Genomic DNA, 72,089 nt, shown 5'->3' with positions numbered 1-72,089 from the left:
TCCTGACTTTACTATTCTTCACTGTTCATTTCTTTGCTTTGCTCTTTCTTTACCTTTTACTTCTTGACTCCTTTTTCTTTTCTTGACTTTGAATATTCTTGCCTGTTTTCTGTCTCTGTTGTTTTCTTTCTTTTCCTTATGTTAATGTCTCAAACATTAATGTATTTATTTATTTTCTAGGTTCCAGAATGGGATGAGGACCTCATTGACAATGACATCCTCATCTCCCTGGTCCATGAGCGAGTCCCGTTGTGGGACACCCGGGTTCCGCAGCAGTCGGACAACGTGACGATACGGCGGCTATGGAATGAGGTGGCCCAAGCGATGTGGGATGGCTGGGACAACGCCCCGACTCGGGTCCGCAATGCATTTCGTAAGTATTGCAATGCGGTGTGATGCAGCAGTGACATTGGCCGGGATCACACAACTGTGTGTGATGAAAGAAACTCCTGAGAGTTTCTCTCATCACACACAGTTGGGTGATCACGGTCAAAAGTGCATTGTCTAACCATAATTTTTATTTTTCAACAGTGCTCAAAGTCAAAACACGTTGGCGTTCGATGAAGGATCGCTTCAACAAGGACCTTCGTCAAGAGAGCCGGGTTCCTAGTGGTTCTGGAGCAAGGATCCGAAAATATAAATATCACCGCATCCTGGCATTTGAGACCGGTCCTTGCCCAGAGAACATAAGTATTTTTTGTGGTGTATTGGGTTGTGTTGTATTGCATAATCTGTATTTTTCTATTCAACAGGAGTTGGCGATTTTACTATTGTAAATGTTTGGTACTAATGTTTTTTTTTTTTTCACAGCACATGGAGCAGCACTCTTGACCCTGGTTCTGGAGCGGTCCTTCATCAAACAGCCACGGACCTGTCCCAGCCATCCAGCAGCGCTGCAGCAAGTGGGCCTGCAACACAGACCAGGAAGCTGGTCCATCAGGTGTTCCCCTGTCCCAGTCCTCTGCCTTTTTTTGGGGGGGCTCTTCCCGGCAGCGTCAGAGAGACTCGGACAGGTCACTCATGCCCGAGTTTTTGCACTTGAGCTCGGTCTTTCATGATGGACTCAAGGCGATGGGAGACAGACTGGATAGTGCCATAAACCATATGAATACACTTATCCAGGATGTCACCAGAAGCCTTGACCAAGTGAAAGCCAACCTCCAGAGGCCAGCACATCATTTTTTCAATCAAATAGAGAAGGGCATGTTGGAACACCTTACTCCTGATCACCAGCTTAATGTCATGCAGGCCTGCAATGCTGCTTACGTGCAGGCTATGCAGCAGAGTCGGTATTTTCAGCAGCCAGTGGTGGCATTTCCACCTGTGCCAACACTGTCATGCTTGACCTCAATGCCAAGCTCTGCTGCATACCACTGCACGGCCACCACCATTCCAAGCACTGCCAGACACCACTACAGCGCCACCACCATGCCGAGTGCTGTTGGACAGCCCACCGCCACCACCATGCCAACTGCTGCTCCTGCTTGGACACCCTCCCCTGCCACCACCATGCAGCAGCAGCAACAGTAGCACCCAGACCCTGGAATGGCTTTCCGCACCACTACCATGCAGCAGCAGCTGGACCCTGGCACAGCCTTCCCCACCACCACCACCACCACCACCATGCAGCGGCAGGACCCTGGCATGGCCTTCCGCACCACCACCATGCAGCAGCCAGACCCTGGCACGGCCTTCCCCACCACCACCGTGCAGCAGGTCCCTGGCATGGCCTTCAGCACCACCACCATGCAGCAGCTGGACACTGGCATGGCCTTCCCCACCACCACAACAATGCAGCAGCAGTGGCACACGGACCCTGACAGGTCAGCGACCATGACAAGGCCGCAAGAAATGAGCCCACCGAGGCTCCCCAGACCGCAGCGCCGATCCCAAAAAGGGAAAAAAAATAAAAAGCAGAGGACTATCTCTATTCCTCCCCCCTCACCTCCCAATGTGTCTGTGATGTCAGGTTTGTCTCACCCTCCCAGTGTGTCTCTGCCTTCTCATGCATCTAGCACCATCCCCGAACTCCCAGACCCCACTACTTTAATTGCCCCTTCTCCTGCAACCCCTGCGTCATTGACAGTTAGCCAGGCCTCACAGCTACACACACCCCAGTTCCGTCACTCTACCCCAAGCAGGCGCAGTTAATTTGTTTTGTTTTTTGTTTATAAATAAATGTAAATGTTTTTTGCCCCCAATACTGTTTGGTTATTTGTGTATTTCGCAGCCGGCAACACACACCATGCGCCGAATAAACACACTGCGCCGTACACTTTGTTTTTTTGCCACCTCACAGCTCCCGTTGTTATTAAGTAAAACACTGCAGCTTTGTGTGTTTGGTATGGAGCTATGAGTTATCCAAAAATAATATTACTTGTATTTTCTCCATAATCTCTACAGTCTGCTTAATCTGTGTTGCAGACTGAAGAGACAATGGCGGTAATATAAAGCAGAACTATACTCAACAGGTCATATGTCAAAAAACTCATTATTTATGACACCTGACCTGGTGAGTAGAGAACTGCCTTGTATAACCTCCATTTTCTCTTCAGTCTACGTAATCTATTTCACACAAACTGAAGAGACGATGGAGGTCATACAAGGCATATCTATATCAATAGAAAAAAGAGTGACCGCACTACCGCTCACAAGTATCACTGAGCACATTAACCTGCATCCGGAGTCTAGCCGCCTGATCTCGGGTGCTGAGCCTCTGTAAACAGACAATAAATCCAGCGCTGAAGAGTAAGAAAAGGCTGCACTCACCGATCTTCCAAAGCAGTTTCTTTATTAACTCACATAAAAGTCTTCACGGCCGGGGGTACATTCGCACAGAGTGCTGCAGGCCTGACGACGGCCGTTTCACGCCTACCTGGCGCTTCTACGGGTCAGTAAGTCAGTAAGGCATATCTATACTCACCTGGACAGGTGTCAGAAAAAGTGAATTCATGAGGCTGGGTTTTGTGCTCATGAAGTCATTATTTCTCACACATGACTTGGTGAGTATAGATCTGCTTTGTATTATACCTCCATCGTCTTTCAGTCTGCATCCAATAGATACTGCAGAACAGTATCAGGATGTAATGACGTCAACTACCTTACCACTAACAACATAAGTGGTTTTTAGATGAAATACATAGGAGACTCGGTACAGATATCAAAACACGTTGTTTATTAACAAAAAATATTAGTAACATTTAAAACATAACTGGTACAGACCCAAACCCAACAGCACATTTTACACAATATTATCTTGCCATGCCACACGTCTAATGTCAGAAACAAAATAGGCAGCAAATTGGTTCCGCATGTGGCCAACTTCAACAGTTGACCGCAGCGGGTGATGCTGGTAATCTGGCAATGGGTTTGCAACAGGTTCATCCAGTTCAATGTTAGGTCGCTCCTTAGCCATTATGTAATTGTGAACAAGAACAATTTGACCACCTCATCGACTGTCTCCATTTTTAGATTAATGGCTGTCCCAAGAATGCGCCATTTTGAGACAAGAATCCCAAAGGCACACTCCACTGTTCTTCGGGCCCTGGCCAGCCTGTATTTATAAATCCTTTTAGTGTGGTTCAAGTCCCGACTGGAATATGGCTTCATTAGGTTTTCACACATTTGAAAGGCCTCATTCTCAACCATAACAAATGGCATCGGTGGGCCTTCAGTGTTGGGGAGAGGTCGTGGCAGGGGAAAATTAAAATTTTTGCCATACATACGTCGGCCCATATCCGAGTTCTTGAGAGTCTGGGAGTCATTGCCACGGCCAAAAGCTCCAAGGTCCATGGCGATAAAGCGACAGTCCGCATCTGCTATTGCCATGAGCACTACAGAAAAATATTTTTTGTAGTTGAAGTACTCAGATCCAGTTCGGGCGGGTTTGATATGTGCTCTCCATCCACCGCTCCCAAACAGTTGGGGAAATTACACACACTCCAGAATTTTTCGGCAATTTCCATCCACATGTCCACGGTGGGTAGGGGGATAAATTCAACCTGGAGAACGTTCCACAAAGCCCAGCAGGTGTCCGCAACTATTCCAGACAAGGTGGAAATTCCAAGCCAGTACTGAAAGTAGAGCGATGATAAGCTCTCTCCGGTAGTCAGGAATCTGAAATAAAAAAAAAAAAAAACATTACAAACAATTATATTTATGGTGGTGTTTAGCTAAAGGCATAAAGGAAAATACAAATAATACATGGCAGACCAACAATAATTATGACTGGCATTTGTTTAGAATTATTACGTACCTTAATGTGACCAGGAGACGTTTCTCTGCAGGAATCGCTCTACGCAGCAGGGTGTCCTGTCTCCGTATGGCTCCTTGGACACGACCAAGCAAATCCCGAAAGGTCTCTTGAGACATCCTGGTATATTCCGGGAATTTGTCCGGGTTGGCATTAAGCTCGCCATATAGCGTGTGGTAGGCTCCACGGCTCTCCCGGAGTTCAATAATGGGGTGTCTCCAAAAACGCCTACGCCGTGTCCTTCTCTGTCGTTCTCTATTTCTTTGTTACTCCCAAGCAAACGGACAGTCAAGAAACAGCTTGATACTTAAATCCAGGTTGAAATAAAAGCTCTCCATGCAAAGATCCTTCATGACACAGGATACAGTAGCAAACTGTGAAGATTTCAGCAGTACAAGGGTCTATATAAAGATATCCCATAATACACGCCCACTGTAGTCCCATTGGCGGTGTCTGTTTATCTAGCTTTTTCTCCTTTTAATTTTTCCACCATGCGCACAGAAAACGCAAAACGCATGAAAAAGCGTGCAAACGAAGCGGTTTTTTTTAACGCATGTGTTACCTTATGTGTCTAAAAAATGCTGCGTTAGCATGCGGTTTATCGTGCGTTTCAGGTTGCGGATTAAACTCTGCGGATTCTACCGCGAATGTGAAACTAGCCTTACTGGATGGAGAAGGTCAGGTGATGTGTATTTGTGTAATGAGTGGTGTACGGCCTAATGATACAACGCCCTTTATCAGGGCGTGCAGAATTATTAGGCCGACGTCACACTAGCATATTGCATCCAATGCGAGAGCATCGGATGCGATATGCTAATGACCCTCGGCTCCTGCTCTGCTGCCTGTCATGCGTCTGTGCTCCGAGCCTCTTAGGGTACTTTAACACTAGCGTTTTTTGCAATACGTCGCAATGCGTCATTTTGGCGAAAAAACGCATCCTGCAAAAGTGCTTGCAGGATGCGTTTTTTCACCATTGACTAACATTAGCTCCGCCCCCACCTCCCCGCACCTCACAATGGGGCGGCGGATGCGCTGGAAAAATGCATCCGCTGCCCCCGTTGTGCGGCGTATACAACGCTAGCGTCGGTACGTCGGACCGACGCACTGCGACGGGCCAAGTACGACGCTAGTGTGAAAGTAGCCTTAAACAGAGCGGATCAGAGCACAGCTGCGGAGGAGGCGGAGAAACTAATTTCTCCATCTCCTCCATTGCCGGGGTCCGCGTTTAGCGTACAGAACTCGGATGATATCCAAGTGATGTGCGCTGTCTCACTTGCACCCATAGGCTTATATAGGTTATATCGGCTGCTGGGAGCTGCCCTATAGTGTAACATTGGTCCGATTTTTTATCGCATTGCACTCGTCCATTTAAGGCCAGTGTGACCCCGGCCTTAGGCAGCTTGTGTTCCTCTGGTAAAATGGACCAATTAAGAGAAAATGATTACAATTCAGGCCGGCGTCACACTCAGCGTATGTAAATACGGTCCGTTTTTTACGGCCGTAATACGCAGAAAAGTCCCCAAAATAGTGATCCGTATGTCATCCGTAGGCAGGGTGTGTCAGCGTATTTTGCGCATGGCATCCTCCGTATGTAATCCGTATGGCATCCGTACTGCGATATTTTCTCGCAGGCTTGCAAAACCGACATCTAATGGATATATGTGCTCAAATGTTCGCTAAAACATATATACAGTATATATATATATATATATATATGTCATTGAGACACATATATACAGTATATATTCTGTATTTATATTTAATTCAGCGCGATATATGTGAAAAGCCGGTAATTCAATTGCCGGCTTTTCATTTCTCCTTCACAAACCCGACATGATATGAGACATGGTTTACATACAGTAAACCATCTCATATCCCTTTTTTTTTGCATATTCCACACCACTAATGTTAGTAGTGTGTATGTGCAAAATTTGGGCACTGTAGCTTGTAAAATAAAGGGTTAAATGGCAGAAAAAATTGGCATGGGCTCCCGCGCAATTTTCTCCGCCAGAGTGGTAAAGCCAGTGACTGAGGGCAGATATTAATAGCCTAGAGAGGGTCCATGGTTATTTGCCCCCCTGGCTACAAACATCTGCCCCCAGCCACCCGAGAAAAGGCACATCTGGAAGATGCGCCTATTCTGGCACTTGGCCACTCTCTTCCCACTCCTGTGTAGCGGTGGGATATGGGGTAATGAAGGGTTAATGTCACCTTGCAATTGTAAGGTGACATTAAGCCAGATTAATAATGGAGAGGCGTCAATTATGACACCTATCCATTATTAATCCAATAGTACTAAATGGTTAATAAAACACACCCATTATTTACAAGTATTTTAATGAAATAAAGACACATGTTGTTGTAATATTTTATTAGACTCTTAATCCACCTGAAGACCATTGTCCTGAAACAAAGTTAAAAAAACAAACAACAATATTTCATACCTTCCGTCGTTATGTCCCACGAAGTAAATCCATCTGAAGGGGTTAAATCATTTTACAGCCAGGAGCTGTGCTAAAGCACTCGCTCCTGCCTGTAAATCCCCGAGTACTGAATGGAAAGCAGTTTGATCTGTAGTTACCTTGAGTCGCGGTGATGCGCCCTCTGCTGGATGTCCTCATATGAACTCGAGCGTGGGAACTTTTCCAACGCTCCAGTTCATGAGGACATCCAGCAGAGGGCGCATCACCGCAACTCAAGGTAACTACAGATCACCCTGCTTTCCATTCAGTACCCGGGGATTTACAGGCAGGAGCGAGTGCTTTAGCACAGCTCCTGGCTGTAAAATGATTTAACCCCTTCAGATGGATTTACTTCGTGGGACGTGACTGATCATCGGAAGGTATGAGATATTGTTGATTTGTTATTTTTACTTTTTCACAGAACGAGGGTCTTCAGCTGGATTAAGAGAATAATAAAATATTACAACAACCTGTGTCTTTATTTCATTAAAGGACTTTGTAATAATGTGTGTTTTATTAACCATTTCGTACTATTGGATTAATAATGGATAGGTGTCATAATTGACGCCTCTCCATTATTAATCTGGCTTAATGTCACCTTACAATAGCAAGGTGACATTAACCCTTCATTACCCCATATCCCACCGCTACACGGGAGTGGGAAGAGAGTGGCCAAGTGCCAGAATAGGCGCATCTTCCAGATGTGCCTTTTCTGGGGTGGCTGGGGGCAGATGTTTGTAGCCAGGGGGGGCAAATAACCATGGACCCTCTCTAGGCTATTAATATCTGCCCTCAGTCACTGGCTTTACCACTCTGGCGTAGAAAATTGCGCGGGAGCCCACGCCAATTTTTTCTGCCATTTAACCCTTTATTTTAGCAGCTACAGTGCCAAAATTTTGCACATACACACTACTAACATTAGTAGTGTGGAATATGCAAAAAAAAAAGGGATATGAGATGGTTTACTGTATGTAAACCATGTCTCATATCCTGTCGGGTTTGGGAAGGAGAAATGAAAGCCGGCAATTGAATTACTGGCTTTTCTCTCTAACACCGATGCGTATTTCTCGCAGGTCACACTGCTGGTACGTGTGTAATCCGTATTTTTCTCGCCCCCATAGACTTTCATTGGCGATTTTTTTGCGCAATACGGTGACAAACGCAGCATGCTGCGATTTTGTACGGCCGTACAAGACCGTATAATACGGATCAGTAAAATACGGCTGATAGGAGCTGGGACATAGGGAATCATTGGGCCGTGTGATACGTGTATTTTACGGACGTAGTTTATACGCTCATACGTCCATAAAACTCGCTAGTGTGAGGCCGGCCTTAAAGAGGAATGCAGCACTCCTTCACTTCCTATGATAATGGGGCGTGATTATAGAACCAGCAAAAGTTTTGTTGCAAATAATCAACAGGCAGCAAAAAACATGTTGAGAAAAAAACACCCAAATTAACTGCTAAAGATTTGAGAAGATTCATATGTTAAGCGACCAGCAGCCATTAGGCTAAGTTGATACTGGATGCTTTTGCTGCGTTTTTTATGGTAATTTTCAGCTGCTTTTTACAGTACCAGCAAAGCCTATGAGATTTCAGGTATCTCATGCACACACATTGTTTTTTTTTGCCATCAGTATTTTGTGCTTTGCATGGTTTTTTGGACATAGAGCATTTCACTTTTTTTAGCATTTTTCACCCATTGACCTGAATGGGTGGTGAAAAACGCACCAAAAACGCACATATAATTTTTTGCAGCATTTGTTGTCCCAAAACCTCATTCTTTGGAATATAACTTTTTTCAGTACTAAACTTTATCAGCATGCACAAGAGACAAATCTATAATGTCAAAACCGCAGCAAAAAACGCACAAAAACCACATCAAAATGCTGCGAAAAATTAAAGAAAAACCAAGGAAAACATACTTTTTTTCTGCAGCTTCTTTACTGCCAAGAGACCTGGTTTTGCTGCAGGAAAAAAAATGCAGAAAAACCGCCCAGTGTGAACTTAGCCTTATCCTCCAGTGCTGTCATATTCCATAGCTGCAAGCTCCCTGGAGGCTCAGAAGTCAGGGCCGCCATCAGGGCATTACTGCCCTGACTAGCGTATGGGGCCTGATGAGCAGAGGGGGCCCGCATTGGGGCTCGATGAGCAGAGGGGGCACGCATCAAACCAAGCTCAACTTTTGTGTTTTTTCATTATATTTTTGCACTCTGTGAAAACCGGGGTGTGAACTCCCTTTTCTGAGCTGGAAATTAAATTACACTTAAAGGCTTCCCCAGACTGGTGTTCACTGGTTGGGACCCAGTCCGTTTGTCTGCCCTTATTCACACACTGAGGTCAACTTTGACACATGGTAAGGTTTTTAATATTAGACAGCGTAGGACCGTCCCGATCAGAGTTACCTTGTCGAGCTGGAATGGCTTTTGTGCTGCTATTTTTTATGAAAAACACTATTACTATGAACTCTGTGTTCTTTAAATGCAATTTTGCTTTTTATTTATTTAGTTACAGCAGATTTTTTCTCATACCGTATACTATATGCAGAGGTCCTGCACGCTGTACGCTGACACTATAGAGAGAGCTCCTGTGTACAATGTCACTGGTGATCCCTGTATTAACTGTACACTGACAGTATATACAGAGCTCCTGTCTATAATGTCACTGGTGATCACTGTATTACCTGTACACTGACACTATATACAGAGCTCCTGTGTATAATGTCACTGGTGATCCCTGTATTAACTGTACACTGACAGTATGTACAGAGCTCTTATGTATAATGTCACTGGTGATCACTGTATTACCTGTACAGTATACACTATATACAGAGCTCCTGTGTATAATGTCACTGGTGATCCCTGTATTACCTCTACATTGACACTATATACAGAGCTCCTGTGTATAATGTCTCCTGTGATCACTATTACCTGTACACAGACACTGCATACTAAGTACAGTTCTCCTGTGTATAATGGTACTTATGGTGATAGTATTGTATTTTTTATTAATAATCACCATTGTAGTATTCAGTCACTAATATGTTGTCGGGCCATGGTGTGGCTGTATTTGTTCCTTGTATGTGCTATTATTTGGTCACTATGTGGTGGTAATACAGTATATGGTCTGGTCATGGTGTGGTGGTATTTGTCCCTTGTATGATATTAATCGGTCACTGTGGTGGTAATATGTGCTCTGGACATGGTGTTGCAGTATTTGCTCCTTGTATGTGGTATTATAGGTCACAATGTGGTGGTAATATGGTGTCTGGTCATGGTGAGGTGATATTTGTCCCTTGTATGTGATATTATTGGTCAGTTTAAAAATTGAAAAATAAATAAAAATATATGTTTAATAGGATAGAGTAGAGTAGGGCCCAGCCAAAAGAGTCTACCTTGTCGTGGTGGCAGATTTAAAAAATCTTTTGGCCAAAACAAGAGCTGCTGGCTATATGTGTGATCTGGTGATGGGAACTATTAATGTGTGATTGGTGAGAAGTGGAGTTTTTCCAATAGAGAGTAGTGGGACAGTGGACAGTTCGAGGGGTGGAGGCGGGGTTGGGGTAGAGCTGGGGCGGAGTCTCAAGGGGGCCCAAATTTTGCAGTAAGGGGTCCCAAAATTCTTAGTGGCAGTCCTGCCAGAAGTACAAGGTGTTCAGTGCTCAGAGACACGGCCGAGGTGAAGAGGCTGAGCCCAACCACCACTGGGCAAAACACAGAAGTACAAGGTGTTCAGTGCTCAAAGACACGGCCGAGGTGATTAGGCCAATCCTGACCACCACTGAGGAAGACAGAAAAGTACAAGGTGTTCAGTGCTTAGAAGCAAGGCCAAGGTGAGGAGGCCGAGAACAAAATACAATGAGCAAGACACAGTTCAGTGCTCAGTGACATGACTGAGGTGAGCAGGCAGAAACCCAACCACTACTGAGCAAGACACAGAAGTACAAGGTGTTCAGTGCTCAGAGACATGACCGAGGTGAGGAGGCTGAGCCCAACCACCACTGGACAAGACACAGAAGTACAAGGTGCTCAGAGGCACAGCCAAGGTGAGGAGGCCGCGCCCGACCACTACTGGGCAAGCCACAGAAGTACAAGCTGTTCAGTACTCAAAGACACAGCCGAGGTGATTAGGCCAATCCTGACCACCACTGAGGAAGACAGAAAAGTACAAGGTGTTCAGTGCTTAGAAGCAAGGCCGAGGTGAGAAGGCCGAGAACAAACAACAATGAGCAAGACACAGTTCAGTGCTCAATGACACGACTGAGGTGAGCAGGCAGAAACCCAACCACCACTGAGCAAGACACAAAAGTACAAGGTGTTCAGTGCTCAGAGACACTGCCAAGTTGAGGAGGCTGAGCCCGACCACCCTCAAAAAGAAACAAAAGTACAAGGTGCTCAGAGACATCGCCAAGGAGAGGAGGCCGAGTCCGACCACCACTGAAAAAGACACAGAAGTACGAGGTGCTCAGAGACACGGCCGAGGTGAGGAGGCTGAGCTGGACCACAATTGAATAAGACATAGAAGTACAAGATGTTCAGTGCTCAAAGATACGACTGAGGTGAGGAGGCCATGCCCGACCACAATTGAACAAGACACAAAAGTACAAAATGTTCAGTGCTCAAAGACAAGACCGAGGTGAGGAGGCCGAGCCCGACTACCACTGAGCAAGACACAGAAGTGCAAGGTGTTCAGTGCTCAGAGACACAGCCAAGGAGAGGAGGCAGAAACCCGACCACCACTGAGCAAAACACAGAAGTACAAGGTGTTCAGTGCTCAGAGACACGGCTAAGGTGAGGAGGCAGAAACCCGACCACCACTGAGCAACACACAGAAGTACAAGGTGTTACAGCTCAGAGACACGTCCGAGGTGAGGAGGATGAAATCAACCACCACTGAGCAAGATGCAGTGCAAAAACCGTCTGGAAAAACACCAGGAAAAAATAAACACTAAACAAATTCCTCAAAAACTACCAAAGATAATTAAGCGGAAAAAGTTAGACACTATAGGTTTAAACAGCTGTGTGTGCACAGACCCTAAGGCAGGTGGAGGGGAACCATTTTCCTGCATAAGGCTATTTGGATATATATACCATCACTCCAAGGCTGTACAAAATCATCAACTTGAAAATTACCCTGCTATATTTGGTCAAACAATTAATTACCTCCCCCTAATGTGATGGCTGAAACTGCTTCTCTATAGTGAGGCTGTGCTGTTAGGTGGTATGGATGATGCTGCTACTCACAACTGATTTCACAGGTTTGCAGCAGTCTGGAGTGCAGTCACATAGAAGTCACTGGGACTGGAGCATATACATCACATAGGATACACTGGGACTACTGCATACATCCCATCGGATAAACTGGTACTGCTCTATTTACATCACACAGGACATACTGGGACTGCTGTATACATGTGATGTATACATCACATCAGATACATTGGGACTGTTGTATACATCGCAACGGATAGACTTGGACTGCTGCATACATCACACAGGAGACACTAAGGCTGTGGTATACATCACATAGGAGACACTCGGACTGCTGTATACATCACATAGGAGATACTGGGACTGGAACATATACATCACATCGGATACACTTGGACTGCTGTATACATCACATAGGAGCCACTGGGACTGCTGTATACATCACAAAGAAGCCACTGTGAATGGATCACATACATCTCATAGGAGCCACTTGAACTGGAGCACATACATCACATAGGAGGCACTGGGACTGCTGTATATACAGCACAACGCGGCTGCTGTATAAAGTGTTCATAATGGTAGTTCCCTTTTCACCACTCCACGGGATCCGTGCTTCTTTGGTGCAATTTCCCACTAAGGTACCAGCAAATTTAGAGACAAACTGCTTCCAAGGCACCAGAGAGATCATTTTATTTCTTTTATTCATCCAATATGCAGCTTCATCTGTTTTTTGTTTATGCGTGAAAAAGGCTGCTTTCTGGCTGAAACATTGCTTTTACGATGCACTTTGAATAAAGGAGATAGAATCATCTCTCTGGTGCCTTGCGCATAATTTGTCTCTGAGGCTGCTGTGTACATCACATAGGAGACACTGGGACTGCTGTATATAATCACATGGGAGACAGATAGCTGTATATACAGAACATCAGATACACTGGGACTGCTGTATACATCACATAGGAGGCACTGGGAGTGCTGTATATACATTATTATAGCGCCATTTATTCCTCATTATGTGAGGAGGGGTATACATAATAAAAACAAGTACAATAATCTTAAACAATACAAGTCACAATGGTACAGGAGAGAGGACCCTGCCTGCGAGGGCTCACAATCTACAAGGGATGGGTGAGGATACAGTAGGCGAGGGTAGAGCTGGTCGTGCAGTGGCTTAGTCGACCGGTGGTTACTGTAGGTTGTAGGCTTGTTGGAAAAGGGGGTCTTCAGGTTCTTTTGAAAGTTTCCATGGTAGGCGAGAGTCTGATATGTTGTGGTAGAGAGTTCCAGAGTAGGGGTGATGCGTGGGATAAATCCTGTATGCGACTGTGGGAAGAGGAGATAAGAGGGGAGTAGAGAAGGAGATCTTGTGAAGATCGGAGGTTGCGTGCTGGTAAGTACCAGGAGACGAGGTCAAAGTTGTATGGAGGAGACAGGTTGTGGATGGCTTTGTTTGTCATGGTTAGGGTTTTGAACTGGAGTCATTGGGTAATGGGGAGCCAGTGCAGGGATTGACAGAGGGGAGAGGCCGGGGAATAGCGGTGGGACAGGTGGATTAGTCGGGCAGCAGAGTTTAGAATACACTGGAGGAGTGCGAGAGTGTTAAAGGGGAGGCCACAGAGCAGGAGGTTGCAGTAGTCAAGGCGGGAGATGATGAGGGCATGGACTAGGATTTTTGCAGATTCTTGGTTGAGGAATGCACGGATCTGGGAAATATTTTTGAGTTGAAGTCGACAGGAAGTGGAAAGGGGCTTGGAAATATGGTTTGAAGGAGAGATCAGTGTCAAGGATTACCCCGAGGCAGCGAGCTTGTGGAACTGGGGAGAGTGGGCAGCCATTTACTTTAAAGGAAATCTGTCACCTACTTTTTCGTATATAAGCTGCGGCCACCGCCTTTAGGGGCTTACCTACAGTATTCTGTAATGCTGTAGATAAGCCTCGATGTAACCTGAAAGATAATAAAAACAAGTTAACAGCAATGGATCTAGCCCATTTTGGCGCTCACTGAAGAGCTGGAGGAAGGTGAGTTTCAGTGCTCCTTTCATTTTGGTACTGGTGCTGTGTGGCGGCCTGTTGTGAATCTGCTTTTGGGCTCCTTCTGGTGGTGGCTAGTGGTACTGGTGACTCGGGTGTGTTTTCTTTCTCAGTTCACCTGTTTTCATCAGTAGTGGGGAGTTCCTACTTATTCCTGCTCTTCAGTCATTGCCTTGCCGAATATCAATGTAACCAGAGCCTTTCTGTTGCATGTTCCTGCTCCTAGACTACTGATCAGCTAAGTTGGACTCTTTGTCCTAAGTTTGTTTGCATTTTTTGTTCCAGTTTACAGTTATATCATTCTCTGTAGCTGGAAGCTCTTGTGGGCTGAAATTACCACTCCGGTGTCATGAATTGACACATGAGTCTTAAAGTAATTTCAGGATGGTATTTTAACCCCTTCCCGACCCATGACGCCACGTAGGCGTCATGAAAACCCGTGCCAATCCGACCCATGACGCCTATGTGGCGTCATGGAATGATCGCGTCCCTGCAGATCGGGTGAAGGGGTTAACTCCTATTTTACCCGATCTGCAGGGAGAGGGGGAGTGGTACTTCAGCCCAGGGGGGGTGGCTTCACCCCCCCGTGGCTACGATCGCTCTGATTGGCTGTTGAAAGTGAAACTGCCAATCAGAGCGATTTGTAATATTTCACCTAAAAAACTGGTGAAATATTACAATCCAGCCATGGCCGATGCTGCAATATCATCGGCCATGGCTGGAAATACTGAAGTGCCCCCCCCCACGCCCACCGATCGCCCCCCCCGTCCTCCGTTATGGGGTCCGGTCCCCTCCGTCCGCCTGCCGGCTCCCCCGATCTCCTGTCCGCTCCCTCCTTGCCCAGACCCACCCCCCCTGTGCTCCGTTCCCCCCCCCCGTGCTCCGATCCACCCCCCCACCACCCCTTCATACTTACCGATCCTCCCGGTGTCCGGCCGTCTCCTCGCTGGGCGCCGCCATGTTGCAAAATGGCGGGCGCATGCTCAGTGCGCCCGCCGAATCTGCCAGTCGGCAGATTCCTTACAGGTACATTTTGATCGCTGTGGTAGGTTCTATCACAGCGATCAAAATAAAAAAATAATAAATAACACCCCCCCCCCTTTATCACCCCCATAGGGACAATAATAAAATAAAGAATTTTTTTTTTTTTTTTTTCTCTAGGGTTAGGATTAGAACTAGGGTTAGAACTAGGGGTAGGGTTAGGGGTAGGGTTAGGGTTACGGGTAGGGTTAGGGGTAGGGTTATGGCATGTGCACACAGAGCGGATCGGCCGCGGATCGGCAGCGGATCGGCCGCGGATCCGCAGCGGATCGGCAGCGGATCGGCCGCGGATCCGCAGCGGATCGGCAGCGGATCGGCCGCGGATCCGCAGCGGATTGGCAGCGGATCCGCAGCGGATGGGCCGCGGATCGGCAGCGGATCCGCAGCGGATCGGCAGTGGATCCGCAGCGGATCCGCAGCGGATCCGCAGCGGATTGGCAGCGGATCCACAGCGGATCGGCCGCGGATCCGCAGCGGATCCGCAGCGGATCGGCCGCGGATCCGCAGCGGATCGACAGCGGATCCGCAGGGGATCGGCCGCGGATCCGCAGCGGATTGGCCGCGGATCCGCAGCGGATTGGCCGCGGATCCGCAGCGGATTGGCCGCGGATCCACAGCGGATTGGCCGCGGATCCGCAGCGGATTGGCCGCTGCGAATTCGAAGCAGTTTTCCATCAGGTTTACAGTACCATGTACACCTAAGGAAAACCAAATCCGCTGTGCCCATGGTGCGGAAAATTCCGTGCAGAAACGCTGCATTGTATTTTCCGCAGCATGTCAATTCTTTGTGCGGATTCCGCAGCGTTTTACACCTGTTCCTCAATAGGAATCCGCAGGTGAAATCCGCACAAAAAAACACTGGAAATCTGCTGTAAATCCGCAGGTAAAACGCAGTGCCTTTTACCTGCAGATTTTTCAAAAATCGTGCGGAAAAATCTCACACGAATTCGCAACGTGGGCACATAGCCTTAGGGTTAGGGTTGGAATTAGAGTTAGGGTTGGAATTAGGGCTAGGGTTTGAAATAGGGTTAAGATTAGGCTTGTGGTTAGGGTTACGGATAGGGTTAGGGGTGTGTTGGGGTTACAGTTGTGGTTAGGGTTGGGATTAGGGCTACGGTTGGGATTAGGGTTAGGATTAGGGTTGGAATTAGGGTTACGGGTGTGTTGCGGTTAGGGTTGTGGTTAGGGGTGTGTTGGGGTTAGGTTTGTGATTAGGGTTATGGCTACAGTTGGGATTAGGATTAGGGGTGTGTTGGGGTTAGTGTTGAAGTTAGAATTGAGGGGTTTCCACTGTTTAGGCACATCAGGGGTCTCCAAACGCAACATGGCGCCACCATTGATTCCAGCCAATCTTGCATTCAAAAAGTCAAATGGTGCTCCCTCCCTTCCAAGCCCCGACGTGCGCCCAAACAGTGGTTTACCCCCACATTTGGGGTACCAGCGTACTCAGGACAAACTGGGCAACAACTGTTGGGGTCCAATTTCTCCTGTTACCCTTGCAAAAATAAAAAATTACTTGCTAAAACATAATTTTTGAGGAAAGAACAATTATTTTTTATTTTCACGGCTCTGCGTTATAAACTTCTGTGAAGCACTTGGGGGTTGAAAGTGCTCACCACACATCTAGATAAGTTCCTTCGGGGGTCTAGTTTCCAAAATGGGGTCACTTGTGGGGTGTTTCTACTGTTTAGGCACATCAGGGACTCTGCAAATGCAATGTGACGCCCGCAGACCATTCCATCAAAGTCTGCATTTCAAATGTCACTACTTCCCTTCCGAGCCCTGACGTGCGCCCAAACAGTGGTTTACCCCCACATATGGGGTATCAGCATACTCACAACAAACTGGGCAACAAATATTGGGGTCCAAATTCTCCTGTTACCCTTGTGAAAATAAAAAATTGCTTGCTAAAACATCTTTTTTGAGGAAAGAAAAATGATTTTTTATTTTCACGGCTCTGCGTTGTAAACTTCTGTGAAGCACTTGGGGGTTGAACGTGCTCACCACACATCTAGATAAGTTCCTTGGGGGGTCTAGTTTCCAAAATGGGGTCACTTGTGGGGGGTTTCTACTGTTTAGGCATATCAGGGGCTCTGCAAACGTAACATGATGCCCGCAGACCATTCCATCAAAGTCTGCATTCCAAAACGTCACTACTTCCCTTCCGAGCCCCGGCATGTGCCCAAACAGTGGTTTACCCCCACATATGGGGTATCAGCGTACTCAGGAGAAACTGGACAACAACTTTTGGGGTCCAATTTCTCCTGTTACTCTTGCAAAAATAAAAAATTCTGGGCTAAAAAAATATTTTTGAGGAAAGGAAACACATTTATTATTTTCACGGCTCTGCGTTATAAACTTCTGTGAAGCATTTGGGGGTTCAAAGTGCTCACCACACATCTAGATAAGTTCCCTTGGGGGTCTAGTTTCCAAAATGGAGTCACTTGTGGGGAGTTCCTACTGTTTAGGCACATCAGGGGCTCTGCAAACGCAACCTGATGCCCGCAGAGCATTCCATCAAAGTCTGCATTTCAAAACGTCACTACTTCCCTTCCGAACCCCGACGTGTGCCAAAACAGTGGTTTACCCCCACATATGGGGTATCAGCGTACTCAGGAGAAACTGGTCAACAACTTTTGGGGTCCAATTTCTCCTGTTACTCTTGCAAAAATAAAAAAATTCTGGGCTAAAAAATATTTTTGAGGAAAGGAAACACATTTTTTATTTTCACGGCTCTGCGTTATAAACTTCTGTGAAGCACTTGGGGGTTCAAAGTGCTCACCACACATCTAGATTAGTTCCTTGGGAGGTCTAGTTTCCAAAATGGGGTCACTTGTGCGGGAGCTCCAATGTTTAGGCACACAGGGGCTCTCCAAACGCGACATGGTGTCCGCTAATGATTGGAGCTAATTTTCCATTCAAAAAGCCAAATGGCGTGCCTTCCCTTCCGAGCCCTGCCGTGCGCCCAAACAGTGGTTTACCCCCACATATGGGGTATCACCGTACTCAGGACAAACTGGACAACAAAATTTGGGGTCCAATTTCTCCTATTACCCTTGGGAAAATAAAAAATTCTGGGCTAAAAATCATTTTTGAGGAAAGAAAATTTATTTTTTTATTTTCACGGCTCTGCGTTATAAACTTCTGTGAAGCACCTGGGGGTTATAAGTGCTCACTATGCATCTAGATAAGTTCCTTGGGGGGTCTAGTTTCCAAAATGGGGTCACTTGTAGGGGAGCTCCAATGTTTAGGCACACAGGGGCTCTCCAAACGCGACATGGTGTCCGCTAACGATTGGAGCTAATTTTCCATTCAAAAAGTCAAATGGGACGCCTCCCCTTCCAAGCCTTGCCGTGCACCCAAACAGTGGTTTACCCCCACATATGAGGTATCGGCATACTCAAGAGAAATTGCCCAACAAATTTTAGGATCCATTTTATCCTGTTGCCCATGTGAAAATGAAAGAATTGAGGCTAAAAGAAATTTTGTGTGAAAAAAAAGTACTTTTTCATTTTTGCGGATCAATTTGTGAAGCACCTGGGGGTTTAAAGTGCTCACTATGCCTCTAGATGAGTTCCTTGGGGGGTCTAGTTTCCAAAATGGGGTCACTTGTGGAGGAGCTCCAATGTTTAGGCACACAGGGGCTTTCCAAACGCGACATGGTGTCCGCTAACGATGGAGATAATTTTTCATTCAAAAAGTCAAATGGCGCTCCTTCCCTTCCGAGCCTTACCATGTGCCAAAACAGTGGTTTACCCCCACATGTGAGGTATTGGTGTACTCAGGAGAAATTGCCCAACAAAATTTAGGATCCATTTTATCCTGTTGCCCATGTGAAAATGAAAAAATTGAGGCTAAAATAATTTTTTTGTGAAAAAAAAGTACTTTTTCATTTTTACGGATCAATTTGTGAAGCACCTGGGGGTTTAAAGTGCTCACTATGCTTCTAGATAAGTTCCTTGGGGGGTCTAGTTTCCAAAATGGGGTCACTTGTGGGGGAGCTCCAATGTTTAGGCACACGGGGGCTCTCCAAACGTGACATGGTGTCCGCTAAAGATTGGAGCCAATTTTTCATTCAAAAAGTCAAATGGCGCTCCTTCCCTTCCGAGCCCTGCCGTGCGCCCAAACAGTGCTTTACCCCCACATATGAGGTATCAGCGTACTCAGGACAAATTGGACAACAACGTTCGTGGTCCAGTTTCTCCTTTTACCGCTGGGAAAATAAAAAAATTGTTGCTAAAAGATCATTTTTGTGACTAAAAAGTTAAATGTTCATTTTTTACTTCCATGTTGCTTCTGCTGCTGTGAAACACCTGAAGGGTTAATAAACTTCTTGAATGTGGTTTTGAGCACCTTGAGGGGTGCAGTTTTTAGAATGGTGTCACTTTTGGGTATTTTCAGCCATATAGAACCCTCAAAATGACTTCAAATGTGAGGTGGTCCCTAAAAAAAATGGTTTTGTAAATTTTGTTGTAAAAATGAGAAATCACTGGTCAAATTTTAACCCTTATAACTTCCTAGCAAAAAAAAAAAATTGTTTCCAAAATTGTGCTGATGTAAAGTAGACATGTGGGAAACGTTATTTATTAACTATTTTGTGTCACATAACTCTCTGGTTTAACAGAATAAAAATTCAAAATGTGAAAATTGCGAAATTTTCAATTTTTTTGCCAAATTTCCGTTTTTTTCACAAATAAACTCAGAAATTATCGACCTAAATTTACCACTAACATGAAGCCCAATATGTCACGAAAAAACAATCTCAGAATCGCTAGGATCCGTTGAAGCGTTCCTGAGTTATTACCTCATAAAGGGACACTGGTCAGAATTTCAAAAAACGGCAAGGTCATTAAGGCCAAAATAGGCTGGGTCATGAAGGGGTTAAAAGGGTTTTCAGCTGACCGTGCAGTTCCCTTTTGTATCTTTCTACTATCTAGTAAGCGGACCTCGCTTTGCTGAACCTACCTTCATACTGCGTATGTCTTTTCCTCTGAACTCACCGTCAATATATGTGGGGGGCTTCTATCTCCTTTTCGGGGGAATTTCCCTAGAGGTAAGCCAGGTCTGTTTTTTCCTCTACTAGGGTTAGTTAGTCCTCCGGCTGGCGAGAGACGTCTAGGGATAAAACTTAGGCACGCCCCCCGGCCACTATTAGTTGTGTGGTAGGTTTAGCTCATTCCATCACCCAAGAGCTCGTCCGTTTTTTATGTGTCCTGACGTTCCCCTGCCATTGGGAACCATGACAGTATGGCCGGCCAAGTGTTAAAACTGTTGGCAGAAGAAAGGAGAGAAAAAGAAGTCTGCAAATTTTTTTTTTTTTTTTTTCCCTTGGTGCTTGCTCTATAGTTGAATCAGTTGCATTTCAGCTCTAATTGCAGTCTTTGTCTCCCTCTCCTTCTAACCCTTGAATGGCTCTGATCTCACCTGCTTAAAATGGATCCTCAGAGTTTGGCTACAGGTTTGAATAATCTTGCCACAAAAGTTCAAGATTTACAGGATTTTGTTGTACATGCTCCTATATCTGAACCTAGAATTCCTATACCAGAATTTTTCTCCGGAGATAGATCTCGTTTTTTGAATTTTAAATATAATTGTAAATTATTTCTTTCTCTGAGACCTCGCTCCGCTGGAGATCCCGCACAGCAGGTTAAGATTGTAATTTCCTTGCTGCGAGGTGACCCTCAAGATTGGGCATTTGCATTGGCACCAGGGGATCCTGCGTTGCTCAATGTGGATGCGTTTTTTCTGGCTTTGGGGTTGCTTTATGAGGAACCTAATTTAGAGATTCAGGCTGAAAAAGCCTTGATGGCCCTGTCTCAAGGGCAAGATGAAGCTGAAATATACTGCCAAAAATTTCGTAAATGGTCTGTGCTTACTCAGTGGAATGAGTGCGCTTTGGCGGCGAATTTCAGAGAGGGTCTCTCTGATGCCATTAAGGATGTTATGGTGGGGTTCCCTGCGCCTACAGGTCTGAATGAGTCCATGACAATGGCTATTCAGATTGATCGGCGTTTGCGGGAGCGTAAACCTGTGCACCATTTGGCGGTGTCTTCTGAGAAGGCGCCAGAGAATATGCAATGTGATAGAATTCTGTCCAGAAGCAAACGGCAGAATTTTAGGCGAAAAAATGGGTTGTGCTTCTATTGTGGTGATTCAACCCATGTTACATCAGCATGCTCAGTCTAGACGCACAAAGAAGGTTGATAAGTCTGTTTCAATTGGCACTTTACAGTCTAAGTTTATTCTATCTGTGACCTTGATTTGTTCATTATCGTCAATTACCGTGGACGCCTATGTCGACTCTGGCGCCGCTTTGAGTCTTATGGATTGGTCCTTTGCCAGGCGCTGTGGGTTTAATCTAGAGCCTCTGGAAGTCCCTATACCTCTGAAGGGTATTGATTCTACGCCATTGGCTAGTAATAAACCACAATACTGGACACAAGTGACTATGCGTATGACTCCAGACCATCAGGAGGTGATTCGCTTCCTTGTGTTGTACAATCTACATGATGTTTTGGTGCTCGGATTGCCATGGTTACAATCTCATAATCCAGTCCTTGACTGGAAAGCAATGTCTGTGTTAAGCTGGGGATGTCAGGGGGCTCATGGGGACGTACCTTTGGTTTCCATTTCATCATCTATTCCCTCTGAGATTCCAGCATTTTTGTCTGATTATCGTGATGTTTTTGAGGAGCCTAAGCTTGGTTCACTTCCTCCTCACAGAGATTGCGATTGTACCATAGATCTGATTCCAGGCAGTAAATTTCCAAAGGGTCGTTTGTTTAATTTATCCGTACCTGAACATGTTGCTATGCGAGAGTATATTAAGGAGTCCCTGGAAAAGGGACATATTCGTCCTTCTTCATCTCCCTTAGGAGCCGTTTTTTTCTTTGTGTCTAAAAAAGATGGCTCTTTGAGGCCGTGTATTGATTATCGACTCTTGAATAAAATTACAGTCAAATATCAGTATCCTTTGCCACTGCTGACTGATTTGTTTGCTCGAATAGAGGGGGCTAAGTGGTTCTCTAAGATTGATCTTCGTGGGGCGTATAATTTGGTGCGAATTAAGCAGGGGGATGAGTGGAAAACCGCATTTAATACGCCCGAGGGCCATTTTGAGTATTTAGTAATGCCTTTTGGTCTTTCAAATGCCCCTTCAGTCTTTCAGTCCTTTATGCATAACATTTTCCGTGAATATTTGGATAAATTTATGATTGTGTATCTGGATGATATTTTGATTTTTTCGGATGACTGGGACTCTCATGTCCAACAAGTCAGGAGGGTTTTTCAGGTTTTGCGGGCTAATTTCTTGTGTGTGAAGGGTTTTAAGTGTATTTTTGGGGTTCAAAAGATTTCTTTTTTGGGGTACATTTTTTCCCCTTCTTCCATTGAGATGGATCCTGTCAAGGTTCGGGCTATTTGTGATTGGACGCAACCTACTTCTCTTAAGAGCCTTCAGAAATTCTTGGGCTTTGCTAATTTTTATCGTCGATTTATAACTGGTTTTTCGGATGTTGCTAAACCTTTGACTGATTTGACTAAAAAGGGTGCTGATGTTGCTGATTGGTCCCCTGCTGCTGTGGAGGCTTTTCGGGAGCTTAAGCGCCGCTTTTCTTCTGCCCCTGTGTTGCGTCAGCCTGATGTTGCTCTTCCTTTTCAGGTTGAGGTCGACGCTTCCGAGATCGGAGCTGGGGCGGTTTTGTCGCAGAAAAGTTCCGACTGCTCCGTGATGAGACCTTGTGCGTTCTTTTCTCGAAAATTTTCGCCCGCCGAGCGAAACTATGATATTGGTAATCGGGAGCTTTTGGCTATGAAGTGGGCTTTTGAGGAGTGGCGTCATTGACTTGAGCGGGCTAGTTCTGCCACTTTGGTTTCTCCTTTCTTTTGCAATTCGGGGTTTCACCCTCGTTTTTCTTCCGGTCAGGTGGAGTCTTCGGATTGTCCTGGAGTGGATACTATGGTGGATAGGTTGCATCGGATTTGGGGACAGGTGGTGGACAATTTGAAGTTGTCCCAGGAGAAGACTCAGCATTTTGCCAACCGCCGTCGTCGTGTTGGTCCTCGTCTTCATGTTGGGGACTTGGTGTGGTTGTCTTCCTGTTTTGTCCCTATGAGGGTTTCTTCTCCTAAGTTTAAGCCTCGGTTCATCGGTCCTTATAGGATTTTGGAGATTCTTAACCCTGTATCCTTTCGTTTAGACCTTCCGGCATCTTTCGCTATCCATAATGTCTTCCATCGGTCGTTGTTGCGGAGGTATGAGGTGCCGGTTGTTCCTTCTACCGAGCCTCCTGCTCCTGTGCTGGTTGAGGGTGAATTGGAGTATGTTGTGGAGAAAATTTTGGACTCCCGTATTTCCAGACGGAGACTACAGTATCTGGTTAAGTGGAAGGGTTATGGTCAAGAAGATAATTCTTGGGTAACTGCTTCTGATGTTCACGCCTCTGATTTGGTTCGTGCCTTTCATAGGGCTCATCCGGATCGCCCTGGTGGTTCTTGTGAGGGTTCGGTGCCCCCTCCTTGAGGGGGGGGTACTGTTGTGAATCTGCTTTTGGGCTCCTTCTGGTGGTGGCTAGTGGTACTGGTGACTCGGGTGTGTTTTCTTTCTCAGTTCACCTGTTTTCATCAGTAGTGGGGAGTTCCTATTTATTCCTGCTCTTCAGTCATTGCCTTGCCGACCATCAATGTAACTAGAGCCTTTCTGTTGCATGTTCCTGCTCCTAGACTACTGATCAGCTAAGTTGGACTCTTTGTCCTAAGTTTGTTTGCATTTTTTGTTCCAGTTTACAGTTATATCATTCTCTGTAGCTGGAAGCTCTTGTGGGCTGAAATTACCACTCCGGTGTCATGAGTTGACACATGAGTCTTAAAGTAATTTCAGGATGGTATTTTAAAAGGGTTTTCAGCTGACCGTGCAGTTCCCTTTTGTATCTTTCTACTATCTAGTAAGCGGACCTCGCTTTGCTGAACCTACCTTCATACTGCGTATGTCTTTTCCTCTGAACTCACCGTCAATATATGTGGGGGGCTTCTGTCTCCTTTTTGGGGGAATTTCCCTAGAGGTAAGCCAGGTCTGTTTTTTCCTCTACTAGGGTTAGTTAGTCCTCCGGCTGGCGAGAGACGTCTAGGGATAAAACTTAGGCACGCCCCCCGGCCACTATTAGTTGTGTGGTAGGTTTAGCTCACGGTCAGCTCGAGATTCCATCACCCAAGAGCTCGTCCGTTTTTTATGTGTCCTGACGTTCCCCTGCCATTGGGAACCATGACAGCGGCCATTGTTGCTGTGGTTTAGTGCTGGTGGGGCGGCACGGTCTGGAGTCATGGGGACTCAGTCTTGCAGCATGGGTGCTCTGGGGCAACAGGCCACCTGCCCTGCTGGTGCATTGCCGCTGTGGCGGTGGTCGCTGCACAGCTCCGCTCCGTTAGGGCGATAGGACCCACTACGAGGTTTGCCGTGACGTGGCAGTGGGCTTCATACAGTCTGATCAGAATGTTAAACTAAGAACCTCATGTTCAGTTAAATTTTTGCCTAACGGCTTTAGATCAATGTATTATTTTTGGAGGTGCGGTTCATGCTTTTTTTTTTAGAAAAACAAGTTAGATTATACTCACCTGGGGGGGCGGCAAGGTGCGGTCCGGCATCTCCCATCTTCATGCGATGACGTCCTCTTTCTGCCACGGCTCCTGCGCAGGCATACTTTATCTGCCATGTGGAGGGCAGACCAAAGTACTGCAGTGCGCAGACGCTGGACCTCTCTGAGCTTTCCTGGTGCCTGCGCACTGCAGTACTTTGCACTGCCCTCAACAGGGCAGATAAAGTACGCCTGCGCAGGAGCCGCGACAGGAAGAGGACGTCATCGCATGAAGATGGGAGGTGCCGGACCCGGTACATATGTACTAAAAGAGAAAGATAGGCCTTATAAATGGGAGTCACCACTATATCAATAAAAAATATATAGCTTTATTAAACATGTATACAGGAGACAAAACACACTAAAAACATTTAAAACACCAGAGGGATATACAATACCCCCATACTTACAGAGAGCCCGTAATAAGGCACAAAAACCGCACCCCCCTCAACAGAGTGTAATTCACATGCCCACTGGCTAGGAATCGCCTAACTGACACAACTTGTACAGCCCGGCCAGTCCCATAAGATGCTCCCAACAGGCACCATATAAAGAAAGTACCGCAATTAACACAAATGGCGTACTAATGTACCGAGCATGAGACCAACCATACAGGCGGTGAGGAAAATACAATGCAGGATAATAAAAAGATAAATATACTGACCAAAGTCCACCATGAGTAAAGCCAACCGTGGCTTCGTCAGCCACCTTTGTGTGGCGACACGCGTTGGGTGCCTGCTGTCCGCACCTTTATCCCTCTCAGGGTACACATGCCCTATTCAGTTAGCCTGATCTAGCCTGACCCTGCCTTATATCGGCACTCATGGGACATGGTAGTCATTGCATTTCATCTGTGTTTGACTGACTCCAGACGGTTGGCTTTACTCATGGTGGACTTTGGTCAGTATATTTATCTTTTTATTAGCCTGCATTGTATTTTCCTCACCGCCTGTATGGTTGGTCTCATGCTCGGTACATTAGTACGCCATTTGTGTTAATTGCGGTACTTTCTGTATATGGTGCCTGTTGGGAGCATCTTATGGGACTGGCCGGGCTGTACATGTTGTGTCAGTTAGGCGATTCCTAGCCAGTGGGCATGTGAATTACACTCTGTTGAGGGGGGTGCGGTTTTTGTGCCTTATTACGGGCTCTCTGTAAGTATGGGGGTATTGTATATCCCTCTGGTGTTTTAAATGTTTTTAGTGTGTTTTGCCTCCTGTATACATGTTTAATAAAGCTATATATTTTTTATTGATATAGTGGTGACTCCCATTTATAAGGCCTATCTTTCTCTTTTAGTACATATGTAGCACTTCTTCAAGCCTTGGTCTGAGTCCCATTGACTGTGGTGCCCCCATTTTTTCTTTGTTTGGTATAAGGTGCCGGACCCGGACCGCACCCCCAGGTGAGTATAATCTAACTTGCTTTTCTTAGCTTTCAGGTTACATCAGGGTCTTATCTACAGCATTACAGAATGCTGTAGATAAGTCCCTGATGGCGGTGGCCAAAGCTTATACACAAAAAAAGTAGGTGACAGATTCCCTTTAATGGATAGGTCCGTTAGGGGGGGTCGAGTGAGATGGGGGAAAGATGATGAATTCTGTTTTGTCCATAATAGGTTTTAGAAATCTAGCGGAGAAGGATGAAATAGCAGACAGACATTGAGGGATTCTGGTTAGTAGGGTGGTGATATCTGGTCCAGAGATGTAGATCTGCGTGTCATCAGCATAGAGGTGTTACTGAAAACCGTGAGAATCTATGAGCTGTCCCAGGCCAAAGATGTAAATGGAGAAGAGCAGGGGCCCTAGGACTGAACCTTGCGGGACTCCAACAGATAGCGGGTGAGGTGGGGAGGTGGTGTGCATCACCCTGGGACTGCTGTATACATCACATCTGATACACTGGGAGTGCTATATATACACATCACAAGAGACACTGAGGTTGTCCTTGCTGTCTTCACCTGTGGGATGTTAACGCACCAACACTGACCACAAAGTACATCTAGACACTAGCCAGGACGTAATCCTTCATTGCATTTGTGCAGTGTTCAGTACTGAATGCTGCGGGTTGCAGTACAAGAAGGAACTAGATGAGCATTTCCTGAAGGAAATACATGGTGCTTGAACAGCGCTGCCAATGAACCTCAGGAGCAAGTCTGGCATGCAGGGCCCTAACCCTGGGTAGCCATTTTGTCCCCTTGGTAGCCACTTTGATGTGCGGGGCCCCTTGTTAGCCACTTTGGCCCCTTGGTAGCCATTTTGGCATGCAGGAATCCTTGGTAGCCACTTTGGTGCACACAGCCCCTCGGTAGCCACTTTGGCCACATCCCCCTATATACAGACATCACTCCTATATACAGACACCACTCCTATATACAGACATCTCCCTATATACAGACACCACTCCTATATACAGACATCTTCAATATACAGACATCACTCCTATATACAGACATCCCCTATATACAGACACCACTAAAATATACAGAGATGCCTCTATATACAGACACCACTCCTATATAGACTCCACTCCTATACACAGACATCCCCCTATATACAGACTCCACTCCAATACAGACATCCCCCTATATACAGACTCCACTCCTATACACAGACATCCCCCTATATAGACACCACTCCTATAGACATCCCTCTATATACAGACACCACTCCTATACACAGACATCTCCCTATATATAGACATCCCTCTATATAGACATCCTCCTATACAGGTCCTTCTCAAAAAATTAGCATATAGTGTAAAATTTCATTATTTACCATAATGTAATGATTACAATTAAACTTTCATATATTATAGATTCATTATCCACCAACTGAAATTTGTCAGGTCTTTTATTGTTTTAATACTGATGATTTTGGCATACAACTCCTGATAACCCAAAAAACCTGTCTCAATAAATTAGCATATTTCACCCGTCCAATCAAATAAAAGTGTTTTTTAATAACAAACAAAAAAACCATCAAATAATAATGTTCAGTTATGCACTCAATACTTGGTCGGGAATCCTTTGGCAGAAATGACTGCTTCAATGCGGCGTGGCATGGAGGCAATCAGCCTGTGACACTGCTGAGATGTTATGGAGGCCCAGGATGCTTCAATAGCGGCCTTAAGCTCATCCAGAGTGTTGGGTCTTGCGTCTCTCAGCTTTCTCTTCACAATATCCCACAGATTCTCTATGGGGTTCAGGTCAGGAGAGTTGGCAGGCCAATTGAGCACAGTAATACCATGGTCAGTAAACCATTTACCAGTGGTTTTGGCACTGTGAGCAGGTGCCAGGTCGTGCTGAAAAATGAAATCTTCATCTCCATAAAGCATTTCAGCCGATGGAAGCATGAAGTGCTCCAAAATCTCCTGATAGCTAGCTGCATTGACCCTGCCCTTGATGAAACACAGTGGACCAACACCAGCAGCTGACATGGCACCCCACACCATCACTGACTGTGGGTACTTGACACTGGACTTCAGGCATTTTGGCATTTCCTTCTCCCCAGTCTTCCTCCAGACTCTGGCACCTTGATTTCCGAATGACATGCAAAATTTAGCAACAATCCAGTGCTGCTTCTCTGTAGCCCAGGTCAGGCGCTTCTGCCGCTGTTTATGGTTCAAAAGTGGCTTTACCTGGGGAATGCGGCACCTGTAGCCCATTTCCTGCACACGCCTGTGCACGGTGGCTCTGGATGTTTCCACACCAGACTCAGTCCACTGCTTCCTCAGGTTCCCCAAGGTCTGGAATCGGTCCTTCTCCACAATCTTCCTCAGGGTCCGGTCACCTCTTCTCGTTGTACAGCGTTTTCTGCCACATTGTTTCCTTCCAACAGACTTACCATTGAGGTGCCTTGATACAGCACTCTGGGAACAGCCTATTTGTTGAGAAATTTCTTTCTGGGTCTTACCCTCTTGCTTGAGGGTGTCAATGATGGCCTTCTTGACATCTGTCAGGTCGCTAGTCTTACCCATGATGGGGGTTTTGAGTAATGAACCAGGCAGGGAGTTTTTAAAAGCCTCAGGTATCTTTAGCATGTGTTTAGAGTTAATTAGTTGATTCAGAAGATTAGGGTAATAGGTCGTTTAGAGAACCTTTTCTTGATATGCTAATTTATTGAGACAGGTTTTTTGGGTTATCAGGAGTTGTAGGCCAAAATCATCAGTATTAAAACAATAAAAGACCTGACAAATTTCAGTTGGTGGATAATGAATCTATAATATATGAAAGTTTAATTGTAATCATTACATTATGGTAAATAATGAAATTTTACACTATATGCTAATTTTTTGAGAAGGACCTGTATATATATAGACATCCCCCAATATACAGACATCCCTCTATATACAGACATCCCTCTATATGCAGACACTTTTAAATACAGACATCTTTCTATACACTATGTTCCAAATTATTATGCAAATTACATTTTTCTCTGATTTTCCTAAATGGTTGGTGCAAATGACAGTCAGTCTAATAAAAGTCATCACCCGTTAGAATATACATCGAATGTTATTGAAGAAACCTCCCAATGATAACAGTATAATCTCCAAAATGAACGAAAACTTAAAATGCACTGTTCCAAATTATTAGGCACAGTAGAATTTCTAAACATTTGATATGTTTTAAAGAACCAAAAATGCTTATTTGTTGAATTTGCAGCATTAGGAGGTCACATTCACTGAACAAAAAGCTATTTAACTCCAAAACATCCTAACAGGCCAAGTTACATGGTAATATAGGACCCCTTCTTTGATATCACCTTCACAATTCCTGCATCCATTGAGTTTCTGCTTGTATTTCTTTGCATGAAGTCAGAATAGCCTCCCAGAGCTGCTGTTTTGATGTGAACTGCCTCCCACCCTCATAGATCTTTTGCTTGATGATACTCCAAAGGTTCTCTATAGGGTTGAGGTCAGGGGAAGATGGTGGCCACACCATGAGTTTATCTCCTTTTATGCCCATAGCAGCCAATGATACAGAGGTATTCTTTGCAGCATGAGATGGGGCATTGTCAGCATGAAGATGATTTTGCTCCTGAAGGCACATTTCTGCTTTTTATACCATGGAGGAAAGTTGTCAGTCAGAAACTCTATATACTTTGCAGAGGTCATTTTCACACCTTCAGGAACCTGTTTCTCCATGATTCCGGCCCAAAACATGACTCCTCCACCTCCTTGCTGTTGTTGCAGCCTTGTTGGGACATGGTGGCCATACACCAACCATCCACTACTCCATCCATTTGGACCATCCAGGGTTGCTCAACACTTATCAGTAAACAAAACTGTTTGGAAATTAGTCTTAATGTATGTCTGGGCCCAATGCAACCATTTCTGCTTGTGAACACTGTTTAGGGGTGGCCGAATAGTAGGTTTATGCACCACAGCAAGCCTTTGAAGGAGCCTACACCTTGAGGTTCGAGGGACTCCACAGGCACCAGCAGCTTCAAATATCTGTTTGCTGCTTTGTAATGGCTTTTTAGCAGCTGCTCTCTTAATCCGATGAACTTGCCTGGCAGAAATCTTCCTCCTTGTGCCTTTATCAGCACAAACACATCTGTGCTCAGATACAGCCACAAATCTCTTAACAGTACGATGATCACGCTTAAGTTTTCTGGAAATATCTAATGTTTTCATCCCTTCACCAAGGCATTGCACTATTTGATGCTTTTCGGCAGCAGAGAGATCCTTTTTCTTTCCCGTGTTACTTGAAAACTGTGACCTGCTTAATAATGTGGAACATCATTTTTAAGTAGTTTTCCTTTAATTAGAATCACCTGGAAAACTAATTATCACACGTGTTTAAGATTGATTTCAGTGATCCTGACACAATACCATCCACAAGTTTATTTGAAAAACAAAACAATTAAATCTTTATCACACTTAAATCCAATTTGCATAATAATTTGGAACACAGTGTATACAGACACCACTCCTATATACAGACATCCCTCTATATACAGACACCACTCTTATATACAGACATCCCCCTATATACAGACATCCCTCTATATACAGACATCCCTCTATATACAGACATCCCCCTATATACAGACATCTCTCCTATATAGACATCCCAATATAGACATCATTCCTATATACAGACATCCCCTATATAAAAACCCTCCCTCGACCAAAACTGTGCCGCTAATTATAGACCTGTCTCTAATCTTCCCTTCATCTCTAAGCTCCTGGAATGCCTGGTCCACTCCCGTCTTACCCGCTATCTCTCAGATAACTCTCTTCTCGACCCTCTTCAATCTGGCTTCCGCTCTTTACACTCTACTGAAACTGCCCTCACTAAAGTCTCTAATGACCTACTAACAGCTAAATCTAATGGTCACTACTCCATGCTAATTCTCTTGGATCTTTCCGCAGCATTCGACACTGTGGATCATCAGCTCCTCCTCACTATGCTCCGCTCCATCGACATCAAGGACACCGTTCTCTCTTGGTTCTCCTCCTATCTCTCTGACCGATCCTTCACTGTATGTTTTGCTGGTTCCTCCTCCTCTCCCCTTCCCCTTACTGTTGGGGTTCCTCAAGGATCAGTCCTAGGACCCTTCTCTTCTCTTTGTATACTGCCCCTATTGGACAAACAATCAGTAGATTTGGTTTCCAGTACCATCTCTATGCTGACGACACCCAATTATACACCTCTTCTCCTGCTTTCACTCCGACCTTCTTAGAAAACACCAGTGATTGTCTTACCGCTGTCTCTAACATCATGTCCTCCCTCTATCTGAAACTGAACCTGTCAAAAACTGAACTCCTCGTGTTCTCTCCCTCTACTAACCTACCTTTGCCTGACATTGCCATCTCCGTGTGCGGTTCCACCATTACTCCCAAGCAACATGCACGCTGCCTTGGGGTAATCCTTGATTCCGAGCTTTCATTCACCCCCCACATCCGGTCACTCTTCTTATCTGCATCTCAAAAATATTTATAGAATTCGCCCTTTTCTTACTTTCGACTCTGCAAAAACTCTTACTGTCTCACTTATTCATTCTCGTCTGGACTATTGTAACTCTCTACTAATCGGCCTCCCTCTTACCAAACTCTCCCCGCTCCAATCTGTCCTGAATGCTGCTGTCAGGATCATATTCCTCACCAACCGTTACACCGATGCCTCTACCTTGTGCCAGTCATTACACTGGCTACCCATCCACTCCAGAATCCAGTACAAAACTACTACCCTCATCCACAAAGCACTCCATGGCTCAGCACCACCCTACATCTCTACTCTGGTCTCAGTCTACCACCCTACCCGTGCCCTCCGCTCCGCTAATGACCTCAGGTTAGCATCCTCAATAATCAGAACCTCCCATTCCCGTCTCCAAGACTTTACACGTACTGCGCCAATTCTTTGGAATGAACTACCTAGGTTAGTACGATTAATCCCCAATCCCCACAGTTTTAAGCGTGCCCTAAAAACGCATTTGTTCAGACTGGCCTACCGCCTCAACGCATTAACCTAACTATCCCTGTGTGGCCTATTAAAAAAAACAAAAAACAATCAGGTTCCTCGCATCATGTTCTCATACACTTTATGCAGTCAATAGCCTCTGTGTCTGTACTGCTACATACTTAGGCTGTTAACTGGTTCATGCAGCTTTACATGAACACCCGAGCCTTACACTATGGCTGGTCCAAATAACTAAAGCAATTGTTACCATCCACCTCTCGTGTCTCCCCTTTTCCTCATAGTTTGTAAGCTTGCGAGCAGGGCCCTCATTCCTCCTGGTATCTGTTTTGAACTGTGATTTCTGTTATGCTGTAATGTCTATTGTCTGTACAAGTCCCCTCTATAAGTTGTAAAGCGCTGCGGAATATGTTGGCGCTATATAAATAAAATTACTATTATTATTATATAGACATCCTCCTATATACAGACACCACTCCTATATGAAGACATCCCCCTATATACAGACATCCCTCTATATAGACACGACTCCTATATACAGACAACCCCCTATATACAGACATCCCTCTATATACAGACACCACTCCTATATACAGACACCACTCCTATATAGACATCTTTCTATATACAGACATCCCCCTATATACAGACATCTTTCTATATACAGACATCCCCCTATATACAGACACCACTCTAATATACAGACACCGTACATTTGCATAGCTGCCATCTTTGTAAGGTCAGTGCACCTGCGCTGTGGCTTCAATCCATGTCAGTTGGGGGTCATGGAAAGGTCGCCATTAATTTCTATGAGAAATTTTTTTCTTAAAATGCGTTTTAAAAAAAAACAAACTACAAATCGGATCGACTCCAAAAATACATAGCACACCTGTCCTCACCGAGGGCTTCGAAACGCCGCCTGAATGGGGTCTCTGCGCCGAGCAGTTCGGGCCGCATTAATTGCGGAAAACGCGGAGAAGAATAAAATATAAGAAATCGGATTACAATATGTTGCTTGAACCTAGAGGGTTCAAGCACCATAATTAAAGGGCTGACGGCCGGTAAAACCTGACTGTTGGCTCGAATACTGTGGTCCTCGGGAATCGGCCTGTCCCCCACCCGTGGCCTAAGGGAATATTCAGTTTTTTTCACTCCGGCCTTGAAGGGATGGGTTGGGGTGTGAGGCGTGCTCATCTTACTGATTCTGGCAGGTGAGGCGCGAAGTGTCAAGGATGGGAAGAACTAGTGGTGTAAGGCCTCCGCCGCTCGTGATGGTCGCTATGCTTCGTCTCAGATACGCCCGCTTTGTACAAGCTGGATTGAAAATTGGGTCAAAATACCACAAAGTTGTTTGATTCTTGCGAAACCTGGAGTTACACAAACATTTAGAGACTTTTCATAGCTTTTTACGCCACTTTTCTACAAACACATGCTCCTGTATGCCTTCTATACCTCGGCTACACACGGAGCGCCTCGCTACAGACAGCCATTACCCCATGCCCTTCCCCTCAGCCGCCGCCACACATAAAGGTTAGTCCTGTCACATGTGGCTTGGCACTCGTCAACAACTTTCCCGCGCGGGTCTCGCGACACTTCTGCCCCCTCTACCGAGTGGAAACCTCGCTCATTGGGCGGCCAACGAAAGAAAGGCCCCCTGATTGGATAGAGGACTTGACCAATCGGAAATCAACAAAGAACCCCCTGTGTCGTCCAATGGCCGTTGAGAATTGGAGTAGGCGGTGCCCGCCCACAGGTAGGCTGGTCTCTGGCTGAGAGGCTTCGCTCACAAGCGCCTCCGTACTAGAGCACTAGAAGCTTCGTGAGGTGAGTGCGCGGCGCAGCATGCGCCGCCCGGTGCCGACAATTAACGCCTCTTCCCACTAATTAATGACCTGTAATTAGCAGCCCGCCCGTGTTATTAAACCGTCCAGTGTATCTGAATTCTCTTTGTTTGTAGTCTCCTCCCGCCCCGGAGTTAATGATGTCCCCGGTTTGTGCCGCAGGTTCCCCGCTCGGAGGGTGTCTCCCGCTCGGTGTGTAATCTCCTCCGGCCTGGGTCCAGTGTCGTGGCCAGCGGTGCGCTGTGCCGTCCAGAACTCCGCGGTTGTATCCGTTCCTTCTTGCCCTTCTCCGTTCATCGCACCCAAGGGCGAGCAGCGTTGTGTTTATGTCTTTATTGGACGAAAACGGTGAGTGGTGAGCGAGCGCGGGATGGCGGGGACGGTGGAGGTAAAATGGCGGCCGCGCCTCATGACTGGAGGAGGAGGACGTGACGCAGGTGGCTGGGGAGCAGCTGCGGGATTTCTCGAGCGCTCCATGAGGGGTAGCGGTGAAAATGGGGCTGCGGAAGTGTGGTCCCCTCTTCTGGGGTACAGGGGACCCCCTCTGTGCGGCTGCCGGGGCCGAGGGGAGTGAGGCTCTCTGCGCATGCGCGGCCTGACAGGGCTGAGTCAGTGCTGCAGTAGTGAGTCATCAGCGCTCCCTCCCCGAGAGTCATCATTGGGCCGAGGATCTCCTGTGTGACAGACACTACTGTATATGGGGGGCTCATACCACAGTGTATAGGGTGTGTGACACTACTATGGGGGGCTCGTGTGTGTATATGACACTGTTGCATATGGGGGGGGCTCCTGCGTGTGGCACTGTTGCATATGGGGGGGGGGGGGCTCCTGCGTGTGGCACTGTTGCATATGGGGGGGGGGGGCTCCTGCGTGTGGCACTGTTGCATATGGGGGGGGGCGCTCCTGCGTGTGGCACTGTTGCATATGGGGGGGGGGCTCCTGCGTGTGGCACTGTTGCATATGGGGGGGGGGCTCCTGCGTGTGGCACTGTTGCATATGGGGGGGCTCCTGCGTGTGGCACTGTTGCTTTTGGGGGGGCTCCTGCGTGTGGCACTGTTGCATATGGGGGGGGCTCCTGCGTGTGGCACTGTTGCATATGTGGGGGGGGGGCCAGTGCGTGTGGCACTGTTGCATATGGGGGGGGCTCCTGCGTGTGGCACTGTTGCATATGGGGGGGGGGGGGCTCCTGCGTGTGGCACTGTTGCATATGGGGGGGGGGGCTCCTGCGTGTGGCACTGTTGCATATGGGGGGGGCTCCTGCGTGTGGCACTGTTGCATATGGGGGGGGGGGGCTCCTGCGTGTGGCACTGTTGCATATATGGGGGGGGGGGCCCTGCGTGTGGCACTGTTGCATATGGGGGGGGGCTCCTGCGTGTGGCACTGTTGCATATAGGGGGGGGCTCCTGCGTGTGGCACTGTTGCATATGGGGGGGGGGGGCTCCTGCGTGTGGCACTGTTGCATATGGGGGGGCTATATACCAGTGCAGTATGTATGTGTTGACTGACTTGTGCCCTGGCACTCACTTTGCTGTGTATAGCCACTTATTCCAGGCTGCATGTGTTACAGCTGAAGGACATGTTCACCTCTGCTCATGCACATGAATTAAAGGGTGGATGGGGGGGTGTCCTGGGGTGGAGACTATGCTGATCAAAGGGCATCCAGACTTGTATGTACTGCACTTATGTTACTCTGAGGCTGTGTTCAGTTTAGTTTAACCACTGATACGCCTTTTAACGGCGGCAGTTAAGGGTTCTTATGCTTCAGCATTGAGAAATAAGTGTATAGCGCCCCCCAGAGTTAGAACTTCTCCAGGGTCTCTTTTACGAGAGGTAGCGGAGACCCCAGAAAACATGATTCGGGTCGGTAAAAACAGACCCGAGTGTTGCGATCACTGTTGCTAACGGAATAACTTCTCTCCTCTGATGTGATTGATTCCCCTCTTTTGTCCCTGCAACCCCCCATGAAGTCCCCCTGGGCTCTGGCGTCTTCTATCAGTGATCAAAATTAAAAAAAAGTAAATCAAACCCCCATTATCACCCCCCCCCCCCCCCCCCCCCTTAGTTTAGTGAAAATACTAAAATAAGTTATTTCCGTTGGGGTTGGGCTTAGAATTGGGGGGGGGGGGTTTCCACGATTTAGGTACATCAGGAGGTCTCCAAATGTGAGATGGCGCCACCATTGCTTCCAGTCAATTTTGTGTTCAAAAAGTCAAACTGTGCTCCCTCCTGAGCCCTGCCATGCGCTCAAACAGAGGCTTCCCCCACATTCGGGGTATCTGCGTTCTCAGGAGAAATTTCCTTTGTTGTGCAATTTCTCCTGAGTACGCCAATAGCCTGTATGTGGGGGAAAGCCACTGTTTGGGCGCAGGGCTCAGGAGGGAGGGGGCACCCTTGTGGGGAAAAAAAAAAAAAAAATTGGTTCCAAAGACTTTTTTTTGGGGGGGGGGGGGGGGGGAAGTAAAATTATTATTTTTTTTATTTTTTTTTAAATAAAACTTTCCACTTTGCGTTAGGCTGGGATCACACATGCGCGAGATACGGCCGAGTCTCGCAGGTGAAAACCCAGCTCTGGCACCGGCACTCCAGAGCGGAGCGTGCAGTTCCATGTATTGCTGTGCGGCTGCACGCTCCGCTCCGGAGTGCCGGCGCCAGAACTGGGTTTTTACCTGCGAGACTTGGCCGTATCTCGTGTATGTGATCCCGGCCTTAGTTCTCATGAAGCACCTGAAGGGTTACTCAACTTCTTGAATGTAGTTTAGCACACATTGAGGGGTGCAGTTCTTAGAGTTGAGTCACTTTTGGGTAGTTTGTTATACTGACCCCCCAAACTCACTTCAAATATGAGGTGGTCCATAAAAAAAAAGAAAAAAGAAATTTAGTATATATTGTTGGAAAAATGAGATCCCTGGTCAACTTTTAACCCATGTAATGGCCTAACAGAAAAATTTATGCTAATGAAAAGTAGACATGTGGGAAATAATATTTATTAACCATTTTGTGACACCACTCTGATCTTAAGTGTACAAAAATTAAGTTTGAAAATTGCCTAATTTTTGCAAAATTTCCATTCCCCCCCCCCATAAACGCAAGTTAATATCGAATAAAGTTTACCACTAACATGAAGTACAATGTCATGAAAAAACATTCTCTGAATCAGTGGGATCCGTTGAAGCGTTCCAGAGCTATAACCTCATAAAGTGACAGTGGTGCCGAAATAGCTGATTATCGGGAGGGATCCAAGTTACCAATGCAGCTATTCAGATAAGCGCTATAGATATGCGGATAAGCACTTATCTGAAGCTATTCGATCAACCCTAGCTTTCATCATATGGTGAAAGAATTCCACAAGTTGTTTATTTTGTTTATTCAGTTTTAGTCTCCTGCTCCAGGCTGGGCAGGTCTTTGTGGTGCTCTGCTTACATATTCATCTGTATGGGCTTAGGACAGGTCAGTGAACCTTCAGTTACCTGCCCTCTAATTTGCATATTGCATATAATGTTGGGGGTTATTTAAAAAAAAAAAAAAAAGTTGACTTCATCAAAATGGCAGCGGCAGCATCTTGCTAGAGAAAAAAACTTTGAATGTGCACAAGAGACAACAAAAATACAGCATCGAGCAGGTTTTTGCCTGCAGGAGAAAAAAAAACAGCAATAAATGCAACTCGTGAAAATAGTTTTAAGTCTTCTGCCAGAAGAGGTGAATGGTCCACTCCCATCTCATGAAGAGAGAACATCACTTTATTAGGGACTGACACATCTCTTGGATTGATTATTGTAAAGCTAAGTTCATACAGCAGTATTTTTGTCTGTATTTCACATCTGCATTTTTTTATTGACCCACTCCTGGTTTTGGCTTACAAATGGTGATGTGAAACACTGAGCAATCCCACTGTGTGAACGTTTCTTAAAGGAGATGTTGTGCTAAACCAGTGCTGTTTAACATTCAAAAGTTTGGCTTGCGCACTCCACAGCCCTGATTATCAGTGATGTCTTTAGGTGCTGGACTCTTCCCTCATTCTCTCCTTCGCAGCGTTCTTATGCCAGGCAGTCTCTTCTCTTTAGGCTATATGCACACAAGCTGGAGTTGCTGCGGGTTTGACGTTGTGTACTTGTAAAGAAGGAATATAAACCAGCTCACCCGTGATGCATAAACCAATCCTCGGGAGCACGGACCCACTGTGTCCAGGCGTATAGAGTCCAAAAAAGAATGTCCAGCTTCACCGAATCCGTAAAAGAGTTATCTTTATTCACAAACTTTTAAGCATAGAGGATACAGACTTCAGCACAAGCCATATGGGTAAGAATCTCAACGCGTTTCTGGAGACTAAGCTCCCTTAATCATGACAATTTGTGTACTTATGCAACGTCGAACCCGCATCGGCCAGAAGAAATCCCATGTCCACTATGCGTCCAGATGCCTACAGATCACCCAGACACTGACATGCGGCGTGTCTCCAGACCGCATCATGTCAAATTTCGCCCATAGGATGTATTGAACGCAGTGAATCTGCATGGTTCAGTGACTACATGTGGATTCGCCTGCGTTCAGTAGACTTACAGATAGTGTGCAGCCGGCCTTGGAGTTAGTGACAGTTATGTCGGTGATCATTCAAAGGAATCTAGCTCGGGGTGTGTATACTGGGCTTTCATGGTGGGGGGGCTGCAGCAGTGACCACAGCTCTGGCCCCTGGATGTCTCATCTGAGAATCCCCACTGCATACTCGATACTCAATGGAGAATTTTGAGTATAATAGAAGTTAAGATTACTAAATTAGACATTTAAGGTACCTTCACACTAAACGACTTTGCAACGATAGCGATCCGTGATATCGTTGTGTTTGACACGCAGAAGCGATCTGAATCATGCTGTGATATCGCTGGTCGCTGCTGAAAGTCCAGAACTTTATTTGGTCGTCAGATCGGCGTGTATCGTCGTGTTTGACAGCAAAAGCAATGATGCCAGCAATGTTTTCCAATGGTAACCAGGTTAAATATCGGGTTACTAAGCGCAGGGCCGCGCTTAGTAACCTGATATTTACCCTGGTTACCATTGTAAATGTTAAAAAAAAAACAGTACATAATCACCTTCTGATGTCCGTCAGGTCCCTGGCCGTCTGCTTCCCGCATTGACTGTGAGCGCCGGCCGTAAAGCACAGCGGTGACGTCACCACTGTGCTCTGCTTTTACTTGCCGGCCGGAGCTCAGTCAGTGCGGAAAGCAGACGGCCAGGGACCTGACGGACATCAGAAGGTGAGTATGTACTGTTTTTTTTTTTTGTTGTTGTTTTTTTTTTTACATTGGTAACCAGGGTAAACATCGGGTTACTAAGCGCGGCCCTGCGCTTAGTAACCCGATGTTTACCCTGGTTACCTGGGGACTTCGGCATCGTTGGTCGCTGGAGAGCTGTCTGTGTGACTGCTCCCCAGCGACCACACAGCGACGCTGCAGCGATCGGCATCGTTGTCGATATCGCTGCAGCATCGCTTAATGTGACGGTACCTTTAGTATGAAACTAATGTTGGGTTTTAACCACGCCTTTAAGGGCATGAAGCACAACAGGAAGGTGTAACTCCCTGTAGTTTAGCAGTTTTCTAATGCTTCCTTCTGCAGCCAGGAGATTGTGAAAAGATTTCAAAGCTGCTTATTAAGCTGTTCACTGACTGAAGAAGTCTGACAACTTGTCTGTTGGTGTGAGTGTCAGCTGTTTGCTTACATCGAGTTATATTGGCATAAAGTGTACAGTAAGAAGCTCTTGTCTATGGCGAGTCCTACTCTTCAATACAAGTTGGCGAGTTGTGGAACGACCATTTTAAGGTGAAACTATGGCAGCACAAGATCAGAACTATAGAAAACGAATGCTTCTGATTCATCTAAAAGTGGACAAAACTGGGTGGAAAAGGCAGTAGTATAGCTAAAAAGCCTGATTATCCAAGGCACTCTGCAGAATTCTACCATATTGCTTTTGCTTGTCTGCAAATTGAGATTCTGGTTTGGCTATTATCCTAAGTCATGTGAGAAGGCTCTTTAAAGGGTTGACATTGACTGTTAGGATTGCTACTTCCAATAGGTGGCACTAGAGTTCTAGTCCTCTTCCCCTCTGAAGAGACAATTAGCATATAGCTTTTAAAAGTTGTGAAATTCTGGCACAACTCGAGGCTGCTCTTCTGCAAGTGTTGATGTATTTCCCATTGTCATTTGGCTATAACAAAGTAGGCACAACTGAGGCAAATTAGGGGAGGGGGTGTTGACCCCATCCCACTAAACAAATTCAAGAAACTTTAGGGTACTGTCACACTCTGCAACTTTCCAACGATCACGACCAGCGATACGACCTGGCCGTGATCGTTGGAAAGTCGTTGTGTGGTCGCTGGAGAGCTGTCACACAGACCGCTCTCCAGCGACCAACGATGCCGAAGGCCCCGGGTAACCAGGGTAAACATCGGGTTACTAAGCGCAGGGCCGCGCTTAGTAACTCGATATTTACCCTGGTTACCATCGTAAAAGTAAAGGAAAAAAAACAAACCGTACATACTCACATTCCGGTGTCCGTCAGGTCCCTTGCAGTCTGCTTCCCGCTCTGACCGAGTGCCGCCGTAAAGTGAAAGCAGAGCACAGCGGTGATGTCACCGCTGTGCTCTGCTCTTACTTTCTGGCCGGCAGTCAGTCAGAGTGGGAAGCAGACTGCAAGGGACCTGACGGACACCGGAATGTGAGTATGTACTGTTTGTTTGTTTTCTTTACTTTTACGATGGTAACCAGGGTAAACATCGGGTTACTAAGCGTGGCCCTGCGCTTAGTAACCCGATGTTTACCCTGGTTACAAGCGAACGCATCGTTGGATCGGTGTCACACACACCGATCCAACGATGACAGCGGGAGATCCAGCGACGAAAGAAAGTTCCAAACGATCTGCTACGAAGGAAGATTCTCAGCAGGGTCCCTGATCGCTGCTGCGTGTCAGACACAGCGATATCGCTGGAACGTCACGGATCGTACCGTCGTAGCGACAAAAGTGCCACTGTGAGACAGTACCCTTACTCCAGCAGGGATTAGAGTAAGATTTCTTGGGAGGCACAAGACACTGTGCCTTGCCTGATTGATGAAGAGATGCCTCTTAAGGTACCGTCACACTAAACGACTTTATAACGATATCGCTAGCGATCCGTGACGTTGCAGCGTCCTCGCTAGCGATATCGTTTAGTTTGACACGCAGCAGCGATCAGGATCCTGCTGTGATGTCGCTGGTCGCTGAATAAAGTCCAGAACTTTATTTGGTCGTTTGATCGCTGTGTATCGTTGTGTTTGACACCAAATGCAACGATACCAGCGATATTTTACACTGGTAACCAGGGTAAACATCGTGTAACTAAGCGCGGGGCCGCGCTTAGTAACCCGATGTTTACCCTGGTTACCAGCGTAAAATGTAAAAAAAACAAACAGCACATACTCACATTGCGTCCCCCTGCAGTCTGCTTCCTCCTCTGACTCAGCGCCGCAAAGTGAAAGTGAAAGCAGCACAGCGGTGACGTCACCGCTCTGCTCTCACTGTACGGCGCTCAGTCAGTCAGGAAGTGGACGCAGGGGGACGTGAATGTAAGTATGTGCTGTTTGTTTTTTTTACATTTTACGCTGGTAACCAGGGTAAACATCGGGTTACTAAGCGCGGCCCTGCGCTTAGTTACCCGATGTTTACCCTGGTTACCAGGGGACCTCGGCATCGTTGATCGCTGGAGAGCGGTCTGTGTGACAGCTCTCCAGCGATCAAACAGCGACGCTGCAGCGATCGGCATCGTTGTCGTTATCGCTGCAGCGTCGCTTAATGTGACGGTACCTTTAGAGAAACAGGAGCCTCAAACTCTGCCATGCCCCTCCCCCACCACTTGTGAAGTTTAACAGTCTTGTTGAATCTGGGCCAAAGACTTGAAAGTTAAAGATGTGTTTTGCAACCCTTGCATCATCTGTAGAGGGGACAGGAGCTGACTAGTAGTGTCACAGGTTAAAAGAAGCCATCCTGATCAGGGGCACAGCTAGAGATGTTCTGTATAGTTTTTACTTTTCTTATTCCTGTGTATGTAAACTTTTTTTTTTTTTTTTTTTTCCTCTGCCATATGGTTCCAGATAGGAATTTTTTTTTTCAGTCTTATATCAAACCAGTGTTGCCACATGCTAATTATGCAGAGCAGCCTAAGGGATGTTCACACTGGGCTTTTCTGCTGCTTTATTTTTTCTGCAGCAAAACTTGATTTCTTGGCAGGAAAGAAGCTGCTGCATAAAACGCATGTTTAGTGTATTGTTTTCGTGCATTTTTTAATGTGTTTTTGGGCTTTACGTGGGTCTTTTTGTTCATGCTATTAAAGTTGAGTGCCCCAGAGGAAACAACCTACCGTATTTTTCAGCGTATAAGACTACTTTATAACCTCTGAAAATCTTCTCAAAAGTCAGGGGTCATCTTATACACCGGGTGTCGTCTTATACGGCAGGTGCGGAGTTCTGCGGTTGCCACATGTGGTGCGGGGAGTGGTCCCCGATGACTGCCTCACCAGGAATGTGTAGGTGAATCAAGCCTGCTCTTGTATTCTATTACCCCCTTCTCTTTCACCCATCTGGCCATATAAGGCTACGTTCACACTAGCGTCGTGCACTGCACGTCGCTATGCGACGTTGCAGTGCACCGACGCATAATGTGGAAGCACCGCACAACGGGGGCAGCGGATGCTGTTTTACATCGCATCCGCTACCCCATTGATGTGCAGGAAGGTTGGGGCAGAGTTCCGGCCGCGCATGCGTGGTCGGAAAAGACGCTATCGACGCACAAGAAACATTACATGCAACGTTTTTTCGTGCCGACGCAACCGTCGCACGACTGTTGCGCGACGTGTGGCAATGCGTCACACTGCGTCGCTAATTCAAGTCTATGGAGAAAAATTTTGCAGGATGCGGTTTTTCTACCGAACGACGCATAGCGACGTGCAGTGCACGATGCTAATGTGAAAGTAGCCTAAGACGACACCCGGCATATAAGATGACCCCGACTTGTACGGTGAGTATATCCCAAACTCTGTATTTTAAATGGTAAAGTTGATGGTGGTCTTGTACACCGGAAAATATGGTACTTCCTGTAGAACTATACCTCCTTTGAAAAGCAGGCAATTCAAGTGCTGCTACAGTAAAATCACTGACAGGTTAGAATGGATAGAAAAGATATATACACGGAAAATATATGTATGTTGTGAGACAGTGACCCCTGTTACAGCTAGGGGGCTCTTTGTTTTCCCCAGGATGCGCACAGAGGCGTAGTGAGGCTATGAGGGGGAGTTAGTCGCAGGTGTGGCTGTGATTACAATTGTTAAAAGCCCTACACTATATAGAGGTTTTAGATTTGAGTGTCAGGGCCAGAGTGAAGCCTGAGAACCCATAGCATACACAGTGGAACTGCTGTCCACGGAGACTGGTCACAGATGTGGACAGGTCTTGTACTCAGAGGTGAACTGAAGGTAGACTGTCCTGTGTCCAAAGGAAGAACCAGCGTGTCACAGCTGCAGACAAGAGGATGTCAAGGTCTGTGTACGGCTGTGAGTAGAGACTGATACAGCGGTGCAGGACACCCATGGAACTAGTCAGAGGAGGACTAGCATGTGTAGTGACAGCAATATAAAGGATGCTGTTATGAACTGGTGTGAACTGAACACTGAAGTTATGTACATTTAAGTTATATGCTTGGAACCTTTTCTGTGTGAAGAGAACACATTAGAGACTTATGTTTGAACTTTGTGGGTCACTGCCTCTTCACTGCTACCGGTGCCTTACATAGTGTATGAATATAATTTGTGATGCCGCGATCACTAATGGGTTGGGGAATACATTTGCTTGTCAACAGGATAAACGTAGACAGATATGTATATATATATTATTTTTTTTAACTGTCTATTTTGGTCTATTAAAGTATGAAACTGCTGTAAGCCATGTTACCCATCACATACCTCATAGAACTTAGCACTTCATAGTATACGGCTTTTAGACGGTCACTAAACACGCCAGACCTTTGTCCTTTTACCATGGGTGTCCACACGCCGAATAGTTAATTAATAACCATGGAACACAACAGGCACCAGCATACTACATTAGGTTGCAGTCTCTAAACATGCTTGACGTCTTTCCGTCCAGTTACCATGGGTGACCGCACAGTTCATTAACTGACCCCCATGTCAGTACACAGTTCCCCATACTCTGGGTTACCTTCCAAGACCTTCTGGTCATCTCTCTCTCTATCTCCAATCTCCAGGACAATGCCTTGCTCACCAGGCCACCTGACAGTCCAGATCCTCAGACAGACGGTAGCTCCCCCAATGCAATGCCATCAGACTTTGCATACATAGCCTTTCCATGTGCTATTCATGAAGTCCTACTCCCAGGATCTTCCAACACATAGGCCTCTAGGTCCAAGGCCTCACTATGTGCTCTTCAGGAAGTCCGTCCCCACCTGGGACCTTCCAACACATAGGCCTTACACACCCGCCCAGCTCTCCGACTAACCCTGTAAGCCTCCCTTTACAACAAAACAAACACAAGGCTTATGGAACTACAAGCCCCAGAACAACAATACTGGCTTACAGCGCAGACTCCCTCTGCGTCACATACCAGCCATTTACAATCATGCCGGACCCTGTTTAACAAACCCAGTTACGCCTCCATGCGTATCCTGAGGAGCCCACAAAGCGACCCCTGGCTGCAGCATGGGTCACTGCATCATAATAAACATAGTATAGAGAGCGAGAAGAAAAGCTACTAATTCAGCAGTGTAAAATTACAGCAGTATCAGATGGGATAGAATACAGAATAAGTGGATGTATAGACTTCAGTGACAAATACAACTAGTACAGTGTGCAAGTACTGGATATGTAATTAGATTATTTTAGGGAAAATGGCGTGGGCTCCCGTGCAATTTTCAAAACCAGCTACTGGGGGCAGATGTTTATAGCCTGGGAAGGGGTTAATACCAATGGAGCTTTCCAGGCTATTAATATCAGCTCACAACTGTATACTTAGCCTTTACTTGCGACTAAAATGGGGACCCTCAAAAAAGACGGGGGCTCCCCCTATAATTAATAACCAGCAAAGGCTATGCAGACAACTCCAGGCTGATATTACTGATTGATGGCCTAGGAAGGGGCCATGGATACTACCCCATCTCCAGCGGTGACCTGGAACATGGGGGAAAATGACAGTGCAATCACCAGTGGTTTTCAGCTTTATCCTTTGCGGCGGCTGCACTGGGTGTCATTTTATCTTTTTCCATCTGATCTGTTCCTTTGTTCCAGCGCTTGCGCAACATGGCTCATTATCAGAGCCGTGTGTGCGCATGCGCAGCTTCCTCTCCATGGAGATCCCTTTGACTTCCGCCCAGCTCCCCTCCACTTCCGGTCGGCGGTTGCGGTCCACGCTTCTCTGCTCCAACGAGACCCAGCAGCTGGCATTTTAGGTAATTAGGCTTATAGTATATAACATTGGTGGCTCACCACACAAACCCACTTCCCCTGACGAAGCCGCTGCGGCGGCGATACGCGTGGGACCAGTTCTTTACACCCCATCCTTATTCTCAGCAGACCAACCCTGGCGTGAGGGTTTTAGGTGACTTCTATTGCCCTACTTTTCAGTAGCTCTGATTTACGTTCTATACTCAATGGATTAGGTACGGCAATTTGCTGTTTTTCCGCTTATTCAACAGCGTTATTCTGGCTACTTAGAATTACATCCACTTTTAGCCACAGATTAGTGGGACTCAGGTTTACGGTATTGGGTCCTGACCATGACATTGGTATATACATGTTGGTTCAGCTGAGCTTATCGGTGTATTGTTTCACATACTGAGTTTAATTGGGGTGATGTGTACTTATATGTGCATTTTTAAATGTTTTTATATTGTTTTGCTGTGGTGTTCCAATAAATGTTTTTCATATTTTTGCATATAATGAGGTTGTGCGAGCCTACTTTAGTCCAATCTTTTTTCTTTTTTTGCTATGGTCATATCTATTATTGGACTAGGCACCGCACCCGTACGTACTAAAAGCATACAGCTAGAGTGCACCCTTTCTCCTTAGTTTCAGTGGTTTTCAGCCGGGACAGTCGCATCTTGGCACCGTCCAGGTTGAAAACTGTATATTCCACAGATATGGATTAGTGCATGGGACACGACGGGCAGGTATGGCATATTGTTGCTTTTTTTTTATTTTATTTTACTTTTATTACAGGAGATTGAAGGCTTCGCTGGGATTAGTTGTCTAAATATAAATAAACTGTTTAGTCTTATTTCAAACAAATTACTTTATTCTTGCTGTGTCTTTTATTTACAATTATTGCAACTATAGGATTAGTAATAGATAGGGGTCTTCTAGACTCCTCCATTTACTAATATGTGGGCTTGATGTCACCTGAAAGGAGTTTTGTCTGGCTGGTTATCAAAAATAGGGGAACCCACGCCGGTAAAATGTAATATTTTTTTAAATTAATTTATAGCACAGGAGCAGCAGATGAATACTCCCATTCACTGCTCCTGCTCTCACTGTAATTAGCGGCAGCAGGTGTCGGATGACTGGATCAGTAGTCCCATTAGCTGACATCCGTGACGGAGATGAAGTTTATATCTCCAATCACAGCTGAGCGCTCCCGCTGTCTTCTGACCGGCGGGGATGATTTCCCTGCTGATCAGAAGCGGTCTGCTGTGCTGTCATGCATATGACAGTGTGTCAAGCACTGTATTGTTGGGCCCCATTCAAGTGAATGCAGTTCGTGTCAGCTCTGCTGGATGACACGCTGTATGGATGCGTTATGCAGCCTGCCATCTAGATGTAGCAGAGCCGAGTGTGAGGTCACATCCGGCTGTCCTTGCCTTTTCTGCAGCAAATACTCTGCAAAAAGTCAACCTGTGTATTTGCAGCGTTTGTGGGTTGTTTTTTTTCTCCTTCGCCACATTGGGGGACACAGGACCATGGGTGTTATGCTGTCACTAGGAGGCTGACACTAAGTTGAGACAAAAAAGAGTTAGCTCCTCCCCTGCAGTACACACCCTCATGCTGGCTTCCAGAGACCCAGTTCAAGCTTAGTGTCCGTAAGAGGCACACTGGATTTAAACCTTTCTATCCCGGACGAAGGGGGCGACGGATTCTTTCATGTTCTGATCTCCCCCGAACCAACAACAGGCGAGCACGGGAGTTTTACCTCTCCGTATCCTCTCCTGCGACGTGGGATGCCACTGCCTGAGCTGATTTTAGGGGCGACTGGCCCCTTCAAGGGCACCGATCTCCCCTTCAAGGGCACCGATCTCCCCATCCCTTATCAGACGAGCACTGGAGTGTCACCTTCAGTGTCCCCTTCTGCAGCCAGGCCTATTGCCGGACTTCCGGACTTTTTGCCCTGCCCACCAGGTTTTACCTCGGCTGTTCAGAGGCACCTTGCATTGTGGCGTCCGTGCAGCCCCCACTGCATCACCACTAAGGAGGCGGATGGTTCCTCTCTTCTCCCCCCCCCCCCCCCCCCCCCCCTTTTATGGGGATGGTGGATAGGCTTCCCCCAGCCTTGCACCATCCTAATCCCCTGGGCACAGCTCACCAGATAATCTATGACCGCTGGTGCAGCAGGCTTCTCTGCGTTTCTCCCCTTCTGTCGGGGTAAGTGCCATAACATTTGGGGGAGGGTCGGTCGTCCCAGCGGTTCCGGAGGGCTCCTCCACCTTTTCAGGGTCTCCCCCCTAGGGGCCGGCGCGCCGAAGCCGCAAATTTAGTCCCCGGCTTCAGATAGGCTCCGCCCCCTTTTTCGTGTAATTCGGCTGCTCCGCCCCCCGGTCCTGGCGCTTCTCGCTCTCTGCGAGATTACCTTCACCAACCCCCGGCGGCCATCTTCTCTGCACGCCGCAGCTCCACGTGCAGCGCTCTGACTGCCGGCTGCGCTCCTCCACGTGCAGCGCCCTGTCCGCTGGCTGTCGCCCCACCAGCACCGCCGCTCTCCCTCTCAGTGGGACACAGGACCACGGGTAAGGAGACCATGTTAGGTTCTCCCTTGCAGCGTCGCCCTCGCTTCCACAGCTTGCAGGCCCTACCTGTGCACTCTCTTACTTTAGCGTACACCATGTCCCAGTCAAGGACCAGAAAGACCACTAAGGTGCATACTACCTTTTTTTTACTGCGTGTACCACCTGCCAGGCTTCTCTTCCTCGGCCTCAGAGTTCCCTCCTCTGCTCAGCCTGCGATGCCCCAGGAGCCCTCCGCTGCTACCGACCCCAGTGTATCTAGTCCCCCGGAGTGGGTGGCGTCCCTGTCAGTCTGTGGATTCGCTAGCCAAAGCGATTAAATCCCTTCAGGACCCCTCTGGGGAGCGGGGCCCTCTTTTTCCTGGGTTAAGAGATCCCTCCGTAACAGGAGAATCGTCGGCCAGCAGGGGCCGCTCTCACCGGAAGGAGGCACGGTCATCCGGAAAACTGATCCGCACTACCTCCCCTGAGCACTCGTCACACCAGTCAGCCTCTGGTAGCTCCACTTCTCGCTCACCCTCTCTAGGGGCCCGTAGCGATCACGACTCTTGAGTATGAGTCTGATGTATCCTTAGACCCGGATGCTCCGGAGTTTAGGTCTACTGTCAACTCCCTCATTGAGGCAGTCAATCATGCACTAAAAGTGGACGTTGATTCTAATTCTGCCCTGGACCATTCCGTTTCCTTTACGAGAAACAAGCGTTCCCATAAGACGTTCGCCTCTCACCCAGATTTCCTGGATATAGTCAGGCGACACGGGGAGCGTCCGGATAAGCGTTTTACAGGCAAAAAGGCTCTGGAGTCGAAGTATCCCTTTTCCGCAGATCTTGTTAAAGATTGGATGGAATCTCCACTAGTAGATCCTCCGGTTTCGCGCTTGGCAACCAAAACTCTTATCCGTTCCTGACGGTGCTTCAATTAAGAGTCCCACAGAACGCCAGCTAGATTCCCTAGCTCGCTCAGTGTACGAAGCCTCGGGTTCCTCTCTATCTCCCTCCTTCGCTGCGGCTTGGGTTGCCAAGGCAATGGTTTACTGGGCAGATGCCCTCGCAAAATCCATTCAGAAACAGGAACTTCCGCCTGAGGTGGCAGACCTGGCCAAACAAATTGCCATGGTTGGAGATTATGTGATGTATGCGTCCCTCGACGCGGCGGACTGTGCAGCAACTGCAGCTTCAAAACGCCATCACCATTAGGAGAGCTATCTGGCTCAGAGTGGCGCGCAGATTCCTCCTCAAAGTCTGATTTCCCTTTCAGAGCGGACGTCTTTTCGGAGAAAAGCTAGACCAGCTTATTTCCGACGCTACAGGAGGAAAGAGCAAGTTCCTCCCGCAACACAGGCCCAAAGCCGCTTTTCAGCGTCAACAATATTTTCGCTTTCGGCCTTTTTGCAGTAGCCCATTCTGGTCCAATTCTGCCCCTCATCCAGATCAGAACGATCCGCTCGCTCGGACAGGGACTCTCGACCTTCCTTCAGGCCGAAACTCTCCTGGCGAGGAAAGCCTAGGCAACCCAGAACCAGAGGGTCCAGGTCTGCCAGATTCACTTCACAATGACTCAGGGTCTATTCCAGTCGACACCTCCAAAGTAGGCGGACGTCTGCTTCTTTTTCAGCACGTCTGGCTCTCCGTCGTCCACGACGAATGGGTCAGGGAACTGGTGTCTGGCTACAAACTAGAATTCTCCGCCTCCCCTCCCAGCACGGTTTTTTCCCTCTCGTCTCCCAAGTTTGGGAGCTCAATCTTGCGCCCTTCACTGCGCCATCGAATCCCTCTGCCAAAGCGGGGTCATTGTTCCGGAACACGAGAGATTCAGAGGTTTCTACTCGAACCTCTTCGTTGTGCCGAAAAAGGACGGGACGGTACACCCCATTTTGGACCTGAAGCTCCTAAACAAGTACGTAAAAGTACGGCACTTCAGGATGGAATCTCTCCGATCGGTCATCTCTATGGAAAGAGGAGAGTTCCTAGCATCAATAGATGTCAAAGATGCTTACCTTCACATCCCAATCTTCCCGCCACATCAAAGGTTTCTCCATTTCGCCATCCTGGAGGACCACTTTCAGTTCACAGCCTTACCCTTCGGTCTCGCCACGGCACCCAGGGTATTTACAAAAGTCATGGCGGCTGTCATGGCTATTCACTCTCGAGGAGTGGTCGTGTTGCCATACTTAAGACGGACCTTTTATGAGGAGGTCGTCTATCAGGCCTGCGATGTAAGCGTCCGCATTACCTTGGATTCTCTTTCGCGCCTGGGCTGGCTAATCAACTCGGACAAGTCCTCTCCCATTCCTGCCCGACGGATTTCATTCCTTGGCATGATCTTGGACACATCGAGGGGACTGGTCTTACTTCCTCGCTCCAAGGCCCAAGAGCTTTAGCAGGGAGCTCGGACGCTCTGTCACCCTCGTCCCCGGTCCATCCGTTTTGCCATGAAGATCCTGGGAAAGATGGTGGCCGCAATAGAAGCTGTTCCCTTCGCTCAACTCCATCTCCGCCCCTTACAACAGGCTCTGCTGGACATCTGGGACAGGAGTCCCTTATCCCTCGATCGCCCATGCCCTCTGTCACCACGGATCAGGCAAGCCCTCACATGGTGGACTCTGGGATCATCTATCCTCCAGGGGAAGTCTTTCCTCCCGATCCGCTGGCTGGTGGTAACTACCGATGCCAGTCTCCTCGGCTGGGGAGCGGTTTTCCTACACCACTCTGCCCAGGGGCGTTGGATGATTCGGGAGTCGAGGCTCCCTATCAACATTCTGGAAATTCGAGCGATCAGACTCGCCCTGAGACGCTTCCACCCCTTGCTTGCGGGTCACCCAGTTCGAGTTCAATCGGACAACGTCACAGCCGTGGCGTATATAAACCATCAAGGGGGTACCCGCAGCAGGGCGGCGATGCAGGAAGTCTCCCACATTCTTCGTTGGGCCGAGGCCAGCCACTCTATCATTTCCGCGGTGCACATTCTGGGTATCGAACTGGGCGGCGGATTTTCTCAGCCGTCAGGGCCTTGCCTCGGGGAGTGGGAACTTCAGAGGTTTTCCGGCAAATCTGCCTTCGCTGGGGAACCCCGGACGTGGATCTGATGGCGTCCAGACTGAACGCCAAAGTTCACAACTTCATAGCACGTTCTCGGGATCCCCAGGCCATCGGGGTGGACGCACTGATATACCCGTGGCATCGGTTCCAACTTCCATACGTGTTTCCTCTGCTTCCCTTACTACCGAAGGTGATCCGGAAAATCAAGACGGAGGGGGTTCAGGTCATCCTTGTTGCCCTGGATTGGCCACGTCGCGCATGGTATGCAGAGCTCGTATCCGACGTTCCCTGGCGGTTACCAGACCGCCCAGATCTGCTTCACCAAGGGCCGATCTTCCACCAGAGCTCAGGGGCCCTACGTTTAACGGCGTGGCTGTTGAAACCTGGATTCTAACCCAAGCTGGTTTCTCTCAGCAGGTCATTCCCACCATAATCAAAGCTCGCAAGACGTCCTCCGCTCGCAGCTACCACCGCACCTGGAAGGCCTACTTCTCGTGGTGCAGGCTCCGGTCGCCCTCCGCTTACTTTCTCTATTCCTTCCATTTTGGATTTCCTGCAGTCCGGTTTGGATTCCGGCCTGGCACTGAGTTCCCTCAAGGGTCAGATCTCGGCGCTCTCTGTGTTGTTTCAACGTAAGATCGTTGCCAACTTGCAGGTCAGGACCTTCATTCAGGGGGTCTCCCATGTGGTACCCCCCTACAGAATGCCGTTAGAGACCTAGGATCTCAATTTGGTCCTGAGCATTCTTCAGGAACCTCCGTTTGAACCTCTTCAGGACGTACCGCTACCTGTCCTGGAAGGTTGCCTTCCTTGTGGTAGTGACATCTATCAGACGGGTCTCAGAATTGACCGCTTTATCCTGCCGGGCGCCTTTCGTGGCCTTTCACCAGGACAAGGTAGTTCTACGCCCATCTCCGGACTTTCTCCCTAAGGTGGTCTCATCTTTCCACCTTAATGAGGACATCGTTCTTCCCTCTTTCTGCCCACAGCCAAAACACAGGGTCAAAAAGGCCCTTCATACCCTGGATGTGGTACGGGCCCTCAGGAGGTACATTTCCAGAACTGCTCATTTCCGCAAATCGGACTCCCTCTTTGTTCTCCCGGAGGGTCACAGAAAGGGTTTAGCTGCGTCTAAGGCCACGATAGCCAGATGGATTCGGTCTGCTATCGAAGAATCCTATCGGGTCAGGGCCAGACCTGTCCCGGCGGGGATTAGAGCACACTCTACTCGGTCGTTGGGTGCTTCCTGGGCCATCCAGCACCAGGCGACGGCGGAGCAGGTTCGCAAGGCCGCAACGTGGTCCAGCCTGCATACTTTTTCAAAGCACTACAATGTCCATATTCAATCTTCTGCGGATGCGGCTCTTGGCAGACGTATTCTGCAAGCGGCCGTAGCGCATTTATAGTCAGTTGGTACACAGAGTTTATTTGGTTTTTGTTTCCCACCCAGGGACTGCTTTGGGAAGTCCCATGGTCCTGTGTCCCCCAATGTGGCGAAGGAGAAATAGGGATTTTTGTGTGTACTCACCGTAAAATCCTTTTCTCCGAGCCACTCATTGGGGGACACAGCACCCACCCTGTTAGCCTTATGGCTTGTTACCTTTTTGGTTCCGGACTTTCTTCGACATGTTATACTCTAATGTTGGGTATTGTACTGTTATTAATCTCCTACTGCTTTTGCACTGAACTGGGTCTCTGGAAGCCAGCATGAGAGTGTATACTGCAGGGGAGGAGCTAACTCTTGTCTCAACTTAGTGTCAGCCTCCTAGTTACAGCAGCATAACACCCATGGTCCTGTGTCCCCCAATGAGTGGCTCGGAGAAAAGGATTTTACGGTGAGTACACACAAATCCCTATTTTCCCCATCTATTCAAGTGGTTGAAAAACTAGCCTAAAAAATGCCCAGTGTGAACATGCCTTTAATATTCAGGCAGATTCATGTGGGCCATGCTCCCTTTGTAAAAGACATAAGGCCCATATTTCTGGAGCCACATGACAGACTTGAAATCATAAAATAAAAACCGCATATTGGGGTAACAGGTGGAATGCAATGACTAAGCAAGAACTGGCCACTGGTGACAGGTTGTCTGTACTGCTCTTTAAATACAATCAGCAGACAAAAAAATGACATGAATATCCCCAAATATTCTGCATGCATCAGTACAGCCAGGAATAAGCCAAACAATTTTGATTGCCGTTTAGTCATCTGAACCTGCCTATCTGGTGGTACCTGCAAACTATTTTCTATGTATACGGTATAACTACCATGATAGAAAATGACAGGCTAAAAGAGCATTGTGCATGTTGGGTTTAGTGTGGGGTTTTTTTTTGTAGTTAAATCTGTCCCAATTCCTTCATCTCATGGGAGAGAACAGATTGTGAAGAATTTCTATTGTATGTGAATGTATTTCCATGTAAGTTTACTTATACTGTGGGGAAAAAGTTACTTCTAGCAGGTATGAAGATAAAGCTTTCACTGACTATCAGATTCTAAGCAAAAAAGATGCCAAACTTCATCTTTATTTTTTTTTTTTTTCAGAGCTGTTGCGCAGCCATTGGTACCTGTATTGGGGAAACATAGCATACAAACAAGAAGCTCACAGCCTCGGTGGCGAAATTATTTTCATGTCAAAGACCGAGAACTCTTGCAGTCGTTTATGTCATCCAGTCTTCTCCAGACAGAAGATACCAAAAAGTTGCAATCAAAGAGCTTTTCCTCTTATTGAAAGAGATCATAATAAACCAAAATGTCTGTCAACGTCAACCGCAGTGTTTCCGATCAGTTCTATCGGTACAAAATGCCCCGTTTGATTGCCAAGGTAATGTGTCTGGATTGTTTGCTGACCAGGTGAAGGAAACTACTGTTGGTATTAGTTTTGACAACTTTTTATTCTTGTTGTTGCAGGTAGAGGGCAAGGGAAATGGAATAAAGACAGTAATAGTCAACATGGTTGATGTTGCAAAGGCGCTTAATCGGCCTCCAACGTGTAAGTTTATTATTTTTATTTTTTATATATATATACAGATGGTAATCATGTTTGTTCCAAAAAACTTGTGGCACCTGTGATAGTTTAACAACTTCAAATGTCTTAATGGTGCAACCTCATTAATCGACTCGGAGGCCAGTCCGGCTATCAGCTGGTCACCATTGGTTTGGTGCTTCTCATAGAATGTTAGAGTTGGAAGGGACCTCCAGGGTCTTAACGTCAAACCCCCTGCTCCATGCAGGACTCGCTAAACCATCTCAGCCAGATGTCTGTCCAGCCACTGAAGACTTCCATTGAAGGAGAACTTGTCACCTTTCATGGCAGCATGTTCCATTTATTGATCACCCTCACTGTCAGTTTTTTTTTTTTTTCCTAATATCTAATTAACCATTCACATACTACAAAGGGTTATTGTCAGGTCATAAAGAGAAACCCACCTAGACTAGTTAGAATTGTTAAATTTTTGAATACACTGAACAGAAGTGCTCAGTGACTGTAGTAGGATGCACTCATGGTTATACAGGCGAAAAGACTATTTGTGATGACTTGTGCATTTTGTTTTTATAATAGATCCCACCAAATATTTTGGTTGTGAGCTGGGAGCGCAGACCCAGTTCGATGTTAAGAATGACCGTTACATTGTCAATGGATCTCATGAGGCAAATAAGCTGCAAGACATGTTGGATGGATTCATTAAAAAGTTTGTTCTATGTCCTGAGTGTGAGAACCCTGAAACTGATCTGGTGAGTGCCCAGAATTTGCCCTTTCTCTCATATAAATTGCAACCTGCTACAAGCCAGCCCTGACTTCAATATATAAATGTTTCTCCTATCATCTTGCTCCTCATAACTACTGCACTAATGTGTATTGTTGGCATGTTTTGTGTAAACTCTCGTTTTGGCTTTACCGTAAACTCCATTTTAAGTGTTAAATGGCTGCGATTGGATTTTGGTAATAGTCTTTATGGCAGTGTTAGGATTGGGTTTCGCAACGTCTTTACTTTAGGACTGTATGTTGGCTGTCCCTGCAGTTCTGTAACTATAAAAAGACAGCTGTAATGTTCAGACATTAACAACATTGTTCTTTGTTTTAGCATGTCAATCCCAAGAAACAAACAATAGGTAATTCTTGTAAAGCCTGTGGATATCGGGGCATGCTGGACACCAACCATAAGCTCTGTACTTTCATTCTCAAAAATCCACCAGGTAAGTGCTGCTGTTGAGCCCATGTTACTGCATGTAATCTGTAGTTGGGGGTAAGAGTTTCCCTGGTTCTTTAGTGCAAGCAACACTCTGTGGCAGATGCAAACCCAACTGTCCCAATTTTTGCTTGCTAGAGTAATTTGAGTCCTTTCTATTCAGTTTTCTGACTTGAGTTTTACTGTTAAAATGACTCAAAACACCATCTGTATTTTTACTTGGGTGGGGATGGCGACGCCTTTTTAGGAATTCTAACTGGGGCCTTTCTTTGCAGAAAACATAGACAGTGGTTCAGGCAAAAAAAAGGAAGACAAGAAAAACAAGAGGGTCAAAGAAAATGGTGCCGAGAAAAACAATGAGACAGCAGTTTTAACAGAATTAAATCCTCCACGTGTTGTAAGTAATGAATATCAATATGTAGTTATGTAGTTTATCCATACTGTCAGAATAATGACCAAGTGTGGTCTGATATATACCACATTAATATGTAATTTCTCACCTGATTGGGGGGGCACAGGAAACCATGGGTGTCTGCTGCCACTAAGCCTATTTTCACGCTTGCGTGTTTTTGTTTTTTTTTTTTTGTTTTTTTTTAAATCCGTCACAATCCGTCTTTTTTTTGTGAATGCAGGAACCTGCAAAAAAATTAGCAGGATCCTGCATTTTCCCATAGACTTGTATTAGCGACGGATGGCCATCCGTTTCATCCGTCATGCACTGGATCCGTCGTGCAGAGAAAACGTTCATAGTAACGTGTTTGTGTTTTTTTGTGCACGGCGGAAAATTGACGCTGACCGTCACTCAGGAATCCAGCGACGTATCATGTGTTTTCCCTCTGAGCATGCCCGGAAGGATTTTCAAATTTGGGGAAAGTGTCTCGCGCTCTCTCTCGTTTTCCTGAGGTTGTCTAACTAGATTTATCCACAACAGCTTTCTTAGCTGTCACATCTTAAGCCCCCTAAAAGTAAAGCTTTATTGTTGGCATCCAGAGCTAAATATTTTACATAACTTGAATTCATCCCCCCCCCCACTACCTCTCAATTTTTAAAAACTATTAATGTAATTGGAAACTCTGCCTGCAGAAAAACATGTTGCACATCTGTAAGGGACAGTTAAACTGCAAATCTACTCTGTATAATATTATGTATATGAAGGTATGGGGTTTTTTTTGTTAAAGGAGGATGATGACGATGAAGATTGGGGCGAAGACACATCCGATGAGGCTCAGAGACGCAGAATGGAAGAAATAAGCGATCATGCAAAAAATCTCACTCTTAGTGAGGACCTAGAGCGACCTGTGGAGGACAGAGTAAACCTGCTGTTTGACTATGTGAAGGTAAGATCAGGATCCCGTTAACTATTTCAATGCTGACATAAGGGGACTTGGAGCTCATGTGGTGGATTGTCTTGCAGAAAAAGAAGGAAGAAGGCATCATCGATTCTTCTGACAAAGAGATTCTAGCTGAAGCTGAAAGACTTGATGTAAAGATTTTGGGACCTTTGGTCTTAACAGAAGTTCTCTTTGATGATAAGATAAGAGATCAGATAAAGAAATACAGACGACACTTCCTCCGTGTAAGTATGCTCCTAAGCTGACTGACACATTCTGCTGAATGTCAGCTGGGTAGCCGCTCCATGTCCTTTATCAGCCCATAGCCTTTCATTGGTTTTGCAAGGACTATGCTGCTCTTCCTAGTGGTTAATGCAAAAAGAGAAACTTTGGCATTTTCATTTTCTCTAGTTTTGCCACAACAACAAGAAGGCGCAGAGGTACCTACTCCATGGCTTTGAGTGCGTTGTGCGTATGCACCAGGCTCAACTTCTCTCTAAAATACCACATATCTTAAAGGAAATGTATGATGCAGATCTCTTGGAAGAAGAGGTGATCTTCGGCTGGGCTGAGAAGGTATTGCCAATTATCTCATGCTATTATATTAAAGTGTTGTATTGAGTAAATTTAAAATTTTGTATATAATATAGGTTAAAGCTCTGTAATTCTATATTTATTTATTTTATTTTTTTTTTCCCACGGTCTAACTTTTTTTTTTTTTTTTTTTCCTTTGGTAGCCATCCAAAAAATATGTCTCTAAAGAACTTGCCAAAGATATAAGGGCAAAAGCAGACCCCTTTATTAAATGGCTGAAGGAAGCTGAAGAAGAGTCTTCTGGAGATGATGATGACGATGAGGAAGACGAAAATATAGAGGTACTGCTTCATGCTATGTTGATGAAGGCAATATTGTAAATGAGCAGTGGTAATGTATAACATCACAATTATAGATCACTTGTCAATTCTTACGCCAAACTGCATTGAGAGAAATCTATGTCTTATACAGCCACACTTATGGAAATTTAAGTTGTCTGAAATGCAGACATAAACAAAAAACAAAGCACTAGCTGTCACCTAGTTCACCTACTGATAATTTCCAGTAATACTTGGTAGCGGCGTGGTCACTCATGCAGGCATCTGATTTTTTATTTTTGCCTCCACAGGTTGTGTATTCTAAAACAGTAAGCGTGCCCAAGGTGGAGACTGTAAAGTCGCCTGTCGAGAAGGACGATGACATTGACATTGATGCCATTTAATGTTCACATAAAGCCGTTCACCAGTTGCTTTTTATGCCTGAAGTGCGACATGTACATGAATGAGCTGTGCTAGCTGAACATTGTGCTACACTTTTGTACGCTTAGTTTCTTTATACTGTGATTTGATCTTTTATTAACTGAGCTTCACTAATGAAATTGACATAAGAAAAGGAGACTTGTTATTTTGGGTCTGTAGCATGTTATTCCTTTTTAAATTCCAGTGTTTGGTGCACATTTATACAGTTGTGAATAAAGGTTTGGTTTTTGATCACTGCAGTATTGATTTTTTTTATTATTATTATTTATTTATAAGATTGATTTTAATTTCCATGTGAAGGCATTCAATTGGGAAAGTGACTGGGAAAAGCTGTACTTTGCAAATTTTCTGGCTCAGATGTGTGTTAACCTCATTCAGACAGCAGGTGAACTTTTGTTGAGGATTTTTCCTGAGCATTTGGATGAGATAAAGTAAAATTTGGCTCTGAACACCAGCTCAAAATCTGGTTAAAAAAAAATTAAATACATTTGAGGCATAGCACAATGTGTAGTCATTCTGTAATCCATGCATAACAAATTCCAACTGCTGAAACTTATTTTTATTTTAAAATTGTCTGTATCCTAACAAAAAAAACTAGTAATTGCTGCCTAAATCTTCTCCTATGATCATGTGTATGGACACCGTGTAACACAGTTCGTTGTGTGAGGACTAGAGATGGGTGAACCCGAACAGTAAAGTTCGGCATCTGTATCAAACACCTACTGTTCAGGCACGAACACTGACTTCACCAGGGAGTCAGTGTTAGGGTATGTGTCCACGTTCAGGATTGCATCAGGATTTAGTCAGGATTTTCCATCAGTATTTGTAAGCCAAAACCAGGAGTGGGTGATAAAAACAGAAGTGGTGCATATGTTTCTGTTATACTTTTCCTCTAATTGTTCCACTCCTGGTTTTGGCTTACAAATACTGATGAAAAATCCTGATGCAATCCTGAACGTGGACACATACCCTTAATGTTCGAGTTCGGCTGTACGAACACCAGATGTTTGTTACGCTGTCATGTGTATGACAGCGGGGCAAACACCACTTCTGATCAGCGGTGAAATCATCCCCGCCTGTCGGAGCCGCAGTTCCCATGCTGTCAAGATGGTGTGAGCGCTCAGCTGTGATCTGAGGTATAAAGTTAACCTCACCGGTGTCAGCTGATGGGAATACTGATCCCATCATCCAACACCTGCTGCTAATAGCAGTGACAGCAGGAGCTGCGGATGGGAGTATTCATCAGCTCCTGTGCTGTAAATTAAAAAAAAAAACAAAGCCGTGGGTTCCCCTGTAGTTTAGATAACCAGCTGGGGGCTGCAACCCTTGACTGTCAGCTTCAGCAAGGCTGGTTTTTAAGTATATACATGGCCCCTTAATGGCCTGAGTATACCAGCCCCCAGCTGTCTGCTTTAGTAAGGCTGGTTGTCAAAAATTAGGCAACCTCATTTCGTTTTTATTTTTAAATTGCTTATTTCAATAATTAAACAGCATGGGGACCCCTCTATGCTTGCTAACAAGCATAGTTGAAGCTGAGGGTTGCAGCCACCAGCCGTGAGTTTTACCTGGCTGGTTATCTAAAATACAGAAGTGTGTATGTATGTATTGTGTGTGTGTGTGTGTGTGTATATATATATATATATTTTTTTTTTCTCTTCGCCACGACAGCACCCACTTGAGAGAGGGGATCCGCCCCTAGGAACAGGAAACCCTATGGAGAGATAAAAGGGGCGGTCCCCCTCGCTCCCACAGTTGGTTTCCTGTTCCTACGGGAGACCCTTGGAGAGAAGAGGATGCCCAGCCTGGATGCCGCTTGCGCAGTTTACCTTTATGGGACGGCAAGGGCTCCAGAAGCTGGAAGCAGCGTCGGGGGTCCTATGGCAGCTTCCCCCCTCTGCTGGCAGGTACTGTGAGGCCAGGTCCGGGGAGTCGCCTGGCTCATGGAGATCCACCCAGCAGACCTGCAAGGACCAAATCGCTGGGGTAAGGAGATCCTGCGGCGCCATCCCTCATGGTGCGCAGGCAGCGTGGGTCCGGTATACTATCCCCCGGAAGCAGATCGTAACTTCCGGGGTGAAACAGGAGGAGGCCTGCGCTGATGCTGGTGGGAGCGCAGGCGCATACTGAATAGCCGCGACCCGGATGTAGCGGTCACTTCCGGGTGCGGCAGGAAGAAGATGGCGGCCCCCATTAGAAAAGGACGCCGGCACTGATCCTCCGGCGTCCATCATGGCATCTCCACAGGACCCGGCAATGGCTTCATCCGAAGTCACCGCTATTGCGCCTAGTAGCCGAACAAGCAGCAGTCGCAGATCATCTTCTTCCAAAAACGCCAGAGATAAGAAATCAGGCCGGTCGGTTCCATCTGTGCCTCCGTCTCCTCCTCATCAGCCGGTATTGTAACAACCTCACTGGGTGAGTGTGTGTGTGTACCCTCTTAGGCTGATTACACTCCCCCTCTTTGTCTATATTCCTTAGGCAAAAAGAACGGGGAAAACCAAACACATACAATGTGCTTTATGCTCTCAGCCGCTCCCTGATAATTATTTAAAGAAGCTGTGCCAGTCTTGCATCGAATCCACCTTACGTGAGGAGTCTTCAGTAAGGTCGGAAGATATAAGGAGTATGATTAGGGAAGAATTACAGGCCTTCCGAAGCTCGGAAAAAATTCCCGAGGGTAGAAAAAAATATAATTCCCCCAGGTCTGAGCAGTCCTCTGAGACTGAAGATAAAGATTCGGATGGTTCCCAAAGGATAATTTCCTCAGATGATGAGCGGGATACATGCTTTCCCACAGACAGTATCGATAATTTAGTAAGATCAGTTTGTAACACCATGGGTATTGAAGACACAAAAATCCCTAAAACACCACAGGACGTGATGTTTGCAGGCCTGTCAGAGAGGAAAAAACCTTCTTTCCCTGTAATTCCAGCAATTAAAAATGTAGTAAAAAAGGAGTGGGAAAGCCAGGGACAAAGAGGATTGCCGTCTTCGTCAAAAAGACGCTATCCCTTTAATGACGAAGATTTCTCTATATGGTTAAAAGCCCCGAAGGTAGATGCAGCAGTGGCTTCCACTTCTAAAAAATCTTTGCTACCCGTAGAAGATTCCGGCTCCTTGCAAGACCCGCTGGACCGGAAAGCGGATACCCTCTTAAAAAGAGCATGGGAATCCTGTACTGGAGCCTTCAGGCCGGCTATATCAGCCACATGCACTGCCAGGTCCATGTTGGTCTGGTTAAATGATTTAGAAGAAGGATTAAAGAGCAGCCTTTCCCGAGATAGACTGATCTCTTCCATACCGTTAATTAGAGGAGCTACAGCCTTTTTGGCGGATTCCTCAGCTGATTCCATACGGCTAGCTGCCAAATCGGCAGGTCTGACTAACGCGGCTCGTCGAGCCTTATGGCTAAAGGGGTGGAAAGGAGATCCCCAAACGAAGTCTAAATTATGTGGTCTTCCATGCCAGGGTGAGTATCTATCTGGTACTAAGTTAGACGAAATACTAACTAAAGCGGGTGAGAGGAAGAAGGGGTTCCCCAATAACACTTATCTCCCATCCTACAGGAGAGCGTTCCGTAAGCCCACGTTTAATAGAAGAAAGGACTATAAAAACCAAGACCGCTGGGCTAATAAAGACTTTAAGCAGAAAGGAGCGTTTTTCGGAAAACGTCCATTCAAACCTGAGGATAAAACCCGTTAGGACAGATCTACCCGTTGGTGGTAGGTTGTCTTTCTTCACTTCACAATGGCTGACAATGACTTCCAATCCATGGGCAACTAGCCTTATATCTACGGGTCTTAAATTAAGATTTGCCCGAGTCCCTCTGGACTCATTCTTATTGACTTCCTTAAAGTCTCATTCACAACAAGAGGCCTTGGAACAGGAAATAAGAAATCTCCTGTCCAAAGGGGTACTAGTGGAAGTCCCTTCTCATCAAAAAGGAAGGGGTTTTTATTCCCCTCTATTTTTGATTCCAAAACCAGACGGATCATTTAGAACAATAATTAACCTGAAAAGACTAAACGTCTTCTTAGAAAACCAAACCTTTAAAATGGAGTCTATACGATCAACTATAAAGCTCCTGTTTCCCCATTGCTTTATGGCAGTACTTGACCTTAAAGATGCGTATTACCATCTACCAATCTTCATTGAACATCAGCAATATCTACGGGTGGCAGTTATAATGGAAGGTCAGATAAGGCATTATCAATATACAGCAATGCCCTTTGGACTGTCGATAGCTCCGAGAGTCTTCACAAAATTAATGTCAGAAGTAATGTCATATTTGAGATTAAAAGACACTCTTGTAATACCATATTTAGATGACCTTCTTATAGTGGGCAACTCTTTCCCAATGCCATCAACGAGTACTTGATACAATTTCGTCCCTACAGGAATTGGGGTGGTTAGTAAACTTAGAGAAATCCAGGTTGTCCCCCACAACTCGACAAACATTCCTAGGGCTTATTCTAGATTCTACAAATCAAAGGTGCTTTCTTCCCGACTCTAAACAATTAGCAATTATAAACAAGGTACAATCGGTGATTAATAAACCCCTAATTTCCCTAAGAGAAGGGATGTCCCTTCTTGGTTCCTTTACATCATGTATCCCGGCTATCCCATGGGCCCAATTCCATAGTAGAAAATTACAATATAAAATTCTACAGGAAGAAGAGAGGTTACAAGGCCAATTGGATAGTCGGTTATCTTTACCATCTGACGTGGTAGATTCTCTTACCTGGTGGTTAGACCAGAGTCATTTTACCAGTGGGGTTCCCTGGGTGGTTAAACCTTCAAAAACACTCTTTACCGATGCCAGTCCTAGTGGTTGGGGGGCACACTTAGGAGATCAAATAGTTCAAGGTCTGTGGTCTCCTAGAGAATCGAATGATTCTTCTAATCAAAAAGAACTGAAGGCTATCTTTCATGCCATATGTAAATTTCTTCCGCAGTTACACGGAACGCATACAAGAATCTTTTCAGACAACATGACAGCGGTGGCATACATAAACCACCAAGGGGGAACAAGATCAGAAGCTCTCATGTGTATAGCTGGCGACATTCTATCCATAGCAGAGGAGCACCTCCTATCCTTATCAGCACTGCATGTAAGAGGAGTCGACAATCCAAAAGCGGATTTCCTCAGCCGCCACACTCTCCGCCGTCGTATCTTTTTAATGATAATCAAAAAATGGGGTACTCCCGAGATAGACCTTTTTGCGACGAGACACAACAGACAAGTCAAAAGGTTCGCTTCATTGTTCCGATCCGACAATCCAGATATCTTCGATGCTCTGCAAGTCCCATGGACATTCCAGAAAGCATATGCCTTTCCCCCATTAATACTTCTTCCAACGGTGATCAGGAAGATAAGGGAGGACAGAGCAAATGTGATCTTAATAGCTCCATTTTGGCCCAAGAGGCCATGGTTCTCCTGGCTGAGAATTATGTCAATTTCAGACCCGTGGATCCTTCCGGAGGATCAGGATCTGCTCTCCCAAGGCCCCTTCAACCACCCTCAGGTGAAGGGTTCTTCGGTTGACTGCCTGGCATTTGAGAGGCGGCTGCTAAAAATGAGAGGATTTTCTAACAAAGTAATTGACACTCTGCTACTAAGTAGGAAAAAATCTACCACATCCATTTATGTGAGAGTGTGGAAAAAATTCTTAAACCTCTACCCAACAGCACTATCAAACGAGATTCAGATCCCTATGGTCCTAGAATTTCTTCAAAAAGGGCGCGATTTAGGTCTGGCAGTCAGTACCTTAAAAGTACACATTTCTGCGCTTGGTGCTTTATATGGTCACGATATTGCAGGTGACAGGTGGGTAGCCAGGTTTATCGCAGCTTGCCAAAGGTCAGAGACAGTCCAAATTCCCCATGTACCACCTTGGGATGTTAATTTAGTCCTTGAAGCTCTAACAGACCACCCCTTTGAGCCACTACATTCAGCTCACATAAAACATGTTTCCATCAAGACAGCTCTTCTTGTTGCTTTGGTATCAGCTAGAAGAGTAAGCGACATACAGGCACTGTCAATAGATCCACCGTTTATGTCTATATTTCCAGACAGAATTGTCCTAAAAACAGACCCTTCCTACTTACCCAAAGTATGCACTAAATTTCATAGATCACAAGAAATTTTTCTTCCCTCCTTCTATGATAACCCTACGAATCAGGAAGAACAAAAATACCATACATTAGATGTGAGGAGGGCCATATTAGCCTATTTAGAAAGAACTAGCGCCTGGAGGAAGAGCAGGGCTCTCTTTATTTCCTTCCAGGGCCATAGAAAAGGAGATGGAATCACGAAGGGCACTTTATCTCGGTGGATTCGGGATGCAATATGTCTGGCCTATTCATCCAAAGGGGAGAACCCGCCTGAGACTGTAAAAGCACACTCCACTCGGGCGATAGCATCATCCTGGGCCGAGCGAGCAGAAGTTCCAATAGAACTGATATGTAAGGCCGCAACTTGGGCTTCTCCCACTACATTCTATAATCACTATAGATTGGATTTATCTTCTTCATCTGACCTGTCTTTTGGTAGATCAGTTCTTAACACTGTGATCCCTCCCAAATGACTATCTCTGAAAGTCTCTCAAGTGGGTGCTGTCGTGGCGAAGAGAAAACACCGGATTACGTACCGGTAATGCTCTTTTATAGAGCCACGACAGCACCCCTTTACTTCCCACCCTATTAAGTTATTTTTATAAAAGCACGATTAAGGGTGTTTTTTGGTTCTTGTAGTTAGCCATACTAAGTTAACTAATGATAAAAGCTGATATCAAATTGCCTACTAAATCTGGTGGGCGGTTCCTCGCAATCTCTGTAACCCAACTGTGGGAGTGAGGGGGACCGCCCCTTTTATCTCTCCATAGGGTTTCCTGTTCCTAGGGGCGGATCCCCTCTCTCAAGTGGGTGCTGTCGTGGCTCTATAAAAGAGCATTACCGGTACGTAATCCGGTGTATTTTACACATACACTCTGCAGGAGCTGCTGAATACTCCCATCCACTGCTCCTGCTGTCCCTGTTATTAGCGGCAGCAGGTTTTTTGATGATGGGATCAGTAGTCCCATCTGCTGACACCAGTGACCAGAGGTAAACTTTATACCTCCAATCACAGCTGAGCGAGCTAATGTTGTCTTTTGACAGTGGGAACCGTGGTTTTCTGACCGGCAGGGATGATTTCACCACCGATAAATGGTGTTTGCTGCACTGTCATGCACATACTAAAAGTTCAACATACGCCGCTCTTGCCCATCGCTCCCTCACAATCCTCAGTGATGCTGATTGTTTCTTTTCCACATCAGAGGAGAGTCCACACCCCTCTACTACAGATGACATCTGAAAGCATACCTCCAGGCACCCTTAATGCATTACCTAATGGGTCCTTCCTTGCGTTTAAAGGAGCACAAGAAGCGTCTTAGTGCCATAACCACCGAAGAGGATATGGAAACACCACTAGGCTGGAGAAATCTCATAAAAGTGAAATTGCTTCACTCCAAACTGAGATCCAAGAGCTTGATTCAAAAACCTCAGTGAGAGAGATAAATATAATGGGGCTTGAGGCTAAGATGAATGCACATGTGGAACTGACGTGCTTTCCAACTACAGTATCTCCTGGATATGATGGATGAGGCTAAAAACATGACACTAATAACAGTGAGGACTCCTGGAGATGGTGGGGCAGAGTCAACTAGATTTCACATGCAGAATACACTCTTGTTATGGGAACACTTGTTACCCTTCTGCTGCTAGACCGAGTACATGGGGCTCTAGGCTCAATGCCTTCACTCTGCTCATCTTAGGGACGTGATGTAGAGTCCACCATCCTAAGATCAAGGACTCTATCATGAGAGACTTGGGCTTGTTGCCCTACAAGAAATCTTCTAGACAAGTACTGTCTTATCTCCCATCTGACACTCCAAAAAAGGCGAGAGCTGTGACCATTGCTGGAATGCCTGCGACACGGCCGCCCATATTCCTGGGGGTTTACCTTTTCACCTGCAGGTAATACATGGAGGGAGACTGCACTCTGTCATCCTAATGATTTGCCCTCCATTATGACTACACTGGATCTACCTGCTGTGGATGTGCTGGACTGGCTTGCCCTACCAAGCCCCCAATCAGATGATCCTCTATGTCCTCAGTGACCGTTTCGCAGGAATGTGAAACACCAAAATATTCCAGATCCTGCACCAAATATGAAATGAAGACATAGACCATAAATGTAAATTGGTTCTTTATAGGTATAAAAACATTTTATGTGCGCATGAGGTCAAAATGATGTGACACTGAAGATTTTGTATCACTTGGGTTTGTTCCATTGGTGAAGTCCTTTCACCTCAAAAACTTTCTTTAACAATTCTTATTGTATAACTATTATTTAGTAACTAAAACGTTGCCTTTTAACTCTTCTATTTCTTGGGACACAAGTACAGCATCTACTCGTTTCATTGTCTTTTGGGTTCTGCTTCCATGGAGGAGTGCAAATGCAGCATTATGAGCTAAAGAATTTAATACTCTAAAAAAAGAAGGGTGTAAGCAACCCCCTAAGTGCGGAACCACTCCTGGCACTTAGTACCGGGTATCAGCTGACACCTGGTGGCAATTGCATGGATGTAGTAATCTGTCCTGCGTCAATAAGTATCAGGGCGCAGGGATGTATCATTATGGGACATGTCAGAAAGGGGTTTAAAATTTAGCTAAATACCGTATATGAAAAATCACAACTCTTGGTTTGGGAGAAATAATGCCATTAAAAAAAAAGTATGTTTTACCAAGATTTCTTCATGTATTCCAGACTGTTCCTATTTGCCCTCTAGCAATATTTTATCACACTCCATTCAACAATAATATTTATATGGAGACCTACAAAAGCTAGGACAGCATGTAATGTTATGATTCATCCTAAACATTTAGGGGGTAGCAGGATTTCCTCACTTTTAATGCCAACCATTCTGCTTCACTTCTTAGAGCTCTAGAGTAGCATTTCCATAGACAAACCATAGAATTGGTTTCTATTGAACAACAGAATATTATCCCCTTAAAACATCTCCCCTGGATCACTCTAAATCATAGACAATACACACAATGATTCTGAACTTCACAGTTATTTCTTCAAGGTGTGGGATGCATTTAATAAGAATCCAATACTATCTAGACCCTGTAGTCCCCTCACTCCTTTTTTTTTGGGGGGGGGGATCCAGATTTCTTGGTTGATTCTTCCTGATCTGGAAGGCTTCAGAGGATACCCGATTTTTTAATGTGTTATCAGGCGCTCCTTTTACCTCTTTCAGGGACCTACAGGCTTGTGCTCCATTAGTTAGTCTCTCTTGGTTCGAATACTCTCAATTGAAATCACTCCTTAATTCTCAAAGGACAGCGCTCAAATCAAGGTTCCCCCCACTTAGTTTGAGGCCTTGTTACTTTTGGAATCCATCCCCCTCATGCTATCCCTGTGATCTATAATATTTTAAACCAAGAGGGTAATAGTGGTGATGTGAGCTATATAGAGGCATGGCAGAATGAATTAGGCATGATAATCTCATCACAAATGGCAAAAGGCTTTCCTGTTCACTCATAAGATTTGTGTGAAGAGCGCAGGAGAAAAATTTTAAGATACTCTCTAGGTGTATTTATGCCTCTTAAAACCGCACAAGATCTTTCCTTATGTACTTGAGATTTGCTGGCACTGTGGAACCGACATGGGGACAATGTCCCATATGTCGTGGAGATGCCCAAATATTGAACCTTTCTGGGATAAAATTTTCCAGATCAGTAACTCCCTAAGTGGTCAGGCAGTGGCAAAAAAGTCCACAAAGCTGCCCTACTTTCCATTCTTCCTGGATCCATTAAATCACAGAAAAAAAAACATTCTGTGACACTGCCTTATAGTCTCCAGAACAGTTTTTTGACGCCATTGATGGTCCTCCACCCCCCCTTCAGTGTTGGAGTGGCAACAGGAAATGTAATTTCTTTGTGTGATGGAAGAACTCGGCTGAAAATGCGGATGGGAAGAATTTAGGGATTCGGACATTTAACAGACCCTTTTTTCCTGAGCTACTGCTTGGGTCTCACAATATGGCACCCCCTTCTCTTCGACCCCCCTCCTCTGTCTTTTCTTTCCCCTTTTTCTCAATCCTTTTTTTGTTTGTTTTTCTTTTAGTTTATAATTTTCTGGTCCAATGTGACTTATTTGTCACATTGTATTTGTATGCTGGTGCTGTTGACCCTTTGTTCCTCCTAATGCAGGACAATGCCAGACCTCGTGGCTGGTGTGTCAGCAGTTCCTGCAAGATGAAGGCATTGAAGTTATGGACTGGCTCGCCCATTCCCCAGACCTGAATCCGATTGAACACATCTGGGACATCATATCTCGCACCATCCACAATCACGTTGCACAACAAACTGTTCAGGAGTTGACTGATGCTTTAGTCCAGGTCTGGGAGGAAATCCCTCAGGAGACCATCTGCCGCCTCATCAGGAGCATGTCCAGGCATTGTAGGGAGTAGTGATGAGCGAATATACTCGTTACTCGAGATTTCCCGAGCACGCTCGGGTGTCCTCCGAGTATTTTTTAGTGCTCGGAGATTGTTTTCCTCACCGCAGCTGAATGATTTACATGTCTTAGCCAGCTTGATTACATGTGGGGATTCAATAGCAACCAGGCAACCCCCACATGTACTTATGCTGGCTAAGAGATGTAAATCTTTCAGTTGCGAAATCTCCAAGCACTAAAATATATTCGCTCATCACTAGTAGGGAGGTTATACAGGCACGTCGAGGCCACACACACTACTGAGCATCATTTCCTTGTCTTGAGGCATTTCCACTGAAGTTGGATCAGCCTATAACTTCATTTTCCACTCTGATTTTGCCCATCATTCCAACTCCATACCTCCGTGGGATATTAGTTGTGATTTACGTTGATAATTTTTAGGTTTTATTGTTCTCAATACATTCCACTATGTAATGAATAAAGATTTACAACTGGAATATTTCATTCAGTGATATCTAGGATGAGGGATTTCAGTGTTCCCTTTATTTTTTTGAGCAGTGTATATACATAATACGGCTCACATATGAAGGCTGCATAGAGGACAATGCGGCGAGTACCGCAGTACAACCTGTATGGAAGAATCTGGACATTGTCATCTGACTAGTCCTCTCAACTAGCATCATGCCCCATGTTACATACAATTTTTTCCTGTATCTTTACTCACAATATCCAGAAAATCCAAAATCATCTATTTTTGTTACATTTCTAGTGTGACCACTGTAAATAAAATTTTACACATTTTGCATTCACCTATGAGTGCGGCTGTTTCTCCTACTATTTAGTTGGACTTAGTCCTGTTCAGCCAGCACCAACCTGCCTTGCTGAGTGCGCACCTTCTCTAATTCCCTTATGGCGATACTGAACATTCAAGATGTCTACCACCATATACTATTTCACAATGAGTGTCAAAATTTCTTAAGACTAGCTATTATTTTCCAAGGAAGATTGTCCTAATTCCAATATGAAGCTGAGCCCTTCGGAATCTCAGTGACCACCCAAATATTCACTATTCGAATTAGCAGCCTTCATAAAAAAAAGAGGGTATGCTACTAATCCGATACAATTTTTTTTAATTGAAACTCCAACAGAGCAAAAGTGACTAAGTCCCAGGGGAGGAAGAAGCGCCCGGGCCAGGACCTGCTGACCCGGATATCCGGGGAGAGGTGTGCATAAAGGACACTGCACATGCACCCGTGCTTCTGAGCCCATTGGTCGCAATGGCAGTAGGTGAGCAGCAGGAGAACCCTGCACAGCAGCCTGAAGACACTGCTCAGAAGCCCCGTATTGCCCGGCGAAAGACCCCTGACGATACACGTAGTGGCCAGGCGAGCGGTCAGTCCAGCCGCAGGAGCTTCTCCAGAGTGGATGAGTCAGAAGCTGAGATATGGCCCCCCTGGTAATCCGGTTCCTACTTACTGCAACACTGGTAAGTGATCTTCGTGAACGTTCACTCAATGATGCAGTCTTCCTCTTATTTTTCCTGTCCTGCCAGGTGAAGATGAAGAAATGTGCAGGGAAGTCAAGACACAAGGAATGTGCCTTCTGCAGATGCCCCCTGCCGGACTCCTGTCCGAACAGATTATGTCAGCCCTGTGTCCATCAGACTGTGAGGCTTCACCAGGGGGAGAGCCACCAGCCACCAGGGTAGGGTATATTATCTCATACTTAACCCTCCACAGGTAGCAGGAGACACGCCCAATTTCACCGCAAGCCGGAAGGAGATTATTAGCGGAAGTGAGGGAGTCCATGAAGTCCATATCCGGAACGTTCTATACAGGACATTATGTTTGGGGGACTAGATCAGGGGAAGCGTAGGTCTATTCCCTTAAATTAGAAAATTCAGAGCCTGGTACACCAAGAATGGAAGAGGCCGGAAAAAAGGGGCTCCTTGCCTCCGGCGTTTAAGCGAAGGTACCCCTTCGAGGACCCCATAGTAAATACCTGGGATAAAGCCCCAAAACTTGATGCGGTGGTGGCCAAGGCATCAGATAAGTCCTCATTGCCCTTTGAGGACCTGGGGACCCTGAAGGACCCTCTGGATAGGAAGGCTGACACATTCCTTAAGGGGGCATGGGAGATGTCGGCAGGATTCCTGAGGCCAGAAGTGGCATCCACTTGTACAGCCAGGTCAATGATGGTGTGGCTGGACCAATTAGAGACACAGTTAAAGGGGGGAGCCTCTCACAAAACTATCCTAGGCGTCTTGCCGGTGACTCAGGGTGCCATGGCGTTTTTGTCCAGATTCAGTCAGGATGGCTGCTAGAGCAGCGGGCCTTTCTAATGCAGTACAGAGGCCTGATATTTCCTACTTGGACGACTTTCTTATTGTAGGCAGGATGGTAGATCTTTGTCTAGTTCAGGTAGAAAGGACAATGTCCACTCTGGAACACTTGGAGTGGCTACTGAACATTAAAAAATAATTTAAAAAAAAGTATGCGGCACTCACCATGGCAGCGTGAATGAAAAGTCCTTTATTTCATGACTTTCATCTTAGATGGTAAGGTGCGGGGAAAGAGGACGATGGCCGTTTCGCGTTACCACGCTTTAATTTTTGCCAGAGCTGTATAGTGTGCATGTACACACTCAAACCAGGGGAAGAGTCCTGAGGAGAGAATTTGCATATTCCCAGTGCCTTCTGGGATAAGTGAAGAGTCTCCGCGAGCTCAAAGAACACTGGATTTTGGCCGTTGCAGCTGAAAGTAGGACATCGGTAAATCGCGCAGCCAGCGCGTGAATTTTGGTACATTTCTCCCCGTTTTGATATCTTTTTAACAAAAAGAACATGGAAGAGGCCAGGCGCCATTTGGTGAGCTGCATTTCTTGCTACATGTTCACAGACTTACCAGTGGAAAAGCCAAACTTTGTTAGGTTGAACAATTAGAAATGTTCACTTCAGTTGCCTACTCCTGGCCTAATGGATATTGATCAGGTGCGCAGTAAAGAAATACACCAGACAGACACACAGTCAGATGTAAACTCTCCTTGATCAATCTATGGCTCAGCTCCAAGGGCTTTATTTAGTCAGAACACAGGTTTATATAACCCCTGTAAGGGGGCTCGGTTAGCTCTAAAATGGGAGTGATCGGATGTATTCCATTGGTTAGTGGGTTGGGCAATGAACAAGTCCATGGGCGGATCCATGAGGTCATTAGAGTGGATTGGTCCATGAGGTCATCAAGGTGGGCGTCACTGTGAGTGGATCCATGAGGTCATCAGGGTGGGCGTCATCTTGGATACCAGCACATGGTGTGCTGAAACAGGAAATGGTAACCATCTTTAGTGTCCCACTGATCATCTTGGATATCAGCACATGGTGTGGTGAAACAGGAAATGGCACCCTACTTTAGGGTCTCACTTTGATCTGAGAAAGCTTATGTAAGGTTAAACAATACACGTTATGTGTTGCTTCTCTCAATCTCTTATGTCTTGAGGTTAATTAAGTATTTGATTTTATGGCTCTCCTCAACAGTCCCCCCTAAATACTTCATTAACCCCCTTTTTTTGTATCTTGATCCCACCGTGGTTTCCCTAACACACCAGTGTTAAGTGTCACTATGACATCAGAGGCTTCATGACAATACGGATGCTATAGACACCAGAGAATGTGTGACCAATTATGGGTATATCGGGGAGGTATATCGGAGCGCGCTACCCGTGTCCTCGGAACTTTCCTACCTGCTGGATCTATTACTCTCCAATCTCCCATCACCATGGTTACATAAAATACACATGTCACTCACCCTGATGCACACATCCTAGATC

At 46.1% G+C, this 72,089-nt stretch overlaps 1 protein-coding gene across 2 annotated transcripts; it reads left to right on the top strand.

The window, feature by feature from the left end:
* Positions 1–33,753: 33,753 nt before the first annotated feature.
* EIF5 (eukaryotic translation initiation factor 5) lies at positions 33,754–57,999 on the top strand. Of its 2 annotated transcripts, XM_077267011.1 has the most exons (12): positions 33,754–33,875; positions 34,055–34,240; positions 53,492–53,771; positions 53,858–53,939; positions 54,510–54,682; positions 55,033–55,144; positions 55,413–55,534; positions 56,316–56,474; positions 56,552–56,713; positions 56,880–57,044; positions 57,206–57,343; positions 57,631–57,999. In XM_077267011.1, exons 3-12 carry the CDS (start codon positions 53,700–53,702, stop codon positions 57,721–57,723), a joined length of 1,278 nt encoding a protein of 425 aa, XP_077123126.1. In that variant the 5' UTR covers positions 33,754–33,875; positions 34,055–34,240; positions 53,492–53,699; the 3' UTR covers positions 57,724–57,999. The 2 variants fall into 2 exon arrangements, with proteins under 2 accessions (XP_077123126.1, XP_077123136.1); XM_077267021.1 differs by lacking the exon at positions 33,754–33,875 and having other exon boundaries at positions 34,001–34,240.
* The last annotated feature ends 14,090 nt before the right edge of the window (positions 58,000–72,089 follow it).

This window comes from Ranitomeya variabilis, chromosome 1 (genome assembly GCF_051348905.1).
Source record: "Ranitomeya variabilis isolate aRanVar5 chromosome 1, aRanVar5.hap1, whole genome shotgun sequence".
Classification (NCBI taxonomy): domain Eukaryota; kingdom Metazoa; phylum Chordata; class Amphibia; order Anura; family Dendrobatidae; genus Ranitomeya; species Ranitomeya variabilis.
Note: the sequence above shows the minus strand (reverse complement) of the source record. Positions and strands in the feature narration are given on the sequence as shown.

Coding starts and splice junctions, on each gene's coding strand:
- EIF5 (XM_077267011.1), top strand. CDS start 53,700: ATGTCTGTCAACGTCAACCGCAGTGTTTCCGATCAGTTCTATCGGTAC. Junction 53,940..54,509: donor GCTTAATCGGCCTCCAACGT/GTAAGTTTATTA, acceptor TTTTTATAATAG/ATCCCACCAAATATTTTGGT. Junction 57,045..57,205: donor TCTTCGGCTGGGCTGAGAAG/GTATTGCCAATT, acceptor TTCCTTTGGTAG/CCATCCAAAAAATATGTCTC.